Source organism: Dufourea novaeangliae, unplaced genomic scaffold (assembly GCF_001272555.1).
Source record: "Dufourea novaeangliae isolate 0120121106 unplaced genomic scaffold, ASM127255v1 scaffold498, whole genome shotgun sequence".
NCBI lineage: Eukaryota > Metazoa > Arthropoda > Insecta > Hymenoptera > Halictidae > Dufourea > Dufourea novaeangliae.
In genome coordinates this window covers 40,695-103,398 of record NW_015374392.1, presented here as the reverse complement: position 1 = coordinate 103,398, position 62,704 = coordinate 40,695, and the positions used below count along the sequence as shown (strand labels likewise).

Genomic DNA, 62,704 nt, shown 5'->3' with positions numbered 1-62,704 from the left:
ACGCTCTACCGTACTCTCTCGCTCGCACACCTCCCCTCATAGACCACTGAAATTCCTCAGCACACTTTGACACCGACGGAGAGCACCGATACTGCGGCTCGCTCTCTCCCTTTCGCCCGGTCCGACCATCTTCGGCCTCGTTCGGTATGCGTCGACACCGACGGAGAGCACCGATACCGCAACTCGCTCTACCGCTCTCGTTTATTTATGATGTTCATATTCCCCAAATAAATATCATATTTAACTAATTTGTTTAAGCGACATGTTCCTTTTAAAGATTTAGCTCTCCAGTATAAATCCCTAAGACCCTTATTTATTATTCATTTCACAAAATAATTGCAAATATGAAACTTTTTTACCTCTTCTTGAACATTCTAATTTCATAGCCCTAAACTGGGTACCTGAAAGTATTTCATTGAATTTGTGTAAAAGATTTTACTACTTCCTAAAAGATTCCGTGTGATATTTGATAGCATAAAAAACAATGTGCCGATACAGGGTTTCGATTTATTTACGAAACTAATCTGACCAGTTGCTGCATTCTTTGACACTAATTTTCAAGAAAATAAAACTTCTGTACTTCACTTAATTTGAGAGACACGTAGCTGAATATTAACATACGTTCATTATTTAATTACTCGCAATAAATAAAATTTTTTGAATTAAATAACGTGTAAGTAAATTCATATGTAATAATTTACCAATTGCCAGAAAGTAATTGTTCGTGCGTATTAATATTCTTACAATAGGCAGTAAAACTATTCACACTCCCATATAAATTATAAATATGTAGATGTTAATGAAAGCGGTGTATATATTGTCCCACATGTAGATTTGATAAACTATTTATGAAACTACATCTATTCTGAATTTATCTGTTACAAATATACAAATGTAAGGGAAGATATAAAAATGAATAAAACAAGAACATGTAAAAAGTAACATTAATAAAAATGTCCATTAACGATGCATTTAGAATAAATTGTCTTGTAGTTAAGTGAAAAAATATATACTTTTCCGTTTCATGTTTCATGACTGTCATATTTATCCCTTAACCTTAAACTGAAGCATCGGATATTTTTATTCTCGTGAAAGCATATAGATACACGTAATATGAATGGAATATATAACACTTCATTGGTGCTAATAATACTCAGAATTCATGTTTTATCGGTAACGTCGGATATTGACAGTAAAATGGTAACAGGGCTACGTAGCCCTATGAACGTGGGACAGAAAAAAGCATTGGATGATAGATCTATTCTATACTTAGTCGGTGCCGGTACTTATATTTGTTCCCGCCAAAATCATATATTATGTAATATGAACGAAACATATAATGCTTCATTCGTGCTAATAATACCCGGAAATCGTGATTCATCGGTAACATCGTGTGTGACGTTAAAATGATAATGAAGTGCTAGCGCCCCAGAAAATCGAGCCACGAAAACGTATTAAATGTTAGGTTTATGGTAATTTCTCAGCTGTGACTGGACTACAACTTGTAATTGGTAGAATGTGATGATGACATTTACCAAATTACCAATAGGAGTCGCAGCTCACCTACGGTCCCCTCTACTGTGTTTGTATACGTGTTCAAAGAGCAAGCGAGGCAAATGCGTTTTGAATCTACATTCGTACAGTGTACGTTTGACGAAAAATGTCGAAACAATACGAAACCTGAATCGCTTCAAATATTCGCGCACGTATCTACCAGAACGTTACGTTATTGCAGGAGTGACGGTTGTGTGTGACAGTTTCTCAATCGTATTTTGTCAGTTATGTTGACATGTACGAACATGTACGACATGTGAGTAAATTAATATTGAAGTACATTGTTTTCTGACACAATAACATAGTGTAATATTACTTTGCTGATTTATTTTTAGAAAATGTAGTATTTATGTGCAGAGGCTTTGTATATTTATTATACTGTAAATGATAAAGTCGACTTGCGAGCAATTATTAGAGTAATATTATTCAGTTAGAATTTCTTGAGGATGTTTACAGTTCGCGCCGAGTATTTAATTTTTGTATAAATATACGACATTTTTTCTATTTATTAATATAATTACGTATATTTCAATATGATCATTTTATACCATAGAATTATAGAATAAATTTATTATTCATTCTAAGTATATACTTACATAATAAATATCACGATTTTTGATGCTGTAATACCATGTAACGTACGTCTCTGTGTATTCGGATCACGCGTTCCTATGCCCAATGAAATTACTTCTCCACTTATTTTTAAAAAAGGTAACGTACTGTTGCATCGCTAAACAAAATTATACCGTCATACAACATATTGACAGACTGTACGAATATTTGGTAAATTTGAACTATTTAAGCAATTTTTTAAAAACGAATTTCAACAATTATATATAATTTAGCAAACTCGATGTTGATTAAATTATTTGCTCGAAATTTCCAAGTACTCTCATTGTTATAACAGTTGTATGTGTTCAATAGAAATACATTTCAATTACTCGCATTATAACATGCGTATTCAGCTTTTAGTGTGTCAGGAAAAAGTAAAGAAGTCACAATAATAATGATGATGTCACGAAAAATGAAACACTGTGTAGTGGTTTTTTACTGTTTTGTAACTTTATTAAATAGGATAAATATTCACTTGAAACACAAGAAGTAAAGAATATACTCGTACACTTTCGTTAGGTCTGGTCAAATATATTGTGTCAATCAAAATATATTGAACTGAATGAACGATATAAAATATAAAAAAATACATAAATTATTTGAATGTTTATTGCGATGTAGATAATAGTAACTTGATAATAATTTGTATAATATAATCTGTGAATCTATACAATCATTTTTAAACAGTGATTGTATCTAAATAATATTTTCCTTGTTGTATACACATGCGAGCATATTTATTGAAATTTTTTGTTGTAAATGGAAAGCAAACAATTTTTTTCCGGTACGCTTAAAAATTGACCTTTTCGGAAATGATAATTTTTCTATTTCCTTGTGTATTTTGTTGTCTTGTCATCTTCATTTCGTGGCAAAAATTATCTATCGACAAAAATTGACCTGTATCAATTCGGTTTTGAAGCAAGAGAAAGGGAAATTAAAAAATTTTTTTACTTTCAAACACAAAGTTATTATAATATTATAAATAAGTGACGACGTATTTGACGATACATGATGGACACGTACATTATGGACACCAACAAATTTTTTACTTCGCGTATAAAGGGATAAATATTTGACGCTTACTCTGGAATGCTGACACTGTATCTTTATTATGTGTACGAAATTTATTCATTCGAAGCATACAGCCAACGTCTCTCTCGCACAGATACCATATCTAGCAGCTATTCGTAAGAGATTTCTATCGATTTCTTTGATAATATATTCAGATAACGTAAACCGAATCGCGTAACTGTTCTAAAAATATTGTTTGTCAATAATAAGCGTCCTATAACAGTACCAAGAATAATAATTTGTTAATATTGTTATATTTCATTGGTAACAATCTTGACACTTAATAGTCTTAATTTTAACTCGTTGTTAATTTCATTGAACTTTTTGAAACACGTTCGATTAAAAAATTACTGTCTGACTAAAAAAACGTAAAAATAGTTGATTTTGTAAACGTTGGATAAAAGATGCAATGAATTGTTAAAATACTTAATTGAAGTTAAAATATTTACTGCTTGACTTTTTTTTAATTTTATGAATATATTTAATATTTTACAAATTTTTTCATTACAAAAACTTGATCAGCTATATAATTATTATACATAGAGAACTCATTCAAAGATATAAAATTAAATCTGCTTTCTTTTTTTAAGGAATATTTACAATTATTCAAAACTTAATTATCGTAACTCGACAATTATTGTACAGGGTGATAGATCAGCACAGAAGGTGTTTCTACATGGAGAAATCAGTAAAAAATATAGAATAAAATTTTTTCATTTATTGCTTCGTTTCCGAAATAATCGAATTTGAAAATTCATCTAACATCTATACTCCCGTCCATAAGCACATGTTAAAACACTTATCGAATATATACAGTAAATATTACGAGGATAAAGTCTGAAATAAATATCATTTACTATTATAAAGTAAATAAGTATATAATTTTGACAAAACATCACTTTAATTTTTTTTGTACAGACCAGGGACCTCTTGCACTATAATTCACTTAATAGTATTACTGAAGTTACAATTTATAAGTTGTAACCTATAAACTTCTAATGCACAAATAGGTTTTACAACTTTACAAGTTAAACCACTGATATTATTAGTAAATTTTACAAGTGTTCATTACGCAATGAATGCGATTTCACAAATTGTATAATTTTACTTGTAAAATGTTTGCAAGCCTACAAGTTATATAAATTAGCTTGTAAATGTTCAAGAATTTTTATCGATTATGTTAATTTTAAATACTTCAGTCATGATTAATCATTTTCGTCATTTAATGGTCCAAATAAATCCCTTTATGCTCTTTAATTTTCGCAAGCACGCACAACTTTAATTTGCGTTGATCTTCACGCTTATTCATGTTTAATCAAAGAAAATACGCTGTATTAATCAGTAATTCACTTTTACGAGAGTGAACATAACCTCAAAACGTGAAATAGAATAATCAGCTGACTCGTAATTTGTAAAATTTGCTTGTAAAACTTCACTTGCTTTATGAAGAAATGTGTTACTATGACGTAGTAAAATTCATTAGTACTTGTAACTTGTAAAATTGCTCTAATTGTATTAAGTCAATTATGCAAGAGGGCACACATGTTTCAATATTTATGAGCTGGCAATAAGTAGAAACGGAATGTAATGAACGGACGCATTAGCCAAGCCATATTTCATTTCATGCGTATACAGCAGTTTTTCAAATTTAATTATCTCGGGAACGAAGCATCGTACGAAAAAATGTTAATCTACCTTTTTCGACTTATTCTTTTCCTGTAGAATAATACCTGTTCCCGGGTTGCACCACCTGTCCTCGGCCATCCTGTATAACTTCATGTAAACGACACTACGGTTTAGTCGCATTCTTATTTATTTGTAATTGCTTTAAACCTATCTTGTAATTGTTCTGAGCAAGTAAGTTTCTTTACATTGTTCTGTTTATCGTTGACGAGCAGTAAATAAAATAGGACTGATGAGGAGAGCATGAATAATCTAATCAACTAAACTGATAAGTACTTAATTTTTTCAAAGTACATAAAGAAAATCGTGACAAAAGACGAAGGATATATTTCCGGACATACCTTTTTCCTGCGTTATGAATGGTACATAATAATATAATAATATAAATAAAATAAGTATTTTTCGTCAGAACTAGTAGTTGTTGCTTTGGAAAGCTTCTTCCTCTTATGCATAACTTATTTTTACGATAGTTGGGGTTAAAGGTTAACAAATTTCCGGTCAGTTTTCGATAAGATATAGATACGACTTTACAAATTTCGATGAAACAAAGAAAAAACGTCTTATGTAATTTTGTTTTGTAATAAATTTGAACTTACAACATTCTAGAACCTAATAGCATTGACTTAAGTTGATTTAATGCAGTAGAACAAACTTAATATAGCAAGAGTTATACATGTATCTTTTTGCTTATTGTAATCACAGCAATACCATTTATCTCTACAATCTATTGGACTCCTATATTACTTTATTTTACTTTGGTTTATTTACTTCCTCAATGAGACTAAGCAATATTCGATTTCTACGTTTATATTTACGATTTATACGTTATTACGTTTACAAACACTCCTTCCTAAGTGTTTGGGAACTAGGATTAACATAAGAAATTCCTTAAGGGGTCATTCTAGTTTGACGACCGAAAAAGTTGATCTACGTTTAGGGCTTTTTTCCTCAGTAAATATAATATGTAATCGAATGCATCTTATTAGTATTTATGGAACAAATAAATAATATAAAAAACGTGCAAAAATAATTTTATTATATTTGGTTTTAAGTTTTTTCTTAGCATGAAAGTGACATCTCAAAAACAATGGTATCTCCATGGCAAGAAGATTCTTAATCGCTATCACAAGAACCACAATAAATATTTTATTGATATTTTATCTTAAAAAATAACAAAATGGCGTAGGTTCAATAAAAAAATGAAAGAAAAGCTTTTATCCGATGGTTTTGTTATGTACAAAGTATGATAAATGAAAGATGTAAACATGACTGTCGTTTCTGCGATAGCAACACTTGTACTGATACAGAATCTTCATGAATGTTTCGTTTTGGATAAGTCTAATTGTAAGCTGAGAAAATCCTGCACCATGGAGATACATTTTTTTTTAAATATCACTTTCCTGATAAGATAAACTTAATAAAATTATGTTTGCAACTTTTTTGTATTATTTTTAATTATTTAAACAAATACAAACAAGATGCATTTGATTACGTATTGTATTTACTCTGGAAAAAATCTCTAAAGATAGCTAAATCTCTAACATGACCCCCTAAAAGTAACAAGTGTCCGAATATTTCTGTGACATCAAAATTCATTCTTCTTTGGTTTCTCTTCCAGTCCTTAAACAACGACACATAATAAATCAACAATTTTTGTTATTTTTGGCATCTATCCAGTGTACCATGCAAGTGTCACCACGAAGTTTTTAAGACTTCCCTTGAACTTCACAAGCATTTGCGTTAAACAAAAATTGAACCATATTTAAGTGTGTATAACTTTCGTAAATCAGAGTTTTTTATCTGTATTTTCCTCAGAGAAATAGATGTTACCTTTCATTTATGCCGAAAATTTCTTCTCGAATTTCGGTAAAGTATCAAATACTTCATGAAAAAGTATCATATCATATCGAGTCTAAAGTGAACAGTTCCTTATATATCAATAAATTTTTCTAACATGTTGGATCATATTTATATACATTTGGACCATATTTATTTATTAATATTAACCCTTTGCACTACACATTTTCTTCCCATGGGGAACTAACAACAACTCCACAATATTTTCACGGAAATAATAAAAAAAAAATGTATGTTCAAATTCAAAATAACTTTTTTATTTGAACGTTTCGTACAGTTCTACATTTTAGAAGTATGATATTTAAATCTCATACTCTATAATTATAATGTATAGGGTGTTCCGCTTAAAATAGGCCACCTAAGTATCTTCTCCATCCGTGATCATACGAGAAATATTTTTTACATAATTTAAACGATTTCAAGAGACGAATTGGATGGCGGCAAAAAGAGGGTATATGTGACATTTTGTAATGGTTTTTTCAAGTTCATCCAGCTTTTATGCATATATGCACATCATTTTTCATGTTATATGTTATGGCCAACATTATTATGCATTTATCCATGTATAATAGTATGACCCTAAAGTGACCTTGAACTCTAACAATTTTAAATTTAGTTATAATGAAATTTACTTCAAAAATTTTAAATTCACTTATATAATTTTTTCAATCGTCTGATACGTCTCTTGAAACCATTTAAATCACGTAAGAAATATTTCTCGTATGGACCCATTGTCGATATTAATTTTCCTAGAAATGGCATCACCGTTCGAAGTTCCATTATAATCGTAAATAGATTTATCCGTGCAGATAACAATTATCCGGATAACAAAGGTTAAGCGCATTTGTAGTTTCTGCGAACGTGTAAAATGCAGTAGAATACAAATTTTTGTAATAGTCAATTACTGAAGTTTCTCTAATAGTTTTAATAACAGAATGATAAGAGTTACAAAATGTTTGCCTAATATTCAGTATTGCAGTATAATTTGAAACACGACCAACAATTTCTATTAACAAAATGCATACATTTTCAACGATTAATGACTTTAAACAACAAAATAAAGTGTATCTGGCTACGTACAGCCTTTTTCACTGTGGCAGTCGATGTGTTAATATTTTTGTCCTCCCCCCCCCCTCCTCCCTCTGACTGATAACCTGGCTATGCCCATGCTGGTTTTGACAATACTGTTGCTCCCAACCGACTGTCGATGAAAGGATAAGTTAGCCCCAGGTGTTCCGTAGCGGATCAATGAAGAAGGAAGAAAACACTTGTTAGCATCAACGTGTTGCAAATAGAGTCGAAGGCGGATGGCCTGTCATCCATGGAGGATTTATGATAAAGATTTAGAATGCGTGCAGCCTTGAAAGAGGGTGCATAAGACTATGATGAAGGAAGAACACGATGGGTCCAGTCAGCTATTGGTGACATGGACTTGTTCATGTGAAGAACAAATGTGGGAAAGTTAAGAATAAGGAACATGTTTCTAGTAAGGTTTATGTTCCTGGAGGATCTGGTCACGGAGTGGGGGAGACAAGGCTGCCTTCTGGTGAGAGGACTGTGTTGGACCCATTAAGCTTCACCCTAAGTCTACCCTACTTACAAGGGAAGGCACGGAAGTGTCCTCCTCCGATTTTGATGAAACTTCATATGTCTGTTAAACAGTCAAAAGTAAGGGATACGTATTTTTTCTTATCGGCTAAGATGCGACTTTAAAGAGTGAAACCACCCTTCGAACTTTCGATCCGAAATTTTTTTGTTATAAACAAATCATATTTTGGACAATTTGTTAGCACCATATTATTCTACATAAGAAACCGTAAACCTCGAATATTAGAAGTTTTCATGCATCTCCTCTGGTTTTCAAGATTGTACTTTCGGGTCGAAACTTCGAGGGGTGGTTTCATCCCTTAAAATCGCGTCTCAGACGATAACAAAAATACGTATCTCTTATTTTTGACTGCTTAACAGACATACGAAGTTTCATCAAAATCGGAGGGGGACACTACCGTGCCTACCTCTGTTAGTATAAAACTCAATGGTTGGACCACATAGGACTTAACCTTAGCTGGAAAATGAATATGGGCCAACTGAAAAATGAATGGTCATCTGCGGATTAATGTTCTACCAGTACTTTTCATACATGCATACCTACATCTCTGCATAAGCTCATTGAAATTGGGGTAGGACACTTCTGCGCCTCCCTTTGTCAGATGTTTCTCGGTACTCATCAGAGATCGAAGTCCACGTCGCTGCGATGACTATCGATAATCCCTATCTAGCACTGATTAATAGGGTATACCGCGAAAAAAAGGTAGATAAGGAAATCCGTAAATGCCTTTCCGCGACTGATCGCGAAAACAGTCGCTTTCTCATGGAGGCTAGTATTTGTTCAAACGCAAAGCATTGCGTCAGACATACAATTAGTTTTCGTGAAAGGTGATGAGTAAAATGGAGGAAGTCAAGTTCATTGAAACAGTTAGGAAACATCCCATTTTATGGCACGAGTAAACTGTTGATGTAACCTCGCCAAGAATAAATCAAGAATGGCATGCTGTTGCCGAAGCTATAACCGACGACTTTGCGAAGAAAAATGCATTGGAAAAGGAAACTCTAGGTAAGTGAAGAATAATATGTAGTTGTTGTACAGAAATAATAAACAAAGTAATATTAACCCTATGACTTCTGGGGGGGGCGGGGGGTCCTCGAACCCACAAGTCAAGAAACTACATTCGGACTATTTCCTTTCTGTAAAAAAATTTCGAAAAATAATTCATTGTCGTATACCTATTTAAGCTCGATCGTCATTGCTCAGGAGTTCTAGGATTAATGTATCTATCGACATTTAATTTTAAATAAATTAAAATTAATTGCCTAGGATATCATAGTTACTTAATGCCTTTCAAATATAATTATTATTTGAAATATCACTTGTTGGTTTTTATTGTAAACGGAAAGTATGATTAACACTCGTTTTGCGCGTATTAGCGGTGAAGTGGACACGTATTTTTGATTGACGGTATACTAACAAAACACCGGACACTAATGACACAATAGATACACGCTTCTTCTTGTAAAATTAATAGGTTTATTAATCAATTTAGTAATCATGTCACTCTTCATTTCATATTTTTCAGTAACAAGAATCAAGTTTAAATGGAACAAACTTCGGCAAAGCTATTTTTGCAAACTAAACAATGCTACACCCGGGTCTATACAGCATTCGAATTGGTCACTTTTAACGTTTTTAAGTGAACCACGGATCAACAATAGCAATAGTAGTAATAGTAGTGGTACGAGTAGTAGTACGAGAGTGAACGAAGATTCGACTTTTATCAATGATCCGCCACAACAGCAACCGCAGGAGACTAGTCACAGAAAAAGGAGACACGACTGCATGCACCGGAAAGACTACGACAGTGACACAGCATTCTATGGATTAATACTTCCAACTATACGTACATTCAACGCAAACGAAAAGTTGTCATTCAGGGTAAAAGTATTGGAAGTGTTAGAAAACATGAAACAACCATACAGTTTTCCGCTTGATATTTCGCCGTATAATACGAAATGTAAGAAATAATCATCAACTAGAGTGACGTCACCTTGGTATCGGAGAAAACTGTAAAATCCACGAAAAAGCTACTATTTTCAGCCGCAAGAGGGCTACGGATATTCCCCCTCCACCTCTTTGTACAGTAGACATTCGAGAAGTCGCCCCAGTTTTCCAGGAAGCGGCGATTTAAACGGCGTTTACGCTAGGCAACTTTTGGTCGGTTTGAAGTCGTTCGATTAAAAGGTTTACTCTGTAGAAGGCTACGTCGTTCGATTTTTTTATTCGTTAAGATGGTTAATAATGTCCTACGTAAAAAGGTTGTACGTGCAACATCAATTGCAATGAGTTTGTTAGGCGAGTTGAAAAAAACCATTAGTCGGAAAATTAACAAAAAACAAACGTCATTGGTTGGTTAGAGAGTGGATACAAAGGCGACCTGTCCGTGGAACATCAGCTACTATTATACGAGAACTTGCTTTGGGAGATAGGAAGATATACCGAAATATACTGAGGATGTTAGAAGACAAAAAAAAATAATAAAAGAAAATTGTACATATCGTTTGTACATACTTGCAATTACATTAGAAGTAGTAAAATCCAAAAATTAAACTAAATCATTTATTCCAGCGGATATTTACTGAGGCAGAATCTTAGGTAACAGTGTGGAAAAAATCGACCATACACAAACTTTATGTGAACCTTGCGATATTGGTTCGTTTTCCTTATGACCTGTTACGTTACGGCTAATACAACGATTGTATTGAAGTGTCGATATTTATTGGTTAAGTATCAATACTGTAATATATCACCACATTAAGTATCGATACAAAATATCGATATTTGAATCGAAAATTATCGATATTCGAAATATATTAGGCGTCTCAGGAGGTGCACTTATCGCATGTCTACGGTAATATGCAGCACCAGCCGGGCTGACATATCTTTCGTCGCTAGTCGATCCCCAGTAACCTAGTTGTGGAACTAGTATATGTAAAAATAAAATTTCCTAACTATTAATAGAACTATTCCTTTGTGTAACCTTGCAAACCATCGCACCGCAGTAATGCTTTACGAAATTCAAGTACAATCTCAGAAACTTCGATTTTCAAGCCACTTTAATATCTAGATACTCGTGCGTATGTACCGTCTATTAGAACAGCAACTTGTTTAAATAAATATTTAATGTAGTTGTCAAGATATACCGACAGGAAAATAGGAAACCACACGTTAACCTTTAAATCAAAGGTATCCATCTGCTGCTCACGAGTAAATCTTCCCCTCCGGAGGTACCCCCACTATGGTGGATTGACTCGCTCGAGTGTCCCCTACCAATAGCTTTCACGCCACGGCTCTATCGTGTTAACCTGACCCCATAGTGGGAGTACCTACCGAAGGAAAGATTTTTTCGTGTGTAGTAGTTGGATATCTTTGCTTTAAGCTCCCTTTCCTATTTAGCGGCCGGAAAAAAAGTGACACTTAGGACTTTTTTTTAAAGAAAGCAAAGAAGATATGGTTTAACTTCCTGGCCTTTATTTATTATACATTCAGGTAAATAAACAAAAATTGTTGTGCTGATCTGAAATTGCACTGTATACAAACGGTGTCCATTATAACGAAAAAAGTTATTAACCGATGTTAAAAATTCTTATCGCATTCTTTTTGTAATCGAATTAGCTATCGTATGACGTACTATTGAACATTTTAAAGCATAAATTCTTTTGTTATTCACAATGACATACGTAAAATTCGCTCCCTTCTTTGCACGTCTTTGTTGAAACTCATACCAAATGCGGCCATTTTATTTTTTCGATTTCATGGTAGGTCGTGCGATAGACGTTGGAGTTCCATTCAACAATCTTTTTGAAATTTTAATTTCACACTTCTCTACATTGAGATATCGTGGGCACCGTTTGTATAGTGCAATTTTGGACCAACACGATTAGTGTCATCTACAATTTGCCACGCTGCACGAATATTGAAACAAAGTTTTGTTTTATTTATTTGAACGGATAACAAATAAAGGCCTGAAAGATTGTTTATCATATATTGTTTGCATTCTTTTAAAAAATTCCTAAATATTCCTCTTTTTCGGGCCGCTAAAGGGGTGGTTTCCCATGAAGAACCAAGGTTCCAATAAAAATTGCCTGATACTTCTAATGAGGTCCTCTACAAACCTGCAACATTTCAACAAAATCAGAATGTTCAAGTTACCGAAGTTCCCTAGTCAATTTAGTGAGTACTACCAATCCTGGAAAGTTCTAAACCTCCTATAAAAAACATCATGTACAAAGGAAAAGAACATTGTTCGCAACTGAAACACCTATTCCTTAAAATCAATGTATAAAGTTCGTGAAAGAAAATTTAACCTACATGAGGTAATATTTTGTTCATTACATCGGATTAAGGCCGTGAAAATTTTTTTTTTATAATTTCAGATTACAAACGATTATTTATTACAGTATCGGACTTGTAGGCATTCTCACTTTCGTGACATCGATTGCCTCTCTTGAGAGGGTCAGATATCATATTAAATTTACCTATCTTACAACAGCCATTGCCATAGTACCGACCGTATGTATGCCTTTCATGCTACTAAGAATCCGAGATTGGCGAAACGCGCTGTAAGTCTGATAATCAAAACAAAGTACGATACGTCAAGGATACAAACTATGGGAACATTGAAAGTTTAATCAATTTTTCCAGACCTGTCGCGTATGTTATAAAACAAATTATTAAATTCCTAGGAGTGAAGTTTCATGTTCGCGGGAAAGAGAACATCGTTAAAAATTCTGGCAGTATAGTTCTAATCAATCATCAAAGTGTAGTTGACTTATGCGGTAAATATACTTCGTACGAATCTGTGTTAGAAATTACGTAGTAAATACAATAAAGTCGCGTTAACTGCGCGAAACTCAGGACTGCATGCGCACAGTAAGCGTGGACGGTCACCCTTTCAACGTAACCCGACCTAGTTCGCCTTTCTAAATACAATGTAATGTCAGCAGCGAATGGTTTCAAAGCCCCCAGGTTAACGTAGAGACCTTTCCGCGCGGTTAAAGCGACTTTACTGTACTCGTTCGCCGTTTTGTGAAAGAAAAAAATACAGATTTTGTGTTAACCTTATTTAAAATATTTAGTTTTAGCTGAACTGTGGCCGTTATTAAAAAGGGGCACGGTTATCGCGAAAAAGGAGATATTGTACTTCGGATTGTTTGGTATCACAACCTGGCTCTGGGGCACCATCTTTATTGACAGAAAGAGAAGCAAAGAGGCTCAAGACATTTTGAACGACGCGGGGAAAACCGTCAAGCATTTAAAGGTATATTCGAAGTATCGTATGCGATAATTGGAAATATCAAAAGTGAAAATGATTTTTTTGTCCTAACTGTTTCATGTATGTCTTTCTTAGGCAAACCTTTTCTTATTCCCGGAAGGCCATCGACACTCCGGTTCTACGTTATTGCCTTTTAAGAAAGGCGCGTTCCATATTGCGATCGCAACACAGCTGCCGATTCAACCGGTTGTTGTCTCCAAATACTACTTTTTGAATTCTAAAGCGAAGACATTTAATTCAGGTTCATAATACTAAATTAATTATCCTGAGATCAGTTTCTGGTTATGTTTGTTCCACTTAAAGATAGCGCATGTCACAACAAAACCACGTGACTTTTGCAGAAACATATATACTACAACATTAGATATTCGTTAGTAAGATAATCTATTAATTCCTGAGTAAAAACAGGCATTTTACAATTTTCACTTTTTTATTATGCTATTGTGATTGAAAAGAAAAATAAATTCAGTGATATATATTGTTGTTTGAGTGTACAGAGATTTAGTATAGCCTTTTGTTTATAAGAATGGAGAAAAGACATTTTATGTCCAGGCTTATTGCAAGAAAATACACTCTTGGCCATTGGAAAATGGACCAATGAAAGGTCCATCATGTGACATGACGCGCCGCCATTGCTGTTTTGTGACGTTCTTCATCTTTAATTACAACAAACATACATATATTTTATTTGACTATGTTTTAATTAAATACTTCTCTGTGAAGTCAGGATAAATTCAATACGTGACATTATCTTTCAGGTAACAGTTACATTACGATTTTACCTCCCATTTCTACTGAAGGCTTAACGATGGACGATCTTCCAAAGCTCAAAGAGGAAGTATATGCTTGTATGAACAAAACATACACCACAACGTCGCAAGAAGTAGTAAACGAATACGTAGATAGCGTAATAGGTAAATAATAATGTAAATAGCGAAGCTATTGCTATACATTAATCAGTTTTTAATACGTATGAGATTTGCACTTATAAAAACTATACCAACGTATAAACAAATATTTATTCCAAATTATGTGTATATATACATAAGTACATGTAAATATATATAAAATTTTGTAAAATGGATGAATACAATTTTTGTTATAAGAACTTTGTAATTTTCATGTATATTTTTCAAACTGTGTAATTTTTATTTAAAAAAGAGTACTCTGTAGGTAGTAGTATATTTAAGGCTGCATATTATATAATGCAAAAAACTCAATTCGTTACAGTTAAATATGTGTTAGTGCGTAATTGAAGGTAAAGGCAAAAAAAGGTGATATATGTATAACACATAAAAAAGGAACAAATCTAAAGTGTAAGATGCGTTTTTCTTCTATGAAACTCCGCTTACAAGAAAATTCATATTACAAACTTCGTCGAACGCAAAGTGCAAACGTTAGTGTTCAGAATACAATTGGATAATATTTGTTTAGCCAATGCTGACTAATTCTACTTATGGTAAACACTGACGTTGTGCAATTGGTGGTCTGCTATTATTGCTAAAACATTCAGAATGATGATTCTTCATGGAAAAATAATATAGATAAGTCAGTATGCAGGAGAAACATGCGAAATCTTTCAGTTACAAGCTCACACAATGAAACTATAGCACAGTGCCTGTACTGCGTTGCATTTACACGCATGCTAAACAGTGCTAAAGAACGTGCATCCTCTCAGATCTCAATACTCAATGAGAAAGGTTTGTTATAGCATGCGTAAACATGTGCTATAGTCTATACCTATATGCATGTATCTTCTTGCTTTTATGCGTGGTAACATTCATTTGACTCTTGAGTCTCAAATAGCGCGCTCCGGAAGTTGGATTGCTAATTTTCACTAGTTAACAGTTTTGAAACGAAGTTCGAGGTTGCAAAATGGTGATGGATTGTGTTTATACGAGGAATATGTATATTTTGATTTGCCATATATTTTTTGAACACCCTATACGAAAGCACAGAAATGTGTGGTTAGAATAATTGAATTTGTATGCAACTATATTTTGAGTTTCATTTACGGGGTTATGTCGGAGGAACATGTGGTGTTTCTTAGTTTTGAGGTTTTAAATCGTTTTTATTGCATTATGAAATTGAATAAGAATAGTTTTAAAAAATGACAAGATGCAATTACAAAAGCATTTGCAGCTAACATTGGCAATAATTAAGCCACATGTTGTTAAATCTCCCTTTGTGCTCCAGGTAAAAAGGAACCGAAATTTTATGTAACCTCAAAACTTATACATCAGTTTAAGCGGCATAAAGCAGGGTTAATAGGATGTATATATATTTTATTAAAACCATTATATTACCACTTGAGCATCGTCGTAATTTTCAGAAAATTCGAGATCTAATAATTGACAATAATTTCAAAATTGTCAGATCGCACAGAACAATAATCACTCCAAAAGAAGCGGAACTATTTTATAAAGAGCATAAAGAAAAGTTTTTTTATCATCGTCTTTTGACATTCATGTGCAGTGGCCCATCTGATATTCATATCTTAGCCAAGTACGATGCTATTGCCAAATGGAGAAAACTAATGGGTCCTACCAAAGTTTATCGAGCTCAATATACTGATCCTAATACAATTCGAGGAATGTTTGGTTTATCAGATACAAGAAATGCAACACATGGATCAGGTATAATTATTTTCATAACAAATTGTCTTTGCAGTATTTACAGTTGTAATGCAATATTACTTTTCTTAGATTCCATACAATCTGCAGAAAGGGAAATAGCAATATTTTTCAAAGATTTTAATTTAAAAAAATGGTACCAAAATGAAGAGAGGTATTATAATTTAGGTCAGCTTCATTTTGATCCTGTAGCTTTTATACATACCATTGATAGAAGTTTTAAACAAACTTATCCAGAAAAAAATATAGATTGAATACTGCCAATAGAATAATAAATTTTTAGTTCACTACTAGAACTAATTAAATACAAAAATATATATTTCCGAACTAGAATTTTTTAAAGTTAATAGATATTTTTAGGATTCTCGAAAATACTAGTCAATTGATGTTTGTAATTATTTACATACTGTTCAATGTCTACATTATGTCAAATGATATTAATATATTTACTTGGTTGTTTGAGCATTAAACTCTTTCTATCAAAATACAAATTTCAATGTAGAATGTATTGATAAAAGAGTGCTAAGCAAGTGTAGAAACTCTGTATATTACTAGAATCGTTTTATATATAAGCAGAGATAAATAAATATTAGAGATATGAATTTACATGCTTACCTGGAACTAGATTTTTATTAATTATCTGTTTACTTCTAGCATGTCATACCAGGTCACCGCTAATGTCTTGTGAATTTTAATTCATATCATGCACTCCATTTAATCTTATAATTTTCCATGTGACTTCTATTCCTTTCTTATTTAAAAACTGCTTCACTACATTACACTACTGTGTGTATATAGACTAATGTAGCAGATAACATTATTTTTTGAGATAAAAATATAACCATTTCAATAGTATTTAAGCACCTTTAAATGAAACACAAAATATTTTCTAGAGATCATAAAGTATGTATAAATATACTTTATTAAAAATTAATTCGCATAAAAATATTCTATTATGGTGAACAGGTACAGATTGCAAACGAGTACATAACCTAGAAAAAACTTGAGAAGTCTTTTAAACAATATTTTATCATCATAAATATCGAAAAGTTCATCTAAAATTGAAATCTCTTTTTTGCTTTCTTTTTTATTGACTTCATGTTCAGTATTCTTAGAAATTTATCCTAAATATAAGCCACCTTAAATCGATAGTTTCGGTACGCGCAGCAGTCTACAGACGCCATGTTCCACTGTTTACTAAAAAAAAGAGCATTCAAGTATACAGGAAAATCCTCGCAGAGTGTTCGACGGCTCGTCGGCACTGAACATTAAATATTTCGTAAACTAATGGCCATATGCGACTGTAAAAGATATTATTGGCTTCAGAATTTCAAGCTCTATCACCATGCCAAACCTCATTAAAAAGCCAACGTTACACCTGAGGATCTCTTTGTCAGTGACGAGAAGCCATGGAACAGTCATCGAGGATTTAGTGTATACAGAATTTCAAAAAAGTTTGGCTCATACTTTTGTAAAAAAAAATTCGTAAAGATGAGCTATAGTTAATTTGTGGAAGTTCAAGTAAAGATTCCTTAACAAAAAAATTTTAAAAGCGTTTCTAGTAGCTAATACACCAGTACACTAAAATGTACGCGATTACCGTATAGGACAGCTATTTACAGTCAGTTTCGAATTGATGAAGCAAAGTTTTTTTATTATTTCCGTATGTCCAAATCATGATTTTATGAATTACTTGACAAAATAATACGTGAGGACACAAACTTGAGATGTAGGTACAATACTACCTCAGGAAATGCTAGGCTGTTACACTAAAGTGAGTAGAAAAATAGTGTTTTCATTAATACAAGCAAAACAGTTAATATTAATACAAATTAACATGATAATATAAAAATAATATAGTACTATAATTATTCAGTAATGTGTTAGTATAACAATTAATACTGTGACCCGTTTGACGATGCATTTTCATTGTGACAAGAATTTTCTGAAATATGTGTATAAATGGTGGGAAAGGGTACTGTAAGTTTTCATAACTTGGCTCACACATATTAATATTTTGCATAATGTGCTGCAATAGATGTATTGTGGAAATGATGTCTTACTGGTGATAAATCTGACGTAAGTCTCGTACATGTGTCAAATGGATGGTTTTCGAATATCTTGAATTAATTCCATGACTTTTATTCTAAACTGTACTTTTTCGTCGGTGGTGAATGTTTTAATCATTGGTAATGTCGATCTGTAAAATGCCATATCTTCATCATCGTCATTCCATCGTTTCGATTCTAAGACATCAACAAACTTTTCGTTCAAATTAATTCGTTTTAATTTCTTTCGTGGTTGGTGTTTAAAGTTATCGGTACTTTCATTGTCAGCCACATTTGCTTCGGTTATTTCTAATTCATTATCTGTACTTTGTTCGGAGTCGGTCTTTACTCGTGCACCTTCCATTTCTGTGCTACTACTGGTAGGTCGTGGTTCTCGACACTTTTTCAAAAATGCCAACTGATCTTCGTACACATATCGCCATATTTTCTTTGTAGCAGAACCCAATTTAATATTTTCATCTTGTTTTCTTAAACTACGGATATAATTGTCTCGAACACTCCTCCATTTGGAAATGACTTCTTGTACTATAAAAAGAATTGGCAACACTGTGAATATGATATTAAAACGTTACAAAGCTGTGAATGTGATATTATTAAAAATTATCCTCTTTAAGTTTATTGTATATTTATGAAAGAAGCAAAAAGTCTTTAAAAACGTATAACCCGTTGTTTTTTTACTTACCAATAATCTTTTTCTCCGTTTCGGTGTTCTGTTTGAAATTCTGACTTACTGTAGCCGCCACATTTGACCACACTTCGTTTCTTCTTATTTTATCTTTGTACTCATAGTTTGAAACGTCCCATAAAATAGGATGTTTTGCAACCTCAGATATTAAAATTTCAATATCCATCGTATAAAGTATAAAGGATTCACCGAGAACGAACGATGGCAACGTCCGTGCCGCTATGGTTGACGGACGTCTTGACGTTTCTCCCCTTCCTCACTGTTGCGCACGGACGTCAAATTTCACGGATATAACTGTAGCTCGTGCAATTGCTCGTATGTATTAGGTTGGAGACACCAGCGTCAAAACGACGCCCGTTGTAGACATACAGGGTGGGCCGGAAATCGTAGTACAACCGGACAGTGGGTGATTCTACGTTAAAAAAGAAGAAAATATTTTTGTATAACATTTTCTTTTCTCATCCGAGGCTCCGTTTTCGAGAAAATCAACTTTAAAATTTGTTCAACTTGTAAACGATTTAGTACAATTTACTTATCGTGTATGAGTAGTAAAAAAGAATAAAAAATGAGTAATCAGTAGAAACACTTTGTATTGTTTTATCCACACAATCATCAATGTTTGTAAACACTGTCCCGGACAGAGACAACCGCAGTAGTGGAATACAAAACAAGCAAATTGTATTAAAGCGTTTAGAAGTTGAACAAACATTAAAGTCGATTTTCTCGAAAACGGAGCCCCGGATGAGAAAATGTTATACCAAAATATCACCCTGTATATTGTCGTGTATTAGAACCCACGTACTAGGAACATGGGTCACTGTCAACGTACGGTGCAACGTCCGTTAATTTCTCATCGACGTATTTATGTTAGAACGGACGTTGGACGTGTCGACGCACGTTTTGTATTATACGCCCGTAATAAATTTCGCCCGAAAGTGTACTTAAAATCTAATTTTTACGCGATTTTAACTAAATTTAGCAATTATTATTTATGTATTTATACAAAAATGGCTTAATAAATAATGCAAATTTACCATCAAACTGTTTTAATTGAAACAATCGTAAAAAAATTTACAATTTACAATAACATTTGTACAACTTTAACAATAGTTGCATTAAATACTACTTATATGTACAAGTTTTCAATATACATATAATAATAACACATATAAATTGTATAAACTCTGTAAAAGTAGGCTTAAATATTATTTAGGCTTATCAAGCAATATCATTTATCCATAGAAAATAATTCCCTCTTCTGTAACTTGCAAATCTTCCGTACGATCTTCAAAGCATCATAAAGATTTCGTAAGCTTGTCGCTGAAATTTCTTTTTCTGGTGGCAAACGATAGATGTGTGTAATAAATTGCAGTATTCCTCTGCCAGATTCAATCTGTTGTTATTACACGTGGGTGACGGCAGAGTAAACGATAGTGAAATGACTTGAGCCAACATGCAGTTGGAACGTGGTCCTTTATTGCTGTTGTTCGTGCAACTGTCGAACTCCGTTGGTTGTTGCTCGTGCAACTATCGAATTCGAATTGACCAAGACTGACGATTGTACATGCTCTAGCATAACGGAAGAAGGCGGTAAGGAGTATTTATGGAACATGTTGCTACAAAAATATTATTTTAATGATTTACAATATGTATATTTACTCCCAAATAGCACATGACACCTTAAAGACGCCCATTTTACCTGGGCTAGGGTTGAACACTAGTGGTCATCAATTTTTATGTGTTTACTTATCTAATATGTAAAAATCGTCTCACTTACACCAAATATCTAGTAATGGTATTGATTATCGTGTCATTAATAAAAACAAAATGTGTTTCTTCGATCCATTCTGAAGGTACGATTTATTTTATGGCGGTAAAGTTTTGATAGTGATTTCAACATTGAAATGAATTCTTTCATTTTCACATTTAATTGCACACGTAGATTTATTGTATAATCTATAGGATGTATATTTTACAAAATTGTTTAAACATTATGTATTATTTACGAACTTAAGGTATAGTATTAAATTAGTACAAAATAAAGCGATCACTCTTGTGGACGGCGTTGTCTGTGTAAAAGTGGAGATCTACTTTCGAATACACTTGTCGTAACTGCTATCTGCAACTTAATTCCTTATAAACGACGGATACAGTAATTATGTACTTTCTACCTGTTTCGTAGGTCTTCTCACTGAAAACAAAAAAATTAATTCAAATTTTAAGATCATGAAATAAATGAATGAAAAAACCAAAATTATAACCGCATCATTCAATATTCGTAAAAAGAATGTTTAGCTTTTCGATTTTATACCTTAATTTGCTCAATAACAACGGCAACGATGAGACGGGCAGTTGGGCGGGTGGACTAGGCATTTATCCATACAGTAAACACTTGCTCCATCTTTGCCAGCTATTTCTCCAATTGCATCACATACATCCCTGTTTAAAAATGAAATGCAGTTTATTAATTTTCCTCGTTAGTTTAAACACTAGATCAATTTACATACTCCAGGAAGAAATACCCCTTTGAATAGTAAAAAAATATGGTAAACTGAAAACTGATAATTAAATTTTTGCATTAGGTACTTATCACTTTTTAAAATGTAAATACACCTAGAGAACCGAAATATTTGGAAAAGTACGTTTGCGACCACTATATCCACGGAAAAAGTCTGTTCGAAGAAAATAAATGCTTATAACGCTAAAAAAATATATTCTTAATAAATTGCAGTTTCCTATTATTATTAACAAGCATATGTAATTAAGGATAGAGAATTTCTTAAATTCAATTTAACATGACAACTTACGGACATTGGCAGATAGGTGATGGACAGTTCGGTGGATAACGAAGGCAATTATTTTGACACCAATCTCCCATTCCTGGTATGCGTCGGTAAAGAGGAGTCGGTACACAAATCTGAGATCTGCAATTAAAAGAACTGTCAGTGTTCTCCGCTTGTACATTTGTTCAATTCCATCGTCTAATGCAAGCATGTCCATGGATAGAATTGGTTATGCAGTACAGTAGACATTCGTTTCCTGCGCAACCGTTATATGCACAGAAGCCACGCCCCTTGCTCACACGTATTTTTCACACACCTGCGCGCACCCTACTCTGTCGTCCAGCATGCCCAGGACGGAATACATACGGTGTCGCGTTTCACTCGTATATTTCACTACAGAAAGCGAAGTGTATATAATATTGTTTTAATAATGTTTTTATTGGTGCAATGAATATTAGTTGAATGAATATTGGTGGCAATTTGATAGCTTCTTGTCTCGCGGATCACACGTAATGGGTAAAAGATGCTAACCAAGCTAGACATTTGCCACTAAAATATGTCACTAATTATGATCATTTTCATATAATACCTTAATACTTTATTACGCAGAATGTTTGGAAGAATTGATTTATGTAATAAAAGTATTGTATTCCATAATATTTCAATATCATTAATAAAAATGACATAATTAACTTTGAAAACTTAGAAGATACTCCACCTACGAAAAACTTGTTACTGCTAAGTAATAAGCCGCTTCATACTGAACAACATCTGTGAATAAACTTTTCTGATATCTCTAAAAATAACGGAGGTAATTAATGTAACCGTAAAGTGCGCATATGTAGCCCACCCTATATGTAGCTGTGTCGCACGACTGAACGTCTATTCTACAGTTCTTTTTTACAAATCGAAAACCAAATGACAAACGTTCTCATTGGATATGCTTCGGGTCTGTCGGTAATATCTGACACCGGTAATACCTGTGGGTAAAACAGGAACTGGCCGATAGGGTATAACCAGGACTGGAAGGTCCATCGTTAGGATCCTCACTTTATTTATGTAAATTTCTGTCTCTATTCTCTACTAGCTACATTGGAGTCTGTGTGATAAGATATCTATTCTACCATTCTATACTAAAGTAGTATAACGTCCATTGAAATATGTATATCATATCCCAGATATCACATGACGCCGAATGACGTCCTAAAAACGGCTTAAAGACGTCTTAGACCTGAAATAGTCGTAAAATGGGCGTTTTCAAAACGTCATGTGCTATCTGGGTATGTACACCAAACAGCCATACGACGTCTTACAAATTTCTGTGGTATGTCCATTTTAGGCATGAACGTCTTACGACCAGATATGGACGTCTTAAAGACACCTTATGGACAATTATTCAGGTTTTTATTCTACCATTCTCGTTTGTGTAACTCATAGGATGACCTGATAGATTCACGTGATTTCCGTAGATATATGGGAGCACCGACGAGGTAAATAGGCCTTTCATCTTATGGGAGTTGGTGGCCCATATGAACTGTAGTACCAACACCTTAAAAAGCCTGTGATTTTAGTGACCTCTACGTCATAAGAACGGCGAATCTGAGGTGGGTAGTGACAGTAAAATGGAAATGGGGCAACATTGCCCCAGAAAAGTGGGCCGAAGAAACACATTGGATGAATGGTCTGTTCTTATACCTAGTCGGTGATGAGAGATGGAATAAAAGCTCACCTAACAACAAGTGGAAATATATTATTTGGAGAACGATAGTCCTTGTAATAGAGCAGAAAGGGATTGTCCTGTTGCACAAAGAGGGGTGGCACTCCAGCTGTACTCGTAACGATGCTGACGTCCGCACAATTTCGAAATGTTTCAGGTCTTCCACAACCACTGGCTTCCGTTCCATTCTCGCAAATACCCCACATATTCCCTGATAATAATTTGGTAATATAATTAAGCAAATAAATACATAAATACAACGATACTAACCTGTATAGTAATTCCATTGTATCACACATTGAGAACAAGTAACGTATGCTGGTAAAGATACCCTGTATCGAAATATAGCTTTTTTCTCAGTGTCTAAAGGAATCTCAAAGCGAACGTCCCGAGTTCCGGAAACATACAAAGGATACCTTAACAAAACGAAAATTATTTTAACATATTACGCTATACAGGGTGTTCCAAAATAGCTTTCACTCCCGGAAATTAGGGGTTCCTGGGATGATTTGGAACATCTTTTTCCTTAGCAAAAATGTTATCCGTGGCTTTGTTAACGAGATATTAACGAAAAACCCCGTCCAATCAGAGCGCGAGTCTGTCGGTCGAATTCAATCGCGGCGCGTAACCAACGCTACTGCGGAAGCTCGGCCGGCAGACTCGCGCTCTGATTGGTCGGGATTTTTCGTTAATATCTCGTTAACAAAGCCACGGATACCATTTTTGCTGAGGAAAAAGTTGTTACAAATCATGCCAGGAACCCCTCAGTTCCGGGAGTTAAAACTATTTTGAGACAGCCTGTATACAAGGTGGTACAACCGGACAAGAGGTTATTCTGTTTGCAAACAAAAGTCCAAAGTCTAGAATCAAAATTTGTTTTATGATGCTTCGTTTCCGACAGAATCGAATTCGTGAACATTAATTACAATGCAATCCTTCTGTAATTATAATAATAATAGGTTTACGGCAAAAAAACAATTGAAATCGGAGTAATCTTTTATTTCATAAGACAACGTAGTTACTCTACCTTAATTAGACTGAGCTTTGTGCGATAAAGGTACCATATATAAACCTTAGAATTATCTGTTAATTCATTTGTAACAATTAACTGTAATAGAAACATGTTGTCAAATGATTTATTTGATCTTTACACGAGATAAAGTTTTTTTTCCCAATTGTCTTCAAAATAAAAATAAAAAGAACTATTTAAATGATTAATTGATTTAAATATTACTCTGTACAAATTATTTAAACGATTCATTATTTAAAATATTACTCTGTATAAACTATTTAAATGATTCATTATTTTAAATACTACGTTGTATTTTGTATTTCTAGTCATTTTTGTCCAACTCTACATAGCTGTACATAGTCCACCGTTCCGGTGTGTCAGTAAGAGCCATTTATTGAGTGTGAACCTTACAATTGCGTTATATCTTATCTAGCAATACTATCCGAACGTAATAAAATGGACCAACATCTCCCTACAGCACTCAATTAAATTACTACCACTGCGAACATGCATTGGATAGTGACGATCTAATACCCAGATAGCACATGACGTCTTGAAGACGGCTTACAGGCGCCCTAGACCTAAAATAGCCGTAAAACGGACGTTTTCAAGGCGTCATGTGCTATCGGGATAGGAAGGTATGCTAATTTTATGAGATATTGGGGATGAATGCTATGTCTTATAGGATTCACCAAAACTTGATTATATCGGATGAATAACCAGATAGCTAGTACGCCTTGAACACGCCCATTTTACGGCTATTTTAGGTCTATGGCGCCTTTAAGCTGTCTTCAAGGCGTCATTGGGTGCCATGTGCTATCTAGGTATGAAATGCACTGAACAGAGTTAATGGAACTTTTATTACCTATCGAAACATTCTTGGGTTGCCTCGTTTCTTGGATTATTGTTTGGACAAAGATACAGTTCGAATCTTCCTAAATGATTCGCCGTAAGCTCAACTTCGACATCGATTTCCTACAAAATAGAACCTATGTAATAAATAAATGACAATTCCGCTTCACCGGATTACTATAACGGTAAAGGACGAAATATTAGGTGTACCAATATGTAATCCACTATTTATTTTTCATAAATTGGTAACATAGTTCAAATTTAAAATACCTTTCTGCTATTTTTCATCTTTAAATATGGCGATCAGTCTTGAAGAATGAGGACGGTCCACAAAATAGTAATAGGTTTTTTAGAAAATAAGTACTGGATTTGATAAAATATAGTGAATTGCTTGTTTTGTATAGGGTATACGCACCAATGACTGAACACTTAAGAGCTTTTGTAACTATTAAAAGCGAAATTTAAATGGTAATAATATTAATGAATATTCAACACATAAAAGTTACATTTCTTAATACCTGTACTTTTTTATAATGTATAGATTTCAATTTGAAAAATTGGAAATTGTGATTAAATAAATTAAAAAGAAAAAATACATATTTCACCAGTGTATGAACAATACTTAGTAAATAAACATTTTTAACTAATGGCACGAAAATTGCTTGCATACGAAACAAGGAATTGAAAAAAGTCATATTCAATCATTTGCTTATTTTAATAACTGAATTTACTCGTTTTTATATATAATGTTCATTCATTGGTACATGTTCATTTACTAGTCCATCAATCCTACCTAATAAAATCAAATTACCTGACCAGATGTGTAATGTCTGACAATAGTTCCTTTCGCGTATTCACCGCCCGCCTCGTGTGGTTTTGGATCTTGAAAGTGGTAAGGATCACCACAAATCCCGCATTGTCCGTTGTTCTGCACCCATTGCACTGAAGAATAGTACTTGTGTAAAAAAAAATTGTTTCAAAATTTATATTACATTATTCTAGATTCTAGACGAAGATATCAAATTATTTAACCTCATTTCGTTTATTTCATTCCATATTTTATTAACCCATTAAGGGGTTAGATCACCTTGGAGGTCCAAAAATCATATGTATAAGTTCCAGAATCTTTTTTGGTGAAATTATGAGACAAATAAAAAAACTGTTTGAAGGGCTTTATTTTATATGCTTTATGGTATATAAAAAAATGTTGTATCTATTTTTTTTAAACAATATAACGTTGCTGGTCCTCTTTCATTCTTGTAGTTGTTGAAAGGACCCTCTAGTCCGAGTAAAGACCAAGTAGTGAAATAATACGTTTTTTATAAGTATGATTTTTTATTCTATGCAAAATTAGATACCCAGGTGAGAGAAGAAATAGTGGTGAAAAAATTATTCAGCTAATCCCATGGAATTCCACTTTCATAACCGCAATGTTAAAAAACAGAAGTTAGTAACCCAGATAGGACATGACGTCTAATGACACCTTGAAGACGGCTTAAAGGCGTCTAGACCTCAAATAGCCGTAAAATTGGCGTCTTCAAGGCATCATGTGCTATCTGGGAATATAAATTGGCTGAAAAAAATTGCTAAATTTTTTTCTTAATATTTGTATGGTATGTTTATTATCATAGTAATATTAATAAATTAAACATAACCATAAGAAATAAAGTAATAATATGGAATGGTTAAAGTAATAATAAAATATAATTATTTAAGATTGTCGAAACAAAGTATTTAGTACTGTCGATATAAATTTTGATTTTAGGGTCGGTTTCTAAAAGCCTCTTTCTGAAAAAAATCCTTACAATTAACTAACAAATTTTGTAAATATGTAGAATAATTTCACTTTTAATAAATCTACGTTCTTCGTAATTTTGGCGAGACCAATGAAGGACTAAGACATTTTTAGAAGGTCCACAATAAATTGTCGCCCGAGTTCTTAACCGTTCTAACTACATTTTTCAAAAAAATTTAGTTAATCAATGTACGTGCATCTCATTGCACCAAAGAATTTCAGGATAATATAAAGAAAATTCACCCTAAAAAGCAACAGATATTTCTTCTAAGTCCTAACTCCGAAACATTGAAAGTTCTTTCTTCTAGGTTCTATCTCCAAATACTAGCAACAGTTGAAAATTTATATTGATAAGCAGATGAAATTTTATTAAATATTGTAATAAATAGCTATTCAGTAAATGATATTGTAGTGTGTTTAATTATTCCACTACTTAATTGCTTCTATAATATTAAACTTCGTAAACATTAAACTCAGTTTTCATACCTTCAGTTACATACCTTTGAGCTTTTAAATAAGAGAGAAAAGTAAAAAATTTTTTTTTATGTGCAGAATTATTATTTATTAAAAAGTCAACATATACATCTTATTAAATGTTATTTCTTTAGCATTTTCTGAAAAATTGAGCTATATATCTATCAAGAGAAGAAAATGGTTGCCATTTCATTATAACCTGTTTCATTAAAATGCCATTTGCGGTACTAGATAGATCTCTGTGAACTTTTCTCCGAAAGAAGTTTTTTTAAATTTATATTAAAGTAGACAAAGGGAACTAGTACTCACCGAAGCCGATTTTGAAAATAACAATATTTTAAAAAATTGGAGCTGTTTGAACTTAAACTTACAATTTTCGACATAAATATTCAACTTCTTTTGTTATTAAAAAGAAAAGAAATGTATGAATGAAAAATTCGCTTGCCAAGTACTAGACTTTAATCTTAAAAATATTACCACAAAGTTTGATCCAAATTCCTTCAGTAGTTTTTTAAATATTTCTGGTACCAATTTTGGAAACTGCATTTCGAGTAAAACGCTTTCAAATGGCAGCCATTTTCTTCTGTTGATAGATATATAGATTCATTTTTCATAAATTACTAAGCAAATAACATATAATAAGACGTACACGTTGAATTTTTAATAAACAATAATTCTGCACATAGAAAAAAAATTTTTAATTTTCCCTCTTATTTAACAGCTCAAAAGTATGTAACCCCTTAAGAACTGGAGCGACGAAAAATATACAATATTATCCTATTGTCTTGAAAATCATGAAGAATGAAATAATTTTGTACGAGGTGTACTGTAACTTTCTTAATCCACTGTACATACAGGCTGTCGTGTTTTAATCGACAAAATGACACGTTTCAGATGAAAGTCAAGATACGAAAGTTTCGAGAAAAAGGATTGCATAATGAGTGTGGTTTCATTATAGGGCAAAAAGAATCAGAATACATTTCAAGGTCACTGTCTTTGCCTTTCCTTTCAATGCAACCACTTGTACGCTTCTGTTTACGTAAACCAGAAAAAACAATGACCTGCAATTACACACGCGATCATTAAGAATCATTAACAGTATTCGGCATTGGGTACGTTTTATTCACGGTCCATAAAATGTCATCGTACAGTCGATTTCTCGGTAAAAAAAACAAAGTCAATCGAAAACTGGAACAGAATATTTCGAAGAAAAATATGGTTTACATAACACATCACAGATAGCACATGACGCCTTAAAGACGCCTATTTTACAGCTATTTTAGGTCCAAGGCGTCTTTAAGCCGTCTTCAAGGCGTCATGTGTTAGCTGGGAAGAGTTATACGCGAAGAAGTGGGAGTGTCTATTTGACTTCGAGGTTAGTTTTCACTCCCGATTGAGTACGAATGAAACACACTGTTATTTTTGCTTTGAATTACTCTGTAAACCCACGAAGTTTCATTCCAATTCGCGAATCAGCCCTTGTCAGTACAGAACAGCTGAAATTAATAATTCTAAAATATTTTACTACTTCAATTGTACTAAATTCAATTTGTTTATTTAGTTAAATAGTAAAATTACATTTTCAATTATTTATTATACAGGGTGGTCCACGCCAATTGTTCACTCTGAATAACTTCTAAAGTATGCATTGTATGAAAAAACTTTTTATAGGAAAGGTGTATGGTTTGGAAGGATACATTATGTAATGAATATATTTTTTTTATGAGTAGAGACGTTTTGGAGATTTGAAGGTCAACTTCGTTTTTTCAAACGGAATGCTATATTTTTTATGCCGAAATATCGAAGAGCGTTAAATTTTGAGTAAAAAAGTACAGACCTTTATTAACCGTAAACCTAATAATTAACGAATAATTTCACTCTGTTTCTTGAAAATGGTCTGTGAGTAATATCAAGTTGGAGATTCAATACCAGAATGATTTCCGTAAGACCGCGGAGTTTACTTGACAATGTTTATCAACATAAATAACCGATTCTGCGTATGGAATCCTAATCGCTTACTCTGTCCGTTATACAGTATTAAAGTTATCATCAGTGTTGAACAGTCTTGAGAAGTTATCATCAATCAACTTGATATTACGCACAGACCATTTTCAAGAAACAAAGTGAAATTATTCGTTAATTATTAGGTTTACGGTTAATAAAGGTCTGTACTTTTTTACTCAAAATTTAACGCTCTTCGATATTTCGGCATAAAAAATATAGCATTCCGTTTGAAAAAACGAAGTTGACCTTCAAATCTCCAAAACGTCTCTACTCATAAAAAAAATATATTCATTACATAATGTATCCTTCCAAACCATACACCTTTCCTATAAAAAGTTTTTTCATACAATGCATACTTTAGAAGTTATTCAGAGTGAACAAGTTGTATACACCACCCTGTATATATTATTATATTTTTCATTATGAAATAATAAAAAAGCCAGAGATGTTCTTCCATTCGGATGAAGGTTATGTATCGACAGTCGAAACTTATCTTTCACGTGTAAAACGGCAGTATAAGTCGATATGGTAATGGAAACACGAAGACATTGGTGATTCACACCGTTTGCTGCGGTAAGTTTAAAGTTATAGTGGAAACATTCTCGATTGAGAAAACGGTGTCATTAAAAGCAGGTACAGATAACATGCGCATCAGCGGCTTCCTAACACTCTTTCGAATAATCGTCTGCCACTCCCTTCGGACATACACAAGCCCATCGTCCCAAATCTCTTAACTTCGAATGATAAACTGTTACATAGCAAGTGTTACAACGTGGCATTTTTAACCCTTTCGTTTCCACTGTAACCATATGGGAACGTAAATTGGAAAATAAAAGATTAATATCATGCATGTTTTCATATTTGTGAGCATATAATAGTTCTCTTAAAAAATTTTCATATGCTTTTAAAAGTTTATCGATAAAGTAGGACATTATTGGCCTTTGTGATTTCTAGTTAAATTGGCAGGGATAATTTAACTAAAACAACAATTCTACTTAAATATGTGATTTCTAGTTAAATTGACAGGGAGAATTTAGTTTCTTTCATTTGTTGGAATTCAAGTGTTGAGCATTTTTAGTAGTACAATAAGTACTTATAAAACTCTAATTTCTTTCAACCTATTTCAAGAGGGTTCACTGATCAAAGGTAAGAAAAATGGGTTTTATTATGTACAATAACTTTATAACGGCAATTATTGTACAAAATTGCAAAACTGTGATAGAAGTAGAAAAAGGTGCCAAATGGCAACGAATGAATAATGGCACTAAATGCTTCCAAAATGTTAAAAATTGTTTTTTGGATCATTTATATGTCGTCTAATATAGACAGAAATGCAAAAAGAAATGTTTTCTCGTAATTGTTAAGTAATTTGGGAATGAAAGGGTTTAAAGAACAATATTTTAACCCTTTAAGGCCAGAATTATGCTACCGTCATTTTTTTAACGCAATTATGCTTCCAGATACTTGAAAACTGATCAAATATGATTTACGTTTTGTCGTTTTTTATTCGTATAGTAAGTATTCTTCATTAACAATCGAACTACCGAACCCTTCAAAATGACGAATTCCAGATTTTTTATTTTACAATTACTGAAATCTTAAAGATACTTTCATCGGAATTTATGTTAACCTTTAATTTCTTATACACTGTATATTATAGTATACTAAACTATATTACATTATATATTATACGTATCAATATATTAGACAATTAAACTTAGCATATATTCAATGCTGGTAGTTCTAATATTAAATAAATCATAACATGAATAAATAAGTGAAAAAACAAAAACATTTTTTTGTTTCATATTTTGCGATCTTCTGCAAAATTTAGCACAATCGAGCAAATCTCTAAAGAAATTTTTTTTCTTACAATTAGTTTAGCAGTTCTCTACACGTTCACGAAATTTTGAAATTTATATTGGATCACCCCGTATACCTTAATTACGATAGGCTGTACCGTTTCTGAACCCTTTAAATGAGTTTCTTTTGATCTCATTTGTAAAAGTCACTGTCCTTCATTCGGACCTAAGCACAGCTGGGGGCCACTCTGGTGTTTCGACACATCGATCAATCCCGCTACCCGATGAACTAATTTGAATAGAACCCGGATCATTTTAATCATCACGAATTTTTTTTCGTTACATATTATATCTCGACAATCTCTATTGCTTAATATTATTACTAAACTGCGGACGTTTATGCAAATATAGATGTTTAGGAACTAACTTATAGAAACTACAGTCAAACCAAGATCTGTTCACTTTATTTACTATTGTACCAGGTTCAAAAGAAAATAAAAACATCTTCAGCACATGACGCCTTACAGACGTCTATTTTACGGCTATTTTAGGTCTAAGGGGTCTTTAAGCCGTCTTCAAGGCATCATGTGCTATTTGGGAATCGTCTAAGAATAACGGCTCTGATACCTCTTAAATAAATTTAATTTTAATTACATCCCAGATAGCACATGACGCCTTAAACACGCCTATTTTACGGCTATTTCAGATCTAAGGGGTCCTTAAGCTGTCTTCAAGGCGTCATATGCTATCTGGGATTTCACTTAACATAACTTATCCTTGTGTTACTGGTTAATTTGTTTCCGTAAATGACGCTTATTGTTACGCTACTGACCTGCATATCCGCCGCAAAAAAGCTCGTTGTCGTTGTAGTTCACAGGATTCGGATACCCAAACCTCCACATACTGTTCCGCGCTGGTGGATCCATTAGACGTCCATGGCCGTGGACGTAAACGCGATTAGAAACCTTTAGAATCGTTAATTTTTAGAAAGGATGGTACAAATGGCGAGAACACATACAAAATTTCGTACGCAAGACTAAATCTAAAAAACAGGAGTAAAGTGTTTTCTTTAAAAAATGATTGTTTTATTATTTATTCTATTACAATTTGGCGACAGTAAGCAACCCAGATAGCATATGACGCCTTGAAGACGTCCTTTTACGGCTATTTTAGGTCTAAGACGTCTTTAAGTCGTCTTCAAGGCGTTATGTGCTATCTGGGAGCAAAAAAACGATAATAATAACTCGTTATGGTGAACACTTTTGCAAGTAACAAAGGTAAGGATGGATCGTTATTTTAAGCCAAAGAAAGGATTAAAAGGATTAATTGAAAGTAAGAACGTTTTCTAGATGACAGATCATATTGAGGTTAGCCCTTCTATTTTACGAAATCCGATTTTACCAAAAAGTGGATGAAGGGAAAATTATTCTACGTGTTTTATGATATTTCAGTGCGATTAACAAATATTGTGAAACTTTTCATGGTTTTCGTAAATATAAAAGTTATAATATTTAACGATCCTTTTACCATTTCTATGTATTATTTTCTAAAAGGATTTGAATACCCAATCACTTCCTTCCCGTTACTACAGAAATTTTAGCAACGATTTTGGAAATACAAGGTTTTGTGAACTATAAGAAGTGTTCAAAATGGCACTTTTACCAAAATCGAAATTTTTATAATATATAGTATATGAAAATTCTGATTGTAGAAATGGCAAAAGGGTTTTGATGGGGAGCTGTAATGTGATCAGAGCGAAGCAAATGTGTTACAAAAAAATCTTAAAAATATCTTGGTTATTAAATTGCGTAATGGATGTTCTCTTGTAGAAAATTAAGTAGCACATAATACGGAAGCATGAATCAATAAATTCATAAGCAATAAATGTGTACGAGCATTTGAAATGTCCAAAAGATGTGAATTAGTTTCTTACACAAAATCGCAGACCAAAAACGTTTCATTTTAACCTTCGAATTCCTACAGTTCAAATAGTGATCCATTTTTGGTCATTTTTGTTAATTCGTTTCAAAAGTTGTGACTTTATTGGGAAAATGGAAAATCAAACCAGCGCCCCTACCGGTTATTTTACGAACTAAGACGTTCAAATATATTCTAAATTGCTCACTAGTGTGCACTAGATCCTGTAGATGGCACCCGTTTTCGAGTTTTCGCGGATAATTTAAAAAGATCAATTTTTCTTTCAATATTCTTGTTTATAACATTCCTTTAATTACTAACCGAAGAGTCTAAACCTTTTATAAATTATGAATAATAACACGTGATTAAATACTAATTATTGTTTCAAAGTAGTTAAATATTTTCTGGAATGTTTCTAAAATAAATTCGAATAGAAATGACATTTCCGTTACCAGCTTTCGAATTTCTTTATGTCACAGCCCAAATAAATGGCGACACCTGTAGGTGCTTATGGAAATTGGAGGTTAAGTACAAAAGAAAAACAAAGAAACACGTTGCGACATTTCATGACGTAAAAATAAATCGCGTAACTGACAGCCCTGCGTTGAATAATTTCAAACCTGGCCCTCTGTGAGTACAACGTGTCATCATGTTGTGTACTTTCATTGCCGGTGGCAATAACCGGATCATGGCTACGTGAAAATTGTGAAAACAGTAATTTTTTATGAAAATTAAATGAATCGATATAATTATATAACTGCGAAGAGTGATTGGTTTGCTGCGCTTGCGCAAGATGTCGTTAAAATTACATGCGTACTGGACCAAAAATTCACACCGTATCCCTGTTTTAATTATAAAGAAACGTTTGTGTTCTTGTACTCTTGCCATTTCTGTCTGTTCTATTAATTTTTTATTAGTTACTTCTTTTTATGTCGTTGTAATCTGTCGAAAAGAAATAAATACAAAAGGCAAATTTATTTGAAATTTAAAGATGGCCGCATGGCGGGAAAACAGCATGCAGATGTTGCCGATGGATATTTTCTCGACCTGTCCGAATTGAAAACCGTTACGACACTTTTTCTGGATGGTTTCTTCCTCAGAAATATCTATAGAAACCGATACTGTGCAATGAATTGATGCTGGATACAGAACTTGTCGTGAAGATGCTAAAATAATGAGTAAAAAGTACGCAAGCCGGATCTTTTTTAAACTTTGATCGCCATTTACAAGCATTCAGAACCGTAAAGTTTAATAACTGTATACATCGATAGATTCAGGAAACCCTCCTCTATCTTCCATGGCTAAATTGAACTTTCTAGTGTTTTTATTTTTCACGTAATTCCTTATTTTTGCCCTGGATCATGCGTTTTTACAAAAACTCATGTTTTTTGAAAAACTGATGGCAAACTGATAGAACTCTAAAAGAATCACTCAATGGGGATTGCAGATCAGAAAAAAAGTTTTAATTTGTTGGACAATATTATGAACTTGTACGAAATTTTATAACAATACTTACAAACATTTTGACTCAACACAACTTTACTATTCGATAAAATTAAAGTAATAAATATGAATATTTATATATATGAACTAATATTACATTGCTAAGAGTAACCGTAAATACAGAATAGACATTGTACTCAGCTCAAGGGATGCCTTAAGGTAAGGCCCTTAATGTCGTTTTTGTGGAAATCTGATATCGTTATGCTGAACTACATCTCTCTTAACGAGAGCAAACGAACATTTTATTTTACTTACGTGTAATAAGAAACAGGATATTGCATAAAGTATATTGGGGCGCCGCATTCTGGTAACCTGAAACACGATTCACCCAAAAATGAATTTCACCACATAATTAACCTTATTAAATATAAGCTAAATTTCGAAACGATCGAAGTGTTCATCGTAAAATATTTAATTAGTTCTGTTATGGTGGATAATTCTTATAATGGTCCGGGGTTATGTATTATTCAGATAAAATATTTACAAAATCAGTATTCAAATAAAGATGTCAGCTTACTTTCAAATGTTTCTACATTATTTTACTCGACAAGCAAACAATTGTTTCTTATTACTTAAATTATATAATTCTTAAATTATTTTCATATACGATTTGCAATTAAATGATTTTTTATTATATCTTATATTTGTATAATTCTACTTGAAATAATCTTGAAAATAATTTCATTTTCGACAAATTTTTTATTGTCTCTGAATGTTTAGAAAAAAACAGATGTGACAAATACTTCTGAATACTGTTTCTTATATTTACGATAAGTACGAAAATCCCACCCTATTGTACTTTTCTTTTTCGTCCCTTGCATAATAATACTTTAACACAATCGAGAACGGTGTATTTTTATGCAAGACTATCCCGAGTAGTCAACAAGTTTACGTACCAGCTGTATATGACCCACACGTTGAGTCATTTGCTAAACAGGTGTGTACTTTCATTACTCATATGCTGGGTCATCGGTCTCAAAGGTGTTAATAATTTTTATTGAGAAATAGAAATGCTCTATGATTATCGAAACGTGAATTTTTAACTATAATACAGTTAAAGTGGCCCTTTTCGAAACGAATTTAAAATCAGACTTATTTTAAGAGAAAATGTTCTCATGTCACGAAAGAAAATATTGTCGTTTTGTGTGTCAAGCGTCTATAAGCTACAGTGACTAGAACTTAAAATGATGTATTCATTTATTCAAAAGTCAAGAAAAATAACGAATTAATTTAGAATGATTTATTTCAATATAACAACTTCATATAACTTCTATAATATGAATATAGATACAATTCTTAATCTTTTCTTCCATTTTCTGAAAATGCCCCGCAATGACGAGTGCTTGTTAAGACAAAACATTCATTGCATCTAAGAAACTATTTTATATTCTTAACCCAACAAGATACTTAACCCCTTGCCTTGCCTTATAACATCGAGTCAGACTCGTGTTAAATGGAGTAACCATGAATATTATTAATTTTCTTCGAGTCAAAGTGAAATACTATTCTTCTTAACACTTCAGAGTAAATGCACACATGCGATAAGTACAGAATTCTTTTTGTTACTGGGAAACTAATAACAATAAAGTAATTCTGGAGACAGTAGATGTCAAAAAATTCGCAAGGCAAGGTGTTAAAGGAAGAAAAAAAATCCTCCTTTTATTTCTGCCTATAACGATTTCTTTACAAAATGTAATTTTCCATAAGAATCTACAATCTATCGATCGCAATATTATTCAACGACCTTCTCCGAAGGCTGCCCGTTCAACAGGATAAAGATTAATTAAAGTGCGTTGATCTGGACCAGAGAATCACTCCGAAAATTAAGAAGAACTAAACCGGTTCACCTATGACAGCCTTCATTGATGGTCATTCTAAATACGTCCCAAAGTTCCGCCTCTGTCAAGCAAACGGATTAAGGGACCTCGTGAATAAATTGCAGACGATCGGCCTTGAATCAGCTAGTGACAACAGAATCTTGCGTAAGAAAGTAGACGCATGATTGTACCACATGTGCTGCCAATCAGGTCGGATTACGACAATCAAAAACGATTTCCGAACCGTTTCTCATTTGTATCAGCTGTTACACACGATTTCTTACACCGAGTTGCCTGTTCTACTCATCGCATTATTCTCGACGAGTCACTCGAAAATCAACGATCCCAGCTGAAAACAGGCCATCTTAATATCTTCTCCCATTTTAACCTCCTCAGAACCAGTGCGCATTGCAATGTACAATAACTTTTTTTTAAATTCCTTTTCAACCTATTTTGCGTTTTTTTTTAAATCTAATTTTTAGAAAATACAGCATCACAGTACAATGCAATGCAAAAATGGACTGAAAAGTAATTTTATTTAATCGATCAACTGAAATTTCTGAAATATTGTATTGTTATTGCAAATACATATGTATGTGTGCAAAATTTCAAGGGAATCGGTTTGGTAAAAGTGGGACGAAAATTGATTTCAAGATTTTACCCAGACAAATAGAGGAACCAACGTAAATAAAACCGTGTAATAATAAAAAATTAAACGTAAAATAGTTTCAGAACAAACGTTACAAGGTATATTGCAATCTGCACTGGATTTGAGGAAGTTACGGATCGAGAAATGTTTGAAGCACAATTTGAATTGGTTTCGAAAGGGTAATACTGTGGGAGAGAAATAAAATTTTTTTTTAAGGTCATTTTTTCAAGGTCACTGCTGTTTTTTTGCAGGAAAGTATGTATTTTCTTTCTATTGTATCTTGTAGTAGACGAAACAATGCATTCGAACATGCGTGAGTTATGACCTCAAGATAACCTTAGACACTTTAAATAACTATTTAGACTATTTTAAAAATATTCGTTATTTCTTCCCAGCATACCCCGCCATTTTAACTAAACAGAAGATTGGAAAGATTTACGGAATCGAAAATGTATTGCTACCGTATTGGAACTATCTTATTTGCACATCTGATATTCACAAAGTTTGTTAAATGAAAAAACAGAAACTGAAATTCACTATTTGACCATTTTATGTGTAGTCGAATGCTACGACAGCTTTTAATAATATATTGTAGAATTTGAGTAACTACTTGTATGTAAAAAATTGTAAATGAAAAATAATTGTATCTCATGACAAATTTTGTCGTAATTTGAGGTTAATGTTTTTATTTAAGAAAAATAATTTTCATGAAATAAAAGGTAATTTTATTTAAGAAAAACTATGCTAGATATTAATTTAAATATTCAATCTGGTTGCATATATTGTAGAATTTGCTATGTTATGTAAATCCTTTCATGGAAAAGATTGTAGCAGATTACAAAATAAACATTGCCACGCGAAACCATACTTTGTGAGTTGGTTGGCACGATTTTCTAAAAATTGGTACGTGGATTGACTTAAAATTTTACGATTATATAATGTATACTCTTGTAACTTCGACTTTTATACACGTCTGTGGTGAAAATCTCACTTTTCTAAACAATATTATCTTATTGTATTTGGAGATAGATAGGAATATTAATTATGTATATATTTATTATATTCATTTGTATTAATTCTATACAAACAAATATTCCTTACATTTTTCAGTGTTTGCTTCATTTGAAAAAAAAAATGTAATTCTTAATATTTTAATTTTTATTTACGATAGATCAGAATAATTAATCTAGTTCCACAATATGTATATCTATAAACACTTTTCTAACAAAATTTTAATTTTAATTTTCACATTGGTTTTTGAATATTTAAAAAAAATGTAATTTCAGTTTTTGATAATATGCTACATTCCATCTAGATAGATTCCAAATAGGATCTAGATAGAATCTAGATGGAATCTAGCATATTACCAAAAACTGAAATTACATTTTTTAGATTCTATCTAGATTGTATGTAGATTCTACCTAAATTCTATCTAGACTTCATCTAGATTCTATCTAAACTTTATCTAGACTCTATCTACATTTTATCTAGGTTTTATCTAAATTCTATCTAGATCCTACATTATCTACAATTCTAGATAATGGATTTACCTATCTCTGTCTTGAACGTACTAAAGTATCGTGGAGTATAATAAATATATAGTGTAGTAAGTATTATAGTATATAACAATAACGGTTTTTGGTTTGCAGAAGATCGAATTACGGTTCAAATGAAAGTGTGAATAAAAGCAATGAATAGTTTATGTTTGGACACGTGATATACGTGTACATCGGTTAGGTGAGTCTGTAGTCTAGTCATGCATTTAACAACATCAGAGCTCTCACGTGGCGAAGCCATCAACATTGGCTCGGCTTAATGTCAACCTCAGTGTATGCTCTTATTTCATTCAATGCTTTGTCTTCGTTTTTGTCATGAACATACATGTATATTTAAGGAACAGATGTTCGACACCATAAACAATGTTGTAATGAACAACTTCATCAGAAGGAATGAATTAAGAAAGATTTAATTAATTATACTTCTTCAATTAAGTTTAAAGTTTAAAACTTAATTATTTTAAGGTTAAATTTAATTTCTATAACTTTGAAGGCGTTTAAATTTAATATAACTTAACATTTTAATTTAACTTAAGTTAAACTAAACTGAGTTTTTTAACTTAAAGTTTAACATTTAACGTTTAAACTTAAGTTTCTAAAATTCGAATATGCACTAAACGTAACAAGGCATTACGAAATTTTTGAAAGTCTAAAAGAAATAGTTTTTAATAAGTTTGGTGGACAACAAACTTATAGTACTATGAAGTAAAAAACATGGCCCAAAATATATAATTTTTATTTTCCAGTATGCCTCAAGAGGTTAAGGTCATTTCAAGGTCATGATGCCACAGCTCGTTGAATTCATCTTTAGAACCACTACAACGTCACATTGTTAAAAAAAAACAGAATATAATATACAAAAAAAAGTACCAATGACCTTAAAATAACCTTCAAGTTGACCTTGGTGGAGACTTTTTCTATCATCAGCAGATACAAATCTCGAAATCAAATAAATTTCTCTTGTTAGTATATTTATTTTCTTAATTTCAATACTTCTGGAAATAATTTAGTTCTTCTTTATACATGAGACACCCTGTGTGGTCGTAAAGAAGACCCTTAAAACACGGGTCTTATTGCTGCAACAGGACGCAGGACTATGTACATTATTACGTTTCAGCACATCAGAACGATAATACCGTTAACTAATGGCAATTCCTTTCCTAACAGAATAGCTACAAATTTTAACCATTATTTGCACTGTTGAAACTTCTTTTTTACATTTGACCATCGTGCATACTGTTCAATAAATTGTTGCATTGCTGTTTCTTGAATTAAACTTGGTCTAAGCTAGAGTCGAATTAAGGAAATACACTTACATATTCCTTGACGATTATACAGGGTGACCCATTTAAATCGACCCACTCGATTATTTTCGAAACTGTTGACGATATCAAAAAATGGTTCAGACAAAAGTTAAATGGTAACAATTCTCTGTGAACCTATACAGATCATATGAGGGTCAACGTTGTTTGTTTTACGTGGAATCGTATATTTTTTAATGCACTATTTGATGCTACTCGTTATTCCCTACAAAAAGTACTAATTCACTTATGACGAATTAGTGCATTAAAACATACACAATGCCATTTAAAAATATAAAGGTGACCTTCATATGACCTCTACGCGTCCCCAGAGATAAAAGTTACTTACTTTGGAAAGTGTTTAGCCTAGTAAAAAAGCTTCACCTACAGAGCTCCAGCGCAGTTTTGAAAAAAGAAAAATATGACGTCTTAAAGACGCCTATTTTACGGCTATTTTAGGTCTAAGGCGTCTTTAAACCGTCTTCAAGGCATCATGTGCTATCTGGGATGTGTACAATAAAGGCCTTTAAACAGATCTTTCATTTATTTAATTAGTTATCCAGAAGAAATTGTCAAAGTGACACTATGTTTCCAAACCGCTAGAGTGGTTTTACCCCTTAATTGCATGTAAAATGCGATAGTAAGTATAGCAGAGTGAGAAAATTCGACGTGACGTTGTTCCACGTTACAATCTCGTCCTGGTGAATGAGAAATAACCGTTTCCAAGATCCATCGGTAATTAAGACTGATTTACAACGTGTTTTCCATAACAAAAGGACAACCGCGGGGAATTCCGCATAATTTGTGTGTGAAGTGCATTCCATCTACCTAACCCTATCGTTAACGTATCGTTCACCTTCCTTTTATCAACACAATTTCGACGGCGCCCAGATAAACGGCCCCAGCTCCTTTCTCCGGGGTACAACGAAGGTTAACCAGCTGTTTTTTATTTCAACTTTTAACTAACTTACCGGCTTTTATCGGAACAGACGGATATTTTGTATGTTTGCTGGATGAACTTTTTCCTGGACAACGCGTGTATCCGCTTTCGACGGCGATATTGTCTTTCGAAATACTAAATGATCGGTAGATCACGGATTTTATGCAAAAAAAAAAAAATAAACTTGACCTTCATACGTCCTCTACGCATACACCTACAAAAAAACAATTGGTACTAAATTATGTCCCCCTCGAAACTATTTAAATTTTGTTCCGTATATTTTCCGGAATCATGAAGAACTTCGGAGGTATCCGAGGGGATCGACTGAAAGGGACACCCTGTATATATTAATCGCTATCTTCGTATATTTTCATGGTGGCAAAAAAATTGAACACTCTGTATGTTACTACGAAGACTTGCTTCGTTCAATTCGATGCCCTTGATCAAAATAAATATAACACCCTGTATATTGAGAAATTGTAAATTAATAAATACAACGTATCATAGATCCATGCAAGTAGTTAAAATAAATGAAACGCCCTGTATATTGAGAAATTGTAAAATCATAAATACAACGTATCATAGATCCATGCACGTGGTCAAAATAAACGAAACACCCTACATATTGAGAAATTGTAAGATAATAAATGTAATATATCATAGATCTATACACGTGGTTAAAATAAATGAAACACCCTACATATTGAGAAATTGTAAGATAATACATGTAATATATCATAGATCTATACACGTGGTTAAAATAAATGAAAGACCCTATATATTGAGAAATTGTAAGATAATAAATGTAATATATCATAGATCTATACACGTGGTTAAAATAAATGAAACACCCTATATATTAAGAACTTGTAGAATGATAAATACGACGTATCATACCTGGATGTATGCGTGTGGTAAAAATAAATGAAACATCCTGTACATTGAGAAACTGTAAATCAGTAAATACAATATATCGTGGATCTATGATACTTCTTGCATAAATTATTGCTTTGTATGTGACCTATAAATGTACAGAATGGTTCAAAACAAATGTAAAATACTTTTGTATACTTCATAGAATAGATTTGGGAAGTTACTCGGAACAACAAAGATGCTACATGTGCACAGATCCTATTCTCAATATTTAAGTAATACAACCGTTTAAAATTCGTATGAATAATGTATTGTATTGTGTACATGATCCGTTGATTCCCCAGTAAAATTCCTACTTTCAGGCACAGAGAAATGCATTCCGAGCACAACTATTATAAAACTGAACTGTAGATAAATGATATTCCATATTCTCTTGCTCACGCTTTTTTACTCCTTAACCCCTTCAAGACATACGGGAACAATACGTTCCAAATTAATTTTTGCAGACTGTTGGAACATTTGCTCTCAAATACACAATTGTTTTAGTCTCGATGACTTTTTGTTATTTCGCACATAACCTCTAATTTTAAGACTAATATCTTATTACACGAGCCGTTATTAGTAACTACTACTTGTTGTCTGTATTTAAATTCATGGAATTATTTTCAACTTATCCACTGGTCATTTTATTTTTCTGAGTCACCTGAGGCCTGCTGGGACATATGTCGGTGATTTTAAAATGAATGTTTATCTCGTTTCGACAATTAGTTCCCTAATATTGAAATATAAATCGAAGTAACATAAAATAAGAGAAAAACTCAATTTTTGTTGTTTTTTTTCACTTACACGACTTTCATAATCACCAGTACATATAGGGGTGGTTTATATTTTCAATTTTCAAATCGTCTTCGCGGCACCCTCCAAAATAGTTCCAATCTTACAATTAATAAAAAAATAATCTGTGTAATGTTTAGTTCACATGTGATTGGTTAATGTATTTGTACAATGGTGGAAAACGAACAGTTTTGTTTGTTATATAAAGTGGAAAATGTGAGGCTTGGCGTATGTATATTGTTTTCTGAGATTCTTGAAAATCAGCGTCAGCATACAGTAAATCTTCGATGAGTGTTCGAAGGTGTAACGCTGACTTTTTAATGATGTCTAGCACAGTGGCACAACTTGAAATTCTGCAGCCAATGAAATGTGTTTCAACCGCATATGGCCATTATTTATGAAATATTTAATGTTCAGTGCCGAGGAGCCTTCGAACACTCATCGAGAATTTCTTGTACAATAAAAAAAATGGTCTTAGGACTATGAATGTTTTGCACGTGATGTATTGCTATCCAGGAATCCCTTTTATGATATTTTGCTGACCGTATTAACGGCCCAAGACGCGTCTGACAAAGTGCATTAAGTCACGCCCACCTTTTGTAAAGGACTAATGGAACTGTATGACCCACTTTGCAACTTACAACGAATCTTCTTTTTTTGCAAAAGTTCAGTGTATATATGTACATATGAAATGATACATTCTTTTCGTTACTGTATAAACATTTCGGTGACTGTATTCATCGATGGGTCGTCAGTAACCCAGTCATAGGAATACTAGGGCGACATGTAACACTCAAGGAGACTTCGATAGCTTAAAAATTCCGATTTTTTAAACGCTTCACATGTTTGTAGGGCACCCGAATAAAAGTATCCGACAAATTTTGTTTTTTAGAGTGAGTACACCCCCTAAAGGTTAACGTGGGTTTTCCTATTTCCCTGTATATCGTGAAAACTATAATAAATATATAAAAATTGTTACAATAAAAATTGAATGGCTTCTTGTGCTCAATAAAGTTGTGCAATGAAATTGTTAAGAATTTGTTTATTTATTTACTTATTTATTTAAACGACAAATTTTATAACAATTTAATTGCACAGTTTTATATCGTTTAAAAAGCTATTTAAATTTCCTTGTAACAAATTTTTTATATCTACTATAATTTTCAAAATATACAGAAAAATAGGAAAACGCACATTAATTTTTAAGGAATGTTTTCACCCGAAAAGGCCATTACGAACCAGACAGTAGCAGAAAAAAAAGCAAAACAATCTGAATTTTCGGGTTACCAAAGTTTCCTTGCTAGTAGAAAGTAAGTGTAATCTTTTTCGTGCCAAGAAGTTCGTACTCGCGGTTTCCGGTTACGTGATAATATATCAATGCACACCCTGAATCAAGTTACCGGGCTGAAAAACCTGGAGGCACGACGTAATATACGAGAAGCTTGGCGCAAAGAAAGAAATCTCGTTCCTGTGAGTGCATTCCAAAGCGTAATTTATGTCTCCGATTTGGGGGTCAATTTCGAAAATATTTGAGAAAAATAAACGACTTTTTGTGGTCTCATTAAGTCGAGAAAGAAATATAATGTAGACACAAATTAGACAGAAATGTACTAAAACTGCAACATATCCGTTAATTTTACACATGTAGTTAACGTCGAAGTCATAATTTGCAATTATAATTTATTATTAGTAATATAGGTACTATAGTTCATGTTATACTCAATCGAGAAATTTTACAAAAGCACACACATAGAATTTTGTGCAAAAAGTAGTTAAATCTGTGTATAAAAGAATTAAAACGTACGATAAAATTCGGAGGATATTGGATAAAATTTTTAATTCATTGTAAATCTATAGTAAATCTGCTTCCAGAGATGACAATACTATTTTAAATAAATTATGTACAATTTTTTATTTGCATGCATCGTAATTTATTATAATATACATATATTACCCAGTGGTTACACTAACTCAAAATATAATTATTATTGCTATCTTTAACATTGATTAAATATGCAAAATCTGTTATATCTTGTAGGTAATTGCATACTTTTGTGATTAACTGTGTACCTTTTTATCATTTAAAAACAAACACAGGGAACTTATAAAAAACATGCAATTATAAATCAATAACAATATTCTATAAAATTAGTAATTAAATTAGAATTTTACGTTTTGCAACAAGATTTTCCTTTTATTCGACACCTGGACGTAAACATGAAAGCAATTATGCATACGCGTGTATTAAGCAGTCAGGAAAAAAAGTACGAGCACGATCTTCAATCACAATTAATCTTTCAGCTGACTGTAATACACGCTGAATTCGTAAAGCAGATTACCTTGATTGGAAAAATCACCGCAGTAGGTTAATATTTTCATTGTCACTCTGACATTTCTTAATATCCCATCTGAAGACATCGAGTCCATTATGTTACATATAAAAAGATACTTTTTTTGTAGAGGTAGTAGAACGAGATATTATAAAATAAATTATATAACATCTTTATAATTTCTAAAAAATTGACGAATCAGTGAATTAGTAAAATTTGAACAATTTGCTACAGATTAGTAAAATTTGTTAAAAAATGATTAAGACAACGTTTAATTAAAACAATAAGCAATGTTAGAGAGATCGAAGAAAAGTGAAATGTGAAATTAAGAAATCAATCCGTAAAACGATATTCAATTTTGAAAAATCAGTGGTAAAACAGTATAATTAATTTTTAATCTGTACATTTGTTTAGTATCCATAAAATAAATAGCTTGTGAAAATAAATTTTGTGTTATTAAAAAATGTTTAAGGTATGTAGATTCAAAGTGATAAACTATTTCGCTATTTTGTATTTCTTATATTTGTATAACTATCCACAATTTTATAAATTATTAAATTGGGGATATTTATACAAATATAATAAATACAGAAAGTGAAACCACACAGAAATCTCTTTACTCCATTAACAGTTCAATCAGGTGTCAACCTTTCTTTTTAGAGCCGTGTATGCTAGGAATGCACAAAATCTACAGTCTGGTACTGAACCTGTTACGTATTATCATGGGACGTACGATTTAGATGTCACAAAATACAGATTTAAATTTCAACGAAGACCAAACAAAAAAATTTACCAACGTTAAAATTTGGTAAATCTACTATTAATAATATTAAAGAAATTCGTAAATAATTCCATCATGCGAATATGAATCACGTGTCACAAATTGTATTGTAATTTTTAATTTCACAGAATTTTTGTTTTTAATGTTCATAATTCGTGTCCATACGTAACTTAATATAAAAATACGTTCTATCTAAACCGTTCACGTGTCTCGGTTATAAGATGACAGTCAAAGGAGCTGAAAGGATTTTAAGGAGGACATTGGCTTCCCGCATCATGGGGATTGTCGAAGGTTGATGATGACTGGAATCTGGATGCACACGTTATGAATCATATCAGACACCATTGTCGTCGACGTTATTTCACGTCGTTATCGTAGTGTCTTGATTTTCGTATGGCATACACAAGTAACGGACAAAAATTTTCCCATTTTTCGGATTCTTTATACTCCTATTATTTCTTAATGTCAACTTAAAACTTTAATGTGTTGGGTTTTATATAGCTTTGAATTCTCTATCAGAATATTATATTAAACAATGCTAATGTTAAAAAAAATAATAAAAATAAAATAAATCAGAAAAATGCTAACTCTTTTGTCCTCTACTGTATGAACCCTTGAAAACAATAATTGTATCAGTCTATTTTTGATAAATTTTAGGTAACCCTTAACAGGGTGAGCTGGGGTTCGCAGAACTTTCATAAATATTTGTAGAATATTTTATTTTTATTGAATATGTTGCTTAAAAAGATGTTTGTTTGTTTCGTACATGAGAATGTAAAACAACTAATTGTGTAACAAGTAATATAACCTCACCAGTTAAGGGATAACATCATAGGAAAATAGACCTAACCTCAATCTATTTATCTTGTGCATAACTACTGTATGTCTAGCTTCACCAATTATTCCACAAGGGGTGTTGAGTATATCATCTCAGTATGAGTTAATATTGAGATCTATATCAACATTAGAGCTGTAAGTATTCGAATATCTGAATATGCGAATAGTAAATTATTCATATTATTTGAATATTCGAATAATAGAAGTGATGGAATTTTGGATTGTACTGAATAGGAATTTGAAAAACAAATAATTGTAATGACCAATACGAAAGGAATTTCACGATAAACTGTGAAAAAATATATTATGTTCAGATTCCTATTCAGTACAATAAAAAATTCGATCACTTCGAATATTCGAATACTCCGAATATTACGAATAATTCAAGTATCAAATTCGAATTCAACTGCTATGAATATCGAATATTCGTAACAGCCCTAATCAATATAATTATCCAGATATACTGAATATAATCACCAAAGTCAATTATGGTGTCATCATACAAAAATTCAACATCTAGATAAAGAGTTTCCAATAACGAATAAAAGATAAAAAAAAACTACTTGGTGATTTTTAATAGTTTAAACGTGGAAATACCAATTTTTATAATAAAATAATACTTCCTTTTGAATGAGTCGACATTTGGCAAGCATTTGTTTAATCTCATTAGGATGATGCTCTTAGATATTGCACTATGTATTATTCAAATAAAATTGTGACAACGGGTGTAACTTACAATTTCGAGTCTTCTGCTAAATTCCAGCATATTTGTTAAAACATATAATGGTCGATTTGCTAGAGTGTTCAACTAAGAAAATTTTTGAAATTTTTTATGATACAAAATTATCAATTACTCCACTATTTACCAATGAAAAAATTATTTTCTTTTACAATTTCGCTATTAGTCTTTAGGTTCTGAGGATATCTAATAAAATTCTGGTTCTATGTATTTCTCACTATTTACAAAAGGGTTAAAACGGCTCTACTTTTAATTATGATATTGTTCCTGTTAATTAATATAATTTTATAATAAACACATGTTTTTATCTTTTAGTTAAAAATAGCTCACTTTTAGAGTTAATATCCGCAGATACCTCAAAATGAACGTTTCTTCTAGGAAACCGATGATATAATTTTTAACAACATTTACAAACTTGCATACATTAGATAGATAAACGTTATTAACATTTCGAGTGTATCTCTGAAACGTAAAGATGTTCCCTAGATAACTATAAGGCGCTCAAAATGATTCTATTACGCAAATTCATGTACGCTATTCGCATGCAGGATTCCTAGCTTTCATATTTAAGAAACACAAAACACAATTCCCTTTCGATCTAAGATCGACGCGAAATTCTTTGTGAAAACCTTTGAATATTTATTGAACGTAACACCAGAAGAGCTCTAACAATAAGTGACAATAGACGACGAATAAAAGGCATCGACGAACAATGAACGCTAGCTAGTACATACATCAGAAATTCGAATGCTACTTAATTCTAGATTCTTTCGTTAATACATTGAATACCACAATTTTTACTTTTGGGACACTATCATGATAGAATGCATTGTTAGGTACCTTGTGATTAACAAACACTTACGCGTTAACTTGAATACTCATTACTAGACTATGGATTTTATGCATTTATCAGTACATTGAAAAAATTTTATTTCATAACACCTTTTTTTTACATCACTATTTTCTATCAAAAACCTTTTTCTTTAAGAAACTTCTATTTTTTACTATTTTCCATTATTTGACACTATTTTATACCATTTATAACATTTATACCATTTGTACCATTTATACCATTTGTACCATTTGTACCATTTGTACCATTTGTACCATTTGTACGATTACGTATTTACCAATATGTTATAATACGTAAATGGCGCAAAAAGATACGTCATATTTTCGTCGAACGGAATATTACGGAGGTTGACCTTAGACGTTCACGACGGGGCCGTATGTTGTTTTCCTCGCCATGGGGCGGGTCTATTATTTACACTTCCATCAGGCGGCGGTGATTTGAATTCAGTTGTATATTACTCCATTAACAATTGTATGCTTTTTCATAAAAATAAATAATTTTTTTAATGTGATGAATTAAATAAATTTGTTAATTTTTGCGCTCTTTTTAGAAATCAGCCGCCTTTGTGTTCATAATGTTTCAAAGAAATTTATAAAATAAATAATTTTCTTAATGTAATGAATTAAATAAATTTGTTAATTACAGTAATCAATTTTTTAATTGGTATGAATAGTATTAATTAATATATACATTTAAGTGGTAACTATTTAAATTCAAGCAACAGTCCAGATTCGGTCCATTTTCAAACTTCCTAATTTATTAACAAAATAAAAACAGATAGAAGTGATTAAATCCGTTTGTACCACCAGTGGTGCATCTCGCCGTCGTGAAGGTGTTAAGGGGTTAAAACAGCAGTTTTCCGTAAAATGATGATACTCTTCGTCATCGACAATTAAAAATAGTTTTCCTTCAAATAGATACACTGTTCACAATAATTATAGAAACTCTGGAAATGGCTCTGATAATTGAGCCATTCATTTACGAAAGTGATTAACTCCACAAATCAATAATTATAAAATTTCTCGAAGTTGATAGACATCACTTTGAGCATTTATTAAAATATACTTTATATAAATTAAAAACAAGTGAAATATTAAAAATGCTCACCTTAGGTGGGACATCCTGTATAACATGACACGACGGAAATGAACATTGTTTTCGCTCATGGTTTCGCATTTGTTTCTGTTTTACAAAAATCCCGAAAATTCACGACTGCCTCGCACAGAAGCTACACTTGAAATGTGCTTCGAGGATTGTGCACGGCCACTAGGTCAAAAGGAGGTCTTATTACTCAGGTAAGAAGGGAATAAACACATTACACGTCCGAAACGACACGAATTTTTCGTGCGACCTAATACATACTTTCTTTTGTTCGATTAAATTTTACGAACTTACTTAGGCCAAAAAAAATTTCTGTAATTTAGCAGGCATGAAGATGCGGGATCCATGAATATTTAAACAAACTGTAAATCTTTCTTGATCTCCATTACCTGTTTAACGGTGTTTGACGGGTATACTTGTTATGAGGAAATGACCATTTTGTGGGTAATGACGAATATGCTCGTTGTGTGAAAAAATAAATTATATTTTGTTATAAAAATTGGAATTTTAGTAAAAATTCCAAAATATATTTCTTTTATTAGAATAAATGAATCAAATTGTGTAAGGTTTACGTGTATGTGAATTTTTCCTATTTTCTTTAATTTTTTAAGTTTGTACCAATAATATTTCTTATATTAATAAATTTTGGAATAATAGAATTATTGGGTTTTTAAATAAGCTAACACGTAGTATTTGCCATTCTGTTGTTTCATTTAATTCAAACTTATACTAGATACATTTATTCTGCGTTTGACTTTTAAAGGGTTAAATAAATCAAATTTAGTAACAGAAAAGTAATGTTCTATTATCCGAACACTTATATCTTTATTAGTTCGGATACGGAAGGCTCTACCGCATTTCATTTTATGGACGGAATATTCAACTTTCGCCCAAAACAAGCAGGTGGAAAGTTGCAGAAAATGGATTGTTCGGTATTTATATACGTCACTAAATTGCATAAAATATCGTTACATGTGCATATAACCTAATAATAATTTACAAAGATCGTTTAAGTTACACAGCAGTTCGTGAATATTATAAACAACAAATCTTCTATTTCTCTCTTTATTGTTGCGGCCCATTTAAATGGTGCTTAAGTAAGCATCAACAGAATGCAATCATAAAAACTGCATTCCGTATTTAACGAATATATTAAAAACTTTTGTGTAGCGACACTTAATATGCTGAACAAAGAAACATACAAGACCGTTCAAAAGTTTCGGCCAGCAGTTACATAAAATCTCGAAAAGTCAAGTTATAGATTTTTTATTAGAATCACATACATATATATGTACAGGGTGTCCCATTTAAATCGACCCACTCGAATATCTCAAAAATTGTTGACGATATTAAAAAATGTTTCAGACAAAAGTTAAATGATCTCAGATGGCACATTTCATGAAACTTTTTTTTGTGATCGCGTAGGGGTCATATGAAGGTCAACTTTGTTTTTTAAATGAAATCGTATATGTTTTAATGCACCAATTCACCATAAGTGACTTAGTACTTTATGTAGGAAATAACGAGTAGCATCAAGTAGTTCATTAAAAAATATACGATTCCATTTAAAAAACAAAGTTGACCTTCATATGACCTCTGCGCGTCCACATACAAAAACATTACTCGGATCAAAAGGTGTGCTCTCTGGTACCATTTATCTTTTGTTTGAAACATTTTCTAATATGGTCAATAGACATTTTCTAATATGTCAAATAGTGGGTGGATTTAAATGATACACCCTGTATATTATACATGACAAAACCAACTTGAAAGTAACAAAAAGCCTTATTCTTATTGAATTTTTACCTCACCTAAATGACCACCTTTATGTTCAGTAACTTCCAATGAAATTTCTGACATTCTCTTTATTAATTTCTTAAAATATTCTTTGTTTTCCCATTCTGCTTCAAAATATTCCGAGAGTTGTATTGTACACATACACACAAATAGCATGCACATAGAAGAAATTCGACAAAATAATGAATTTTTGAGAAATGTGGTTAGAAAAAACAATATTTTATCTGCAAAGCTAGTTAAAACATCCAATACACTTTTATTTACGGGCGGTTGCTTTCGACATATGAACAAAGGATAATTCTGTCGATTTCTCGTAAGGACAATTTGTTTAACGAAAAAATATAATTGCCTCCAAACTTATAATTTTCAAAGGAAATTTTGCACAAATACAGGATGATTTTTTATAAAATTAGTCATGTGAATATGTACATTACAATGTTAGTATAAGTAAGTATGTATACAAAAGTATACTTGGTACGAAAACTGTTCGGAAACAAGTGCTTTTTAAATACGGATACTTTGTAATATTTAAAAATTATAAATTAGTTTTAAAATTAAAAATATTTTACCATTGTAAATTAATTTTAAAATTAGTAATATTTCGATTTTATCAAAACAATAAACAAATTAAAAAAGCAAAGAGAAATCGGTAGCGATTTGCTACTAACAATAAGTGTACACTTGTGCATGTGCGTCAACTTTACCCCATTGATTAGATTGCAAAGTCAGTACGAATAAACCCTGAATGGTTTCCATGATAAACACTACACCAACGAAAACGTATTTAAAACAGAGTTGGTCAGAATTTTATTTAAATAATACATAGTGAAAAACATCTAAAAAGTGTCTAAAAACGTTATTGTAACCTTTAAACATCTAATGAAATTAAACAATTGCTCGCTAAGTGTCTATTACAGAAGAATGTACGATTTTATTATAAAAATTGGAATCTTCACGTTTAATCAATTAAAAATGACATTTATTCTTATTAAAAATGACGATACATTCGTCTATTCTAATATTTGTTTACATTTAAAACTACCAATTTGTTCATTATTCGAAACTCCTTATCCAGATAATAAATTTGTCCATCTCCGATTTAAAGTAAATATCCCACCAATATATCACATTCATAATTTCAGTATAACCGAAAAAAATTCCGCTGGATGTTACGCGAACGCAATTTTTCATTCGGTGAAATTACCGATGTGGATGGTCAGTAAGATAATAAATAACGTGTAATCGGTAGTGCAAGAACGGCCGAGTACTTACCGGTGTGCACGTGATCGGGGTAGTAATTGCGTTCGGCCGGACGATTATGTAGGTGAAAAGCCGTCTTGTCGTTTCACGGAATTTCGGAAGAGATGAAATTCGAAAAAAAAAAAAAAACAAGGAAACTCCCTTTCTATCCACGTGGCCACATTCGATTCTGGTGTTTCACGTTTCGAAGTTGTTTAATCAAGGAATACACTTTTGTGATCCCGATGATCGGGGTCGGTGTCTAATGGTAATGGTACCAGTTCGAAATCGGCCAAAGTCTCCGCCGCGGACGGCACGGCAGCACGGCACACACGGTATAAGTTGTCACGATGCCACCCGATCGAGCGAACCGACTCGAATGCGTGGCGCGAACGAATAATACTTGCGACGGCGGCGGCCACGGAACCAGCGACGGTTCACCGGTGCCGAAAAACTTGACCACCTACCACTACCCAGTGGACAAGAGCAAAGGACTTGAGGCGTGGTTTGCAGACACATTAGGATGATGCGCGTGCCGGAAAGGCCCGTGGGACTGATACACTCATCGAAAAATCAGTGGTAAGTCGAACTTCTGTGGAGTCTGAATTAGACTTGCTGGAATTCGAAGGAATTCGAGTGCAGGTATTGGAATTCGAAAAAATTCAAATGTAAGTCTCATTGGAATCGGAAAGAATTCAAGTGCAAGTCTCATTGGAATTCGAAAGAATACAAGTGCCATTTTCATTGGAATTCGAAGGAATGCAAGTGCAAGTCAGTTTGAATCAATTCCATTTCCACCAATTCAATAAAGTTCTCCAAAAAAACAGCAGCAAATCGAAGGAGTCTTCGGGTCATCCGAATTCCAATGAGACTTGTTGGAATTCGGAAGAATTCAAGTGCCATTTTCATTGGAATTCGCAAGAATTCAAGTGCAAGTCAGTTTGAATCAATTCTATTTGCACAGTTGTATAAAGCTTTCCACAAAATCGGGGGCAGGTCCAACTCCGGAAGAGTCAAAATAATTTTACCAGTTAAGTAATGTTCTTCAATTAGTTTAGTAAAGATTTGATTGTTCCGAATGTGACGATGGAACTGTCTTGTTGCACTTGACTAGAATTCACTTACACTTGACTGCACTTAAATTCTTGTGGATTCCAATAACACTCGTTAGAATTCGGAACAATTCAAGTGCAAGTGTCAATTGTAATTGTATCAATTGGATAAAGTTTTCCAAAAAGTTTCGTAACGTTTTCACCGTTCCAAGTTTGATAGTGCAACGGTCTTGTTGTACTTGACTTGAATTAACTTGCATTAGAATTCTTTCGAATCGAAAAAAGTCTTTCACATGAATTCTTTCAAATTCTAATAAGACCTACATTTGAATTCCAACAAGTCCTATTGACATACGGAAGAATTAAAGTGCAGTCAAGTGCAACAAGATAGTTGTACTATTAAATTAGAAACAATTAAGACTTTACCAAACCCTTTGTAGAACTTTATTAAATTGGTACAATTGGAATATATTTAAAAAAAACTTGCTTAGTCTGAAATTTGTACGTGTTATTCAGCACATCAGTGGCTATCGCAGGGACCACGGAAACCTTTTTTGATCAACAATTTCATACTCTTTACAATACAAAATGACTAAAAAAATTCACCAAATTTCGACATTTGAGCTTTAAACCTCCGCTATTTTCTTTATATTTTGACGGTCAAGATAATTTCGGTTCAAAATAAATTTGATTGAAATTGAAAAATCAGTTCGAATTTTTTTATTCTGATACTTCGTTTTCACGGAATCACCTACGCCAACACTAGATAATTCTTTCAAAGCGTTCACTTCAATGCGATATATAAATAAAAAAAACTGTTTCAAAAAAATTATTTATACTCTCAGTAAGTATATTAATAAATAGACAACACTTCATTTATGTTGAATATTTCGTTCACTGAAATCAAAATCCCAAAAAATGATCATTTTTCAGGGCTTCATAGTTGCTGGACCCCCTAATAGCACATCACATTACGAACAAACACCGAAATTTTACTTTCTCTGCCGTAGTACGTTACAATAATTGATACCTGTATTGTCATTCGCGGCACGAAAAGCAGTGTGGTATTTTAAAACCAAGTTGACAAAAACTGTACAAAGGGGAAAGCCAATTTCTCGAGCCTATTTGTATGTTGTTTTTTCTTGTTACGTGTATCGATGAACGTGAACGCCTTAAACTTATCGAAGTGCATTCATTAACGAAAAAAATGAACGTTGGAAAGTTATGTATTATCGTCGGTATCTATTAACGTCTATTGATTTGTTATTCCCAATGTAGAAACAAAATTAATTCTAAAATTTAAACGATTGAAAATGAGAAACAAAAATATTGTAGTACGTCCAGCGTTCGAATTGATTGACAAGTCATGTAAACTCCCGTTTATAAGTATTAGGACACTTATCGAATATGACGTAAGACATTACGAAATTATTGTTGACTTTTTGAAATCAATATTGTCTGGGAGATATTGACGCTCGATGGACAACACATACGACAATGTCAAGTAACAAAAGTGATCCAAAATATACAGGGTGTCCCATTTCAGTAGATTCCCTCGAATTTCTCCGAAATTATTCGTGATATCAGAAAATGTTTCGAACAAAAGTTAATTGGTCTCAAAGGGAATGTAATTTGATGTAATTGTTTTTGTACAATAGATACAAAAATTTTAAAAATGCAGTAAAAAATATGTGGAAACATGAGTTATTTGCAATATATGTAACTAAGAATATAATTCATTATAAAACAATGAAAAATACGGGCGAAATGGAGTCACCTTATCTATGTGTGTTTCCTTTCAGACCCACAAATCGCACATCTGTTTTGTAGCTGGAGGTGCAGAGGACATATAAAGGTCAACTTTATTCTTTTTAATAGAATCATGTACTTTTTAATACATTAGTCGATCGTTAAGATAAAGCTCAATGTGTGTACATAATGCTATATACAGTAACTCCTCGATAAGTGTTCGAAGGAAACGTGAAATATTTCATAAACTAATGGCCACATACGGCTGAAACAAACATCATTGACTTCAGAATTCCAAGCTCTGTCACTATGCTAAACCTCATTAAAACGGAGCCTTCGAACACTCATCCAGGATTTACTGTATCAGAATTAATATACAGACTAAATGAGTTGTGGATAGCCTGTAAGGAGCTCCTCCTATGGATAACACTAAGATCATAAAAATCAAGTTTGGTTTAGAATCTGAACGAAATTACCGACAATTAATGCCCTGCAGATACTTAAAACTCTCTTTAATAATTTAATATACCTTATTTCGATTCTCGGATCAGCTTTTTGTAATAAAATTCCAATAGCTATATATTGGGCTTGCATTCACGATATTTATCTGAACATTATCTCTGAATATCCACAGACTTTATTGTATACATATACGTATGTGACTCTGTAGCAATATCGCCAAGTGTGTACAGGGTCTAAGTGAGACAGAGCAACAGGAAGCGCCTCGTTGGGGATGCGCAACTATGTAAGTGCACAAAAAGAGTAACACACTAGCGGTATTAAAAGTTTTTGTATATTTTAAGTATATACAGGGTGTCTCATCTAACGTGAGCACCTTCAGTATCTACCTTGTTTTTGGAGGTACAAAAAAATGTGAGGAGACAATCTTATTTGATTGGAAAGGGCAAATAGTGTGATAAATTTTCTAAGTCATCGGTGTTTTTTTAAATGGGACTACATATTTTTATCATCGTGGCGTAATAATTGAAGTCAAGACCAATCCAATGACCTATAGTAGTGTGACCTTCATTTGACCTTCAGTACGAAAAGTGCACAAATGTAAAGTAGATTTAAATAATGAAGCAACTACAATAGAGGAATTGGTGCACAATGTGTCGACAAAAATGTGACAACACTTTGAGTATTTATTATAATAATTTTTCTGAAAATCAAAAGTAAGTGAGATATTTAAGGTACTTACTTTAGGTGTGACACCCTGTATATCCTCTTAAGTCTTGTACATCTTAAATGTATTACCAAGGTGTTGGTGATGCTTTTTCCAATCAAAGTGAACCCAAACATGACTCTATTAATATATTAACACATTGACTGCAAAAATTTAGTACTATTGGAACAATATCTGTTAAGTCTTTTCTATTAAGAATATAACTATTTGCATGTTGTCTTGTGACCTCTTTATTCGAACCATTACTCTATCATTATTTATATTTACGAAATTGTGGATGTTACTGTTTAGGAGTTAAATATTTTTTTATTCGATTCCACTTCGTAAAGTCCATTAACGACAACAGTGACAGCCAACGTATCAATAAGATATTGTACAACCTGTATTTCGATAAATTCGAATAATCCAGGTTCTACAGTTTTATTAAAAAATATCTGAATAACATCATATTTGATCTTAGTTTTATTATTAACACATTCATATTAACAAACAATATATTTCGTGTTTTCTTCCACGACGTGTCAAAGATTAACAAATGAGTTGTTCACAGTTCACAGGACTAAGTGGTTAACACCATTTCTCAATTTTTTCAAATTTCAGTGCCAAGATTCACAAATGAGCCGTTCACAGTTCACAGGACAAAAAACTTAGATGGGCGATTAAACTTTTTGTATATATTAAAATAAAATTTAAATATAAATTTTATGAAGTTAATCACTCTGAAAAATGAACGGTTCAAATGTCTCACAGCATGAAGTGCTGTCAAACGTCTAGGGACATTAGTGATGGGCGATATTAATCGATAACTGCATATATCGATATTTACCTGTCGATATATCGCTATTTTAGAAAATAATAATTACAGATATCGATCATTTTTATAAAAAAGAAAGCTGCTTGAAAAAAGAATAAATACGATCGTCTTCTCAAGCTGCATTAATTTTAACCGAAAAAAGAAACAGTATATTTATACAACACTTTCAACAATAATTAATTTTAACCTGCTTATCTTTAGATAAGTGGAATGTACAAGTTTTTTATGTATATTTTCGAATAATAAATAAATATTATTTGTAAAGTAAATTACTTGTTTTCATTTCAATACTCTGAATCTTAATTTAAATAACAAATTTTCCTAATACTGTGCAAAAACTTTTATTTTAGAAAATTCTTTCTTAACCAAAATGATATTCTTTTGCATATACGCAGCTTATTTTTAATTGGTAAATCGATAGGATTTTCGTATCGATACTTTTTGAACAATATGTTTCATGTATCGATATTTAACAAAAATATATATATCGATAAACGTTATCGATATTGGAACCAATATCGCACATCTCTGATTAGGTTAAAAACAGGAGGGGGGGAGGTAGGATCAATATAAACAGAGAAGTATCATCGCTACAATAGATTAGTGAAAGAATCGCCAATCAGTGTAGGTACGCGCCACTGGGTTTAAATATTCGTGAAACTTCGTACATGACCGTGCACGATCGAAAGCGCCCTATTGGAACATGGGGGACTCGACCCGTCTTTATCGATACAGAGTGGGACGCGTTCATACCCAGATCGTAATCCGACTGCGATCTGTCGGCATCTAAGCTCGTCGAAAATATCGTTTTAAAGCCTCTCTTAAATTATATATATATACATACATTCGGGACCATAAACACTTGCATCTCGTGGTTGCGCGTTTGGTTTGAATATTTACGATCGAAGTATTATAAACTGGTTCGTGAAGATTCGTACAGTTTCGGGAGCAAGCAGAAACGGTTCCTGCGCGCAAGGATCAGCGCACACAGCATCTACCAGGTGGACCCCAGTGCGAATCTGTCCCTTCGCGTGACACGTAGTAGGACGCCGAATAACAGAAAATGCTCGTTAATAAGTGTCAAGCGGTACTGTGCGGTCGAACCTTGTCATGGCAATTAATCAATGGTATTTACGATCACATTACAATAATTCTATACTACGTTTCGTCGATGTCACGGTGTAACGTGACACGTTACCGAAAACCACTCGTTGAAAATATAAATCACTACGCGCATGATACACCCAGAGAATCGATAGCTCGGTTTCCATCGTAAACCTCCCTGTTTCTATGTCAGTTTGGTCACACAGATTTATGGAAATTTCAAAATGCTATCGTCGGATCATTTTGTGTTAAGAGTGAATAGGTTCTACCTCTTACTGCTCACTGGGACACACACGATGTTCAGTAATGTATCGGGAATATAATATGTACATAATTTGAATTCCACGCCTGAATATGTACGATGGACACTTTTAACGTCATGCGTCGCCCTGTTGTCTAGAAAATATACGAATTGTTTTGTTGCTTCTTCGTGTAAAGTTTTGTAGTTGTGTTTATTGAAGATCCTTTTATAATTTGAATACCAACCAAAAAGATCTGATTTTTGTATTATTAGTATGCAGCAGACTTTGTTCTATAATAATAATTATGTGTCAATTTTATGCATTTGTAACACACCTGATTGTCTGAAACTTAGTATAGTATAAAATTTAACAAGATTGTTACTTGATTTGATTATTAAAACCTTTAATAAAGTAAGCAAATATATTTTAATATCTGTATACACATAAAAATCTGCAACCTGTTAATTATACAGGGTGGTCCGTTTATTTTAGATTCCTTAATATCTTCCTTACTTTTACCAGGTCACGAATATTTTTTTTACATTAACATTTGCTTTTTATAATGCGACATTATAGTGCACTTCAAGGCGAATTCAACGACCTACAACACCGAGACCTTAAAACGACCTAAAAATCACGCAAGTTTGAAGGATTTTGGAAAATTCAACTTTCTTCGTTTTCGGTACAAAATGTTTAATGATTTCCATTACCTACGAAGCATTTTCACAAAAAGTGCGTTTTAGATTACAACTTAACTTGAAGAACCTTTCAGCGTCGCTGCTTCCAATGTTTATAAAACATTAACCTAGCGTGATTTTTATCATTCAGAGTTATTCGAGGGTCCTTGTGTTGTATTATAAAAAGCAGACGTTAATGTACAAAAATAGTAACCATAACCTTGAAAACTGAGAAAAAAATGTCATTGAAACAAAAGAGTCAGGAAACACAATATTTATCATTTCGAACCAAACAATTTTGTCCTAACACAATTTTTCGTATTACTAAAAAAAACAAAGATATTAATCCTTAATATTTTCTTTATTTAATAAAATTGTGGCTTAATAATTAAGTAATCCAGAATAAACGAAACACCCTGTATATTTAATCGCCTAATCCCATTGATGTAGAAACACCACGTTTGCCCACGTGTTCTCACGACGTAAATAAAAAAGTAATAGACGCACGATAAAAAGAAGTGGTTTCAATCGCTTTAAGTAAATTCTGTCGTGATATGTGGACTTATATACCAATAAGATCAGTTGAACAATTTATTTTTCGACTCTCTCTCTCTCCCTCTGTTTTATTGCTTATCGAAATTCGTGTAGATCCACTTCGTTACTTTATCTTATCGAAATCTCGGATACATCGCGATTGGACGAATTCTCGGTGATTACGAACACGTACACGCATACACACATTGGATATCAGAAGCTTGTTTATTGACCTTGCGCTTCCAGAAAGAAATTTAAAATTTGATTACATCTTCGCCGTTCACGTATACAACAACACGATAAGAATTTCAATTGTGATCTGTTTACTCAACCTTGCTCCCTTAAACTGTCGACAATTGTGTGCTAATACCGTTGACAATTGCTATTACGAAATATTATTCGAAAATTTATTGATACATCAGGTTATTCGATTTACATTTAGGTACAAAAATACTGAAAAATAAATGAATGAAGCATTCTTGCGAAACAAAAATTGAACTTGATGCCATACAATTGGTCTTTAACGCTGGAACTACTAAAGCAGTCAAATGACTGGTTAAAACATTTTTGGGTGGAAATGGAATTTCTCAGATATTTCATAACTTTCATTGTAATATAAAAATGGAGAAATTAGTTAATTTGTAAATTTGAATAATTTCGAAAATTTGTCATGTTTATCGTTCCGATAGAAATAGATTTATCATCGGTAGTTCTACTGTTGAAATTTACTGTCAAAATATACTATCAATAAATTAAATTATAAATATAATAAAAATAACTAATCATTAAGCATAATATGGTGTTACAACTTGTTACGGAATAAGGTCAGCAAATAGAAAAATTAATTTTTTAGGTTAAATTGTTTTTTGAAACGTGTATCAATCAGCTAGCAAATGGTTAACATTAATGAATTGAAAACGATATATGTAATCTGTATTGTTATGTGGCGAGCATAAGTTGCGTGAAAGTGCGTCAGTATGTCAACCAATTATCCTTAAGTGACATCAATGAAACTAAACGTGCAGTCTATTATACGCGAGGGTTTAACATGATTTAAGTCGACACGACACTCGGCAGCGATACGTTGCACTGAATGTTATCGTGATTTAAGTATATCCTCTATCTTGCAACCGATCTACGGGATTGTGGCAAACGATTCCATTCGAGCTGTACGGGATAATTATTCGACTGATAACAATAGAAGACACACATTCGTAATTGTGTATAATGTTTCTTCCTTTTCTAACCGAGTATGCGTCGGAAATTTAATCGGACAGGGGGCCTAAAATACAAGAAAATAAAAATATTTGATGCATAAGTCCCAAGGGATTTTTATGCAAATTTGGGCAATTTTTTTTATTGAAAAACGTAAATAACTCACAGGATTTCCCATTTAAACCGACCCACTCAAACTTAGCATCTAAGTGAAGGAAGAAATAGTGACAAAAAAAATATCAAGCAAATCTGTGAAATTCTCTTTTGTAACTGCAATATGAAACACAAAATTTAAAAATGTTACTGGATAAAAAAAATTTTTAGTGAAATGTCGCGTTAACATTGTGTCCTAATGGGTTAATTTAACAGGCAATAGTATTTTTTCACACTTGTAATTTTATTTGTGTATACGTATACTCGTGATGAAGTAAAGAGTGATTTTTGTTTTTTTTTTATGATTCGATGCAGGACACGCGGCTCCGTGGAAAAGATGCCTAACTGGAGCGCCATCGGAAGAACCAAAGAAGCCGGTAGTCACAACGGAAATACCGGGACCTCAATCGCGTAATTTATTACGAGACCTCAATACGATACAGGTACGTTAATGAGTCTCTCGACAATATCACTAGAATTACCGAATTCACCAAAACGACGAACCTTTTTGTTACACAATTACTGAAATAGTATAGGTTATTTTGTTGGAATTTTTGGGGATCTTCAATTTATTAAACAATATATGGTACTAATATATTATGCAATTTACTTAGTATACACATAACGCTGGTAGTTCTAATGATATATGAATATTCTGAGACGTTTTTCCTTTAATTTCAATTTGTACCGTATAAAATTTTAATTACTAGACTTAAAAAATGAAATACGTGTTAAAGACACTTATATAGGGTGCCCCCCTGACGGGAGCACCTTCAATATCTGACTTGTTTTTGAAGATCCAAAAATATGAAGGAAAAGTATTACTTGATTAGAAGGAGCAAATACTATAATGAGTAAAAATTTTTCTGAAGGTCATATCTTTCGAAATTTCAAGGTCATCGATATTCTTTTTAATGGAACTACATATTTTTATCAGCATAGCATATTAGTTGAGGTCAAGACCAATCTAATGATCTATAATAGTGTGACCTCCATTTGACCTTGAGTACGAAAAATCCACAAATGTATGAGAGTAGATTTAAATAATAAAATAACTTGATAGATGGATTAGTGCAAAAATGTCTCAAAGTTGATGGACATCACTTTGAACATTTATTAAAATAATTCTTCTGAAAACCGAGAATACATAAAATATTTAAGGTGTTCACGTTAGGTGGGACACCCTGTAGATTAGGTGTACCAGTAAGTAGTCCACCATTTCTTAAGAAACTTTGTAATTTTTTCGAGATAATCCAAATACACCTCCTATTTTAAGAATACATATTCGTTACTTGTTTCCATCATCATCTGGCATTTTGACTAAACAGAAGATTGGGAGGATATTCTGAATCTAAAATGTATCGCCGCCATATTGGAACTATGTATAGTGAATTACTTATTGATACACCTAATACTTCACG

General features: G+C 32.5%; 4 protein-coding genes across 4 annotated transcripts in view; 3 read left to right on the top strand and 1 right to left on the bottom strand.

The window, feature by feature from the left end:
- The first annotated feature begins 12,903 nt into the window (after positions 1-12,903).
- Positions 12,904-14,586, top strand: LOC107193017 (1-acyl-sn-glycerol-3-phosphate acyltransferase alpha). Its single transcript, XM_015582392.1, has 5 exons — positions 12,904-12,974; positions 13,034-13,167; positions 13,468-13,649; positions 13,740-13,905; positions 14,423-14,586. The coding sequence occupies exons 1-5, from the start codon at positions 12,904-12,906 to the stop codon at positions 14,584-14,586; spliced, it is 717 nt and encodes a 238-aa protein (XP_015437878.1).
- Positions 14,587-15,734: 1,148 nt separating this feature from the next.
- LOC107193016 (nucleoside diphosphate kinase 6-like) lies at positions 15,735-16,551 on the top strand. The gene is made up of 3 exons (XM_015582391.1): positions 15,735-15,860; positions 15,997-16,300; positions 16,370-16,551. Exons 1-3 carry the CDS (start codon positions 15,783-15,785, stop codon positions 16,549-16,551), a joined length of 564 nt encoding a protein of 187 aa, XP_015437877.1. The 5' UTR covers positions 15,735-15,782.
- Positions 16,552-21,218: 4,667 nt separating this feature from the next.
- On the bottom strand, positions 21,219-35,218 carry LOC107193019. Its single transcript, XM_015582393.1, has 9 exons — positions 35,166-35,218; positions 32,323-32,455; positions 26,227-26,357; positions 25,429-25,538; positions 23,822-23,967; positions 23,564-23,762; positions 21,859-21,975; positions 21,363-21,490; positions 21,219-21,242 (listed from the first exon to the last, which is right to left on the bottom strand). The coding sequence occupies exons 1-8, from the start codon at positions 35,211-35,213 to the stop codon at positions 21,373-21,375; spliced, it is 1,002 nt and encodes a 333-aa protein (XP_015437879.1). The 5' UTR covers positions 35,214-35,218; the 3' UTR covers positions 21,219-21,242; positions 21,363-21,372.
- A 22,995-nt stretch (positions 35,219-58,213) lies between these two features.
- Positions 58,214-62,704, top strand: part of LOC107193020 (4-aminobutyrate aminotransferase, mitochondrial-like) — an 8,406-nt gene continuing 3,915 nt past the window's right edge. The window contains 2 exon segments of the mRNA XM_015582394.1: positions 58,214-58,485; positions 61,599-61,726. Coding sequence (XP_015437880.1) covers positions 58,422-58,485; positions 61,599-61,726 — 192 coding nt within the window. The 5' untranslated portion in view covers positions 58,214-58,421.

Coding starts and splice junctions, on each gene's coding strand:
- LOC107193017 (XM_015582392.1), top strand. CDS start 12,904: ATGTATGCCTTTCATGCTACTAAGAATCCGAGATTGGCGAAACGCGCT. Junction 13,168..13,467: donor AAGTGTAGTTGACTTATGCG/GTAAATATACTT, acceptor TAAAATATTTAG/TTTTAGCTGAACTGTGGCCG. Junction 13,906..14,422: donor AGCGAAGACATTTAATTCAG/GTTCATAATACT, acceptor ATTATCTTTCAG/GTAACAGTTACATTACGATT.
- LOC107193019 (XM_015582393.1), bottom strand. CDS start 35,213: ATGCGGCGCCCCAATATACTTTATGCAATATCCTGTTTCTTATTACAC. Junction 26,358..32,322: donor TTTTTGCGGCGGATATGCAG/GTCAGTAGCGTA, acceptor ACTATTCTTCAG/TGCAATGGGTGCAGAACAAC. Junction 21,976..23,563: donor ATATTTCCACTTGTTGTTAG/GTGAGCTTTTAT, acceptor TTTTAATTGCAG/ATCTCAGATTTGTGTACCGA.
- LOC107193016 (XM_015582391.1), top strand. CDS start 15,783: ATGCAATTACAAAAGCATTTGCAGCTAACATTGGCAATAATTAAGCCA. Junction 15,861..15,996: donor AATCTCCCTTTGTGCTCCAG/GTAAAAAGGAAC, acceptor CGTAATTTTCAG/AAAATTCGAGATCTAATAAT. Junction 16,301..16,369: donor AAATGCAACACATGGATCAG/GTATAATTATTT, acceptor TACTTTTCTTAG/ATTCCATACAATCTGCAGAA.